The sequence below is a fragment of the Anastrepha obliqua genome, chromosome 3 (genome assembly GCF_027943255.1).
Source record: "Anastrepha obliqua isolate idAnaObli1 chromosome 3, idAnaObli1_1.0, whole genome shotgun sequence".
Classification (NCBI taxonomy): Eukaryota; Metazoa; Arthropoda; class Insecta; order Diptera; family Tephritidae; genus Anastrepha; species Anastrepha obliqua.
The window spans coordinates 120706326-120778414 of record NC_072894.1 but is presented as its reverse complement, the minus strand read 5'-3'; the positions used below and the strand labels follow the sequence as shown (position 1 = coordinate 120778414).

Sequence of the window (72089 nt, the reverse complement as noted above, 5' to 3'; positions counted from 1 at the left end):
CGACACTGAGACCTCCCCACCTTCATCATCATCGTCCTCCTCGTTTTTCGCAGATGGACCAGGTCGCGAAATGAAACTGACTAACGAAAATAAAAAATAAAACGAGAACATATAGAATTGTTTGTAGAAACGTGACTTGACAAAAGATTCCCATTTGGTCTTCAACAAATCAATCACCACACCGTCCAGCAGCTCCAAGTGCTCCAGTTTGTCCTACAAGTGTTAGAGAACTGATTAACTGAATTTTTCTCAACTATGTAATCCACTCACACCAAACACCACAAAATTCAAAACCGAGTCTTTGTTGATATTTCCGGTCTCCACATCGATCGTATCGATCATCGATAGAGGATACGCTGCACAAGTAATGCTGCCCAATTGCCAGTAAATCTCGCGTTCGATGCTCATTATATGGAAAAACATTTCGACGCGTCCCAATTTCGCCGCCAACGTCATTGCGGTTAGATTTTGCATATTTCGTAAATGTATATTGGTGCCCACCTCGTAAGCGACATCGAACATTTCGATCTTCTCATAGATCACCAGCATATGCAGCGAAGTGTTGCCATTTGTGTCCTGCAGATTGGGATCAGCGCCACGTGCCAACACCAAGCGAAAACAGTCTTCCTGCGAAAGACAAGCAGCAAAACTCATCGGATATTCGCCCCAATAGACATAGCCATCGTAGTTGGTAATCGGTTGTACGCCGACATATTCGTGTTCAGGTGAGTCGTAGCGTGAAGCTTTCTGATCCTCAGCGGACATGAAGGCGCCGCAGCAGCTGCGAAATAATTAGAAACAACATTTTTAAGATGTACTCAACTTTGTATTCGAAACTGTACCGTTCCTGCACATCTGCGCCCGCGTCTAGCAGATATTTTACCATAGCCGGATCCTCGTTAACGATCGCAATGTGCAGCACACTTTCGCCATAATATTCATCACACATATACACATCGAGTATGAGTTTCGGATAGAACTTAAGCAAGCGTTTGGCGAGGTCAGCATGCAGCGATGAGGCGTTCAGCAGACAGAGATGCAGTATGGTTTCACCAACAGCGCCACGTTCCTACAAAGTCAACCAGTTTAGAGAGAGGGAAAGTCAAAAGAATTAACAGAAGCATTTAAGCTACATTTAAATTCCAGCAGACAAAACGATACGCGCTCGGATTCGAAATGTATTCAGCCTCCGATACCTCAGTGCAGTAGTCGTGTATGTTAAAATCATCATCCGGATTCTCGAGCGCTCTAATCTCGGGCAATTGTTTGGTGCGTGCCCGTTCCTTATTACGCAAGAGCACCAATTTCGAAATGGGAAAATAACGACCGGCGCCTTTATTGTAGAGAAATGGTTCGACTTTCGTTTTTATTGCATGATCGATTTCCGCAAATTGTTTCGTTTGGCAGGCACGTTTCATCATATCCACCAGTAGACCGCCGCCTTTGAGATTCACAAATTTGTAAAGCGCCTGTGTGGAAACACCAGCTTGCTTCTTCACGCCACTCGTAACATTGCTCTCCGTATTCCCCATGGCGGCGCTGGGGCGTTCTCAGACCAAACATCAAATTGAAAAATAAACGAAAACGAACGGTTGCGTTGCTTCTTAGACCATCAGCGGTGCAGAAGACATAAAACGAATTGGTGATCTAACATTTAGAGTGAACTGAGAAAATCAGGAGTCGTCGAGTTCGTAGAACAGAGCTCTTCTTGAGCAATGGATATCTTAGATTACCGAGTTATGTTATTTTTTATTTATTTTCATTTTTATAATTATAATCTATTTTTGTATACTAATTTTATGCTTTTAAAACTATAAAAAGAAATGATTTATTCCAACGAAAACTTTGCGCGAAATCACTGAAAAATCCCATTGATTTAACAGCGAGTCGACCAACGGCTGGTTGCTAGGCAAATTATTATAGTTTTTCAAGGAACCAATGAAGTGGACTATTTTCACTTTCAGTCCTTCACTTTTCTACTGCAGCAGAAATGGCGCGCAAAAATAATTGTAAATATTAGCAAGCGAATGTCTTAAAAAAATTATAATTGTACGGCGAGTAGAAGAGAACGCCGTAAAGAACAACATTTCGCTGCTTCAGCAAGCCCGCTAAACTAAGCACTACAGGCTGTAAATAACACCAAAAGGGTTGCAAATGAATGCACTCATGTACGGGTATGTATGTATGTGTACTATCTTATATTTGCGCTTTTGTTAATCTCATTCAAAAATATTGTTTGTAAACAAATCGCAAGGTTCTTTAGTGTTTGTAAGAGGACACGAATAGCCGGCAAATAACTATCAATGAATGAGTAATACACACAGATGTCCTTGACATTTCCTACTTTAATTTTATAAAAAAACAAAAACAAAACAAATATGTACAATTTGCACGCAAGGTCTCCAAAGTGCTTTGGTCTACTTAAAGGTGATTGACCCTTCAATCCATGCAACTGAATGACATCAAAAAGTCGTTCTTTCTTTGATTTTGAAGATTTTTATGGTTGTTCGGAAGGCAAATGAGTAGGCTAAATAAAACTAAGCGGAATATTCTATGAAGAAATCATCACTCGTAGGACAGAGAAAGCTAACCAACTTTGCTATCGTGGCAGTTCCAGTCTATCTAATAGAAGCGTGACTGACAAATTTTCGGCAATCAGAAAAAATTTAAATGCTGTTTAATAGGTGTATCCTTTTCACAATACGCGTTGTGCAATTTTTTAGTTTTGTGAGAAAATTAGAAAGCTTAGGCTTATTTTACAAAATGAGTTCTGCGTATGAAAACCGATTTGAAACAGTGTTCCTACGTACACAACTTAAGGGGTTACATACGTCCAGCAGCGCACAGTGGTTCCGCCATAGGACATTGGATGAAAATAGTCATGTTAAAATTGTGCAGCAATATTTAGCTAAATGTTAGTTCATAAGTCATAGTAACTTAAGTTACAAAAGAAATTTCAACTGCACAAACAATTCACTTATAATTGTGCCTCCAAAGTAAGAGAATTTGAAAAGTGATAGTTAGCGTGGTCTCCGCTACGTACTTACGTAGTTCCGGGAAGTGTTATTTTTCTAAGCATTACTGTGTTTATGTCCTGTTGTAACGGGTGATCAATTAAGAGGAGTTTTTTTCATTTGCGTTTTTTTTACAGATCGCGCGCGAGTTGTGGCAAACTGTCATCGTGGATTTGTTGAACAGCGTTTGGCATTTCATCATGGAAAGACTCACACCGAAACAACGTCTACAAATTGTTCAACTGTATTATGAAAATCAGCGTTCTGTGACAAATGTTTTTCGTGCGCTTAGACCGCATTATGGTCAACATAATCGGCCTGCCTTAAACACTATTCGACATACCATCAACAAATTTGAATCCGAATATTCATTGGTGGATAATTCTCGACCGAATAGACCACGTCCAGCAAGAAGCATTGAGAATATAGCGGCAGTAGCAGAGAGTGTACGTGAAAACCGCCATGAATCGATTCGGCACCGTTCTCAGCAACTTGGACTGTCGTATGGAACAACTTGGTGAATTTTACGGAAGGATCTTCATTTAAAAGCATACAAAATACAGCTCGTACAAGAACTAAAGCCAAATAACCTTCCTGCACGTCACCGTTTTGCTGATTGGGCTCTTGAAAAGATTGAAGAAGATCCGCTCTTTTCGAGCAAAATTTTGTTCAGCGATGAGGCGCATTTCTGGCTCAATGGTTACATCAATAAGCAAAATTGCCGTATTTGGGATGAAGAGCAACCAGAACAGGTTCAAGAGCTACCTTTACACCCAGAGAAAACAACGGTCTGGTGTGGTTTATGGGCTGGTGGAATCATCGGTCCATATTTTTTCAAAAATGATGATGGCCGCAACGTAACTGTGAATGGTGCTCGCTACCGTACCATGATATCGGACTTTTTGCTACCTGAAATTGAATCTAATGATCTCTACGACATTTGGTTTCAACAAGACGGAGCCACTTGCCATACAGCTCGTGAAACAATGACTTTATTGAGAAGTCATTTCGGAGAGCAGCTGATTTCACGTTTAGGACCTGTGAGTTGGTCACCAAGATCTTGTGATATCACACCTTTGGACTTTTTTCTTTGGGGATTCGTGAAGTCCAAGGTCTATGCTGATAAACCAGCTACGATTGAAGCTCTGGAAGCCAACATTACGCGTGTTATTCACGACATACCAGTCGAAATGCTCGAACGAGTGATTGAAAATTGGACCTTCAGAATGGACAACATTTGAATGAAGTCATATTCAAAAAGTAAATGTCAAAGAATGTCCTTTCAAATAATAAATAAAGGTTTTGAACATAATTTACATTTTTGTTTTTTTTTTTAACTATTGAAAAAAGCACCTCATGATTGATCACCCGTTACAATGGAAATTCAAGTTGCAGGTATGTACGATATGTTAAACGTTTTGTTATCTTTTTTAATTATTATTTAATAGGTTTTCAGACCGTACGAAATAGGTATTTAAAATTTGCTGTTTATTTTTTTTATAAGAAGTTTTTAAAGTTTTAACTAAGTTCGCACGAATCTGCACAAATAAAAAATACATTAAAATATTCTTACGTATGTCCTCTTTAAGGAAAAATAATTTCCAGCTGCGATGACCTGCGATTGCGCTTGATATAGGGTCTAATCTGTACCTATGTTACCCAACAGGAATTGGCGTTACAGAATCATCTGCCGAAATTAATTTACAATATTTGTTGGACCACACTTGCTCTCGAATTTCAAAAACCAGTATTGGTAAATATATCTGAGGCAAGTTGCACTGAGTATGAATTAGTAGGTAAATGGGGTTTCGATGGCAGCACTGGACAGAGCGAATACAAGCAAAGTTTTTCTGATCCGAGAACGGAAGATGGAAGTTTAATAGTTACATCTTATGTACCCTTGAAATTAATTTGTAAATCGATTACCTCTGACCCAGATAAGATAATTTGGAAAAACCCTCGCCCATCCTCCACAAGGTTTTGCGGGCCTATACGTTTTCAATTTGCTAAAGAAAGTAAAGCGCTTTGTGTTCAAGAAGAAGAACATTTTAAAAAAGCTATTAGTGACTTGAATCCGACTGTTGTTAAAATCGATAACCATAGTTATAAAGTAAGTCATTCTTTACAATTAACTATGGTTGATGGTAAAGTGTGCTGTGCTCTTAGTGACTCATCTACGAGTAAATGATATATTTGTGGTGCGACACGTAAAGAAATGAATGACTTAGAAAAGTGTAGAAACAAACAAGTAAACTCCAGTAGATTTGAATTTGGTTTATCACCCCTGCATTCTTGGATTAGATTTTTTGAATACTTTCTTCATGTTTCTTATAGAATCGAATTTAAAAGGTGGCAAGCATGTTCATCTGAGGAAAAATCACTTTAAGCTAAGAAAAAAGAATTTGTTCAGAGCGAGTTTAGAGAACAATTAGGCTTGATAGTTGACAAACCGCGATGTGGAGGAAGTGGCACCTCTAATGATGGAAATACAGCACGAACATTTTTTCTTCATTCAACCATATCATCCGAAATCACAGGAATAGACAAACACGTTATAGACAGATGTAGTTATCTCCTACAATGTCTTTCATCTGGTTTTAAAATTAATTCGAATAAATTCAAAATATACGCACTAGACACTGCTAAAATTCTAGTTAGTAAATATTCATGGTATAATTTACCTGCATCAGTTCATAAAGTGCTCATTCATGGGTCGGAGGTGATCGATCATTGTTTATTATTGGGATTATTAAAGGGATTAATGCATCGATCTCTTCTCGATTTTCCCGACATTTTTTAGGCGATAATAGTTCTGAAAAGAACTGTTTGACAGGTATTAGATATTAATTTATTCTTTCAGAATTTTTTATAATAATCTCCAGACAGTTTAACGATTAAGACATATACAGAACTTGTGTTGTCAATAAAACTGTTAAACAATGTTTTACGAAGTTTAGCGATATCGACAACAGATGCGATAATAGTCCTAAAAAGAACTGTTTGACAGATTTATTTTTAATAATTCGTTTAGACTTTTCTATAATTTGTTCAAATTATTTCTGTACCGTTTGACATGTGAAATACATCAAGAACTAGTGCTGTTAATGAAACAGTCGAACGTTGCACCAGAATCTCTCTCTCTACTTTTCTTAACAAACTACTTCATTTTTTTTTGGTGTTTTCCAACATATTTGTCAATATTCGTCGTCCATCTTGAATATTTAAAAAGTGCCACATGACAAATTAAAGTACATGACATAAGCTTTTATTTCGGCATAGGGAAAAATTTTTTTTATAAAAACTGTTCTGGGCAGATGGGGGTGTCCGGTTGGCGAAGAATGCCCCATATACATTACTTTTTATATGTCTTAATGTTTTTTTAACAAATAAAAACATTTCTCAACTTAAAAACGTACTAAAAAGTCATTTATCACGCCAAAAGTTCTTATGACCGCTCTTCCTACGCGGCGGGACCACTGTGCAGCGCCAAAATTGCGCTAAAAGAAAAACTGTTTTTAAGAGGGACAACAATACAAATATATATACAAAAAATGTATACATTGTTTATTAGTACTTAAACTTTATAAAAAAATGTATTTTAATTTTTCTTTACAAAAATTAGTATATAAAAAATCACGTGACCCAAAGTACAATTAAAAAAAAGTTGCTTCACGGTCTGTACCATTTCTCTCTTGTAAAATAAAGTTGTAGTTACAGTCCGTCGCGCCGGATTTTTGAATTTCGCAAAATTTTGCAATTTACACCATTTAAAAAAAAAGTATGTGTTTTACTTCGTAAATGTCACACTTTAATTATGTTTATAAAATTTTAATATTTTTTAATATAGAGAAAACACTTTTGAATATTAAAAAAAAAGCGCATCAAAAAATATTAAAAACTGTACGAGTTATCATGCAGACCGTGCCGGAAAAAGTTATTTCGAGAAAAACGAGTTTAAGCTTTCAAGTCATCAAACGAAGGACAGCTACCTGTGCGCATCAAACTCTCGTCGGGCAGTTACAATTTTCTATCATAACTTTGTATCTATGGAATATTTTTACAATCGGCTTCCACAGAAAGAAAATTCTGGACGTATGTAACCCCTTAAAGGTCCAAAAATACAATATTATATGCAAATACAGAAAAATATTTGAAGGAGTCGAAGACATAAATGAAATAACGAATGAGTCGTCCTTTTGGGCGAATAGTTGCACACGTCGGTCCTGGTGTACTGCTGATAATCGACAACTTCAGCGAACTGTAAAGCATCCAGTTCATGTTTGGAATTGCTTCTTCGAAAAACGATTTGGCCAATGTTTATCAGGGTGAACTACAAGATATTTAATAGAATCGCTATAGGTGATTTCGGAACCATTAAGTGAAACTTTTGGGCAGTCTCCCTTTCCCAATGCAAAAGCAGCTTTAACTAATTTTTTGCGAATTGACTCGAATTTTCCATTGAAATAGCCACGTACCGATAAAGTCAAGCTCTGATTGTAGATGTTGCGATGCTTCCGCCGGAAAACTGTTGGTTGCAATAATAGCCTTGTCATCAGCATATATTGCCATGTTAATGTCGTTTGATACAGGGATGTCGGATGTAAATATAGTATAGAGCACAGGATCCAAAACACTTCCTTGTGGAGCTCCAGCTTTGAGGATGCTTAGTTTTGTTGTTGAAAATTTATTTAATTAATAGAAACTGTGGAGCCGAATGTCATTAATTTATTTTGTATTAAATACCAGCGTACCAAACTCTATCAAACGCTTGTTGTATATTAAAAATACTGCTTTTTACTTACTTATATACAGTACTTTTTATTTTCTATTGCATCTGTGATGACATTCACAACTCGATGGGACTGCTTAGGTATTCCATGTCCCTTTTTGAACCCAAACTGATGATACCAAGTTCATCCAACACTAACAACAATCTTCTCAAGAATATTTTTTCAAATACCGTGGAAAATATAACCAGCGGATTCATCGGATAGTCATGAAATATTATTGTAGTTTCAGGGTTTTTCGACTTCGGTATCTTAATTACTTCGGCACATTTTCATTGACTGGAGAGTAGTCTAAACGCAATATTGCGTTATAAATTAATGTCAATAAACGAATGCATATTGGAGTCAAATTTTTAATGGTGTCCTCGCCAATTTTTGTCAAATCAAGGACATTTTATATTTCTTAATTTTTGTATTTCATCTTCAACCTCTCCAATGGTGATTTTTCAATTTGGTAAACTTATTTCAAAAGGCGAATTAAGAAAGTTGTCTACTTTGTTTTTTAATCTACTATCGCTGACATCACTTGGTTGAAAAACTGTGTATGAATGTTGAGAAAACGCTTCTGCTTTCTCTTCATCAGCTCTACACAATTCTCTATTGCTGTCTTTAACTGCAACATTTCTTTTGTTGACCGTTTCAGATATTTCCATAGATTGTGCTCATACCTCACAGCGTGTGGGTCCAAACATTTCTACCGTCAGCTAGGAAGATGTTTCGAGAAACTAGCTAGACTTCAACTCTACAAGAAGGTAACGATCCCGAGCTTCGAAACTGAAACTGGTTCGTGAAAACAGCAAAATGGGATTGAAATGTTGAATTGAACTTCAGAATCGCCTGATGCCAACTGCATTGAAAAAGTTTGGGCAATAGTTAAGCAAAAACTCAAAGGAAAACAAATATGGGCAGTCAAATAGTTAACAAAGCAAATTCGGCTGATTTGGAGCCGATTACCTCCACAACTTGCGCACAAATTAACACAAAGTATGGCTCGACGATGGGGGGTGCCTTTTATATGTCGGGATTAGAGAACAAAAACCAATTTTAATCATCGAAAATCACTTTATTGTTTTTCAAAATATTCTCCATGAAGATCTATACACTTTTGCATGCGTTTGAACCAATTGTCGAAGCACTTTTGCCACTCTGAATGAGGTACCTCCAAAACATGTATTCTGAATGCCGCAACCGCTTCTTCAGGTGTCGAAAAACGTTGACCTCTCAGTTTGTTTTTTACGTACGGGAATAAAAAGAAGTCATTCGGGGCCAAGTCAGGACTATACGGCGGATGACCCATTAATTCGTTGTTTTGGGTGCTCAAAAATGCAGTTGTTTGAGCCGATGTGTGAGAGCTCGCATTGTCCTGGTGAAGAGTGATCCGTCTTTGGCGATTGGTTTTCCTAATTTCTTTGAAGACAACTGGCAAACAAATGGTTGTGTACCACTTAGAATTTACTGTTCTGCGTTGTTCTAGTGGTACGGTTGCGACATGTCCAGTTTTTCCGCAAAAACAGGCGATCATTTGCTTGGAAGTGCTTCGGGCGCGAACAACTTTTATTGGATTTGGCTCATCTTGAAACACCCATACAGTCGACTGCTGTTTACTTTCGGGCTCATACGCGTAAATCCATGATTCATCACCTGTCACGATGCCATAGACGTGTTTCGAAGCCCCGCGATAGTATTTTTTGAGCATTTCCTTCGACCAATCGACACGAGCCTTTTTTTGAGCGATTGACAAATTGTGTGGGATCCAACGCGAACAAATTTTTTTCACAGTCAAATGTTTATGCAATACTGAATGTATGCTGGTCCCACTAATGCCTAAGATTGTCTCAATCTCACGATAGGTCACATGACGATCTTGCAATATCAGTTCGCGCACAGCATCAATGGTTTTCGGAACAACAACTGATTTTGGACGACCTTCACGAAATTCGTCTTGGAGTGAACTACGACCACGATTGAATTCACCATACTATCGATAAACACTGGTCCTTGATGGAGCTTCATCGCCAAAAAATGAATTAAGTTCATCCATGCAATGTTGCTGAGTTAATCCACATCGAAAGTTGTAAAAAATAATCGCACGAAAATGTTAACGATTTAATTTTTGGACCGAGATGAATCTTTTAAGTTACTGTAAACAACACAAATAGCGCTGGTATTTCAAAACGTTCTGAGTACGTAAAAGCCAAAAAATGTCAAACTTTGCGATACAGCTGTCAGTTGCCAGATTGCAACACCAGGGTTGCCAAATCCCGAAATATAAAAGGCACCCCTCGTATTCATCTCGGCCTGGAAAACATTGCAACAACCAGGCAGTCTGTGTGCTCAACTCTTAGAGACTTGCCGAGAGAAGATAGCAGATTCCACTACTAATATCTTGACCCATTCGCATTGTCGTCATATGAAACTTCATCTGCAGATACGAGTATTTTCAGCGTTGCCCTCGTAAGCCTGTTATCAGTAAAACGAATCGGTGATATTGTGGCGGAGGGTATTCCGAAAAGTTGAAGTTATGGCAGCACCCTTCCCTCCAGCCCTTCTTGCTGTAAACGCGCGGATATCGTTTGTGCTTTGTTTGCTGCTAGTAACGATTGCCTGTAAACTGATTAACCATATTTTTAATTAGTTAACAGTGATTATGATATCCGAATTACATACTCAGGCCCGAAAATAGATGGTTTCCAATTTCCACGGAACTCGTCCACATTAAGTTTCTTACACTCCCCATTGTGAACTAGGATATAATGCACTGCAAGCAACTACTGTTCGGTTATTATCATGGATACAACCCCAGCAGACACCAACCGGTATAAGCAAAAGTCCAGACTTAAGCTAAAAGTCCAGGTTCTGCTAAATGTTTGTTAGCCGCTTAACTTGTTGGGCCAACAGCAGGCAACCAACGACATCGAGACACCTAACACCTTCACCAACTCTCTCCCCAAGAACACCGCAATTGGAAATCATATATGCCAATAATGCAGACGAAGCTCACGAGTGGTCTTATTTTATTTATCATTACAGTTACTCATTGCAAGTTAAACTCCTACTTCTCCAGGTTGTGTGTTCAATATGGAAGGAAGACGCACCTTTCCAAACACCGTTTTAAACTAACTTACTTACTTAGCTAACAACTACAACCGATGGTCGGTCTTGGTCGCTACCAAACTGTTGCGCCAATCGGGCGGTCAGTTCGTCGGCAACTTGGTCCTTTAATTTTAGGCTAATAAGATCAAAACCAAGGCAGACACACGACAATAAAAATGGAAACAAATTTTCGATTATAAAAATTGCTACCACTGGTAGGTAGGTACTTCCTGGTACATAGGTAGAAGTGGCAGACGTTCTTTATAGCAACTCACCTAGACAGTTGCCGAAAGGTAGGTACTTCCTGGTACATTGGTAGAAGTGGCAGTCGTTCTTTATACCAACTCACTTAGACAGTTACCGATCTATTGTAGTAGCAAGTTACCTGCTACTCCTCGTTGAACCATTGATCTGACTGCACTTATATCCCTAAGGTCATCAGCATCATTCAAGAACTATGAGACGAGTATCTACTTATAAACCTAGGGGTATGACACGCGGGAAAGTAACAAAGAAATTGTCTAACGAACTCCTTCTCCTACTCATTCTTGCCGCTTCTGCAGTAGTCGAAACGTTCAATTTATGAGAATCTCGACCTAGAAGGCAGTGGCCTTTCATCAAAGCAACTAACATAGAGAGAGACGTTTTTTTCTTAACCGATTAAGTAAAGCCTTTGAGTGCCTGACGCCCCATTTTGACCAAATTCTTTTTGTAGCATTACATGTGAGACTATCAACCCATCTCGTGTTGGCTGAAGTGAAAATGCTAATCGTACTTTGCAGTTTGTATGTTGAGCTGGGTGGATCTACAATTTCCATACCAAGAGGGAGGCGTGTGGTAGTACCCTCTCTTGCTAGTCGCTACCACTGAGCACTAGATAATTGTACAGAAATGTGATTTTGAAAATGTAAGCTTTAAGTCCCAAGTACGAAATTTGATCAGTTTTTGTTTAATTTCGGTAGGTTCTCAAACTTCGCTCAAATTAGGTTTTGCTGTTCAATAAATAAATTACAAGTAAATTCGGTCTTTAATTTTAGCCTGAGTGGAAGGTTCTATTATCATCATCATTGGAGGCTCACCAACTCGGTCCGGGTCTTGGCTTGCTGTAACATTTGTCTCCAATTCGAGGCATGAGTTTTACAACAACGTATACCAAATAGCTCAAAGCCCCCATCTACGCCATCCAACCATCTGTGTTTTAGTCTTGCTTTGCCTCTATTTCTTCTGCGCGTACCCAGTAGTATTTTCTTTTGTGGATGTGCTTCGTTTGCCCTTATAATATGGCCGGCTGGTTAAATTAGACGGTTAAATTTTATTGTCAAGACAATGTACGAGTGTTTTTACAGTCTTTAAAGCTCGTGATTGAATTGTATGTACTCTCCAAATGCAATTTTCGGAAACAGCACCAAAACTTTTTCGTGGTTTTTACACTCAAAAACCTTGAGTTTTTGTTAATTGATCCTGTTGAGTATAAGTACCGGTACGATAAAAGTACGATAAAGTAATTTTCGCTGGTATTCCAAGAATGCGAAATTTTATGGTAGGTGTCTTTTTAACGCAACGTAGCATCGGGTCGCGGGAAGTACTCTCGATCAATTTCAGTCGTTATGTTGTTTTTATTGTCGATTTTGACACCGATTTTGTTTGATTTTGATTTGAATTCCTGAACAAAAAAAAATCGAAAATATAGGAACCTGTTTTAAGGCGTTGGCCGATATGCTGCACTGCTCCTATAAACTTTTGTTTTTTTTGCTAGATCTTCTCAAGCATTACCAAAAGCGTGATTTGTTTTTACACTTTAACCACTTTTCTCAAAGTCTAGAGTTGATGGAAACTGCATTCCTAGTGAAATGGGGTCTTTGCCGCACCGTGGGTATACTGGGTGATCAGCAAAAGTAGTTTTGAAAGTTTTTAAATCCTCTTACGTCGTCATATATGTATCTTGTGTAATATTCTTATATAACAGTTGTTGTTGTTGGTGTAGCAGCATAAACATGCTGGACATATATTGGGTTTGGCAGGGTCGATTCTGATTGAGTTCAACCTGTCACAATATCCAGAATGCAAATGGATCAAAGTTGCGCAGGTCTCGCGAGGCAGTGAAGCTCTTCGGCTGCAATAGGTGATGGTTGGACTCCGACGACGTCATTTAGATGTTGGGAGTTTAGGAATGTGGTAAGGGTCTCCCGATGAATGCCATTTAGTGTTTCTCTGCATACTGCCCTGTAGGTTCGATTTGTTCTGGATCTCGTTAGAATAGTTGAAGAAATGTTTTCTGACGTGCCTGGGAGGTGGTTCAGGCTCAAGCAAATGTTTACAGGGATGATAAGCATTTTTATGATGTTGAGCATTTTTATTGTGCTACTTGACAGGGAGCACTGATGCCTCATTGTGTAATTGTTGCAAGGGGATGTCCTGCTATCAGTATTTTGACAACTTTGTAGCTTTATCCACTGCGAATCACTGGTACCAGGTGACAAGACAAGATCAAGAGCTGTTGGTTTGCCCCGCACCAGGGTTGGAGCAAAAGGGTTGGGGTAGGTGTATGTGGGGGAGTTCTTTTGCTGTAGTGAGTTCCTAGATAGTTTGGTTTGTGGTGGCGGATGGTAGCGTCAGCTCATTTGATGATGTGGTAGCCGTATGGGCTGGGGGACCCAGATGGCGGGAGCAATACCGTGTGGACCACTCGCAGTATGTGTTAAGGCCTGAGCACCATCCGTCGCACTTATTACATCTAACCGATGTTGAGTTCGGCTAGAGTCGTTTTTGGCATATGCAACAGTATTAAACTTCGCCTCCAGGGTTGGGTTCGATGCCAGCCCTGAAGAGAAGTATTTGAAGCAAACTTGTGCATAGATCTGCTCCTGTGACGGCAGATGAGAGGTAAGGTACGGTGCACTAGACAGAGTTAGTTTTTTGGGGTGGCAGTCCTTGGTCGGGGAAAAACCAGAGTCACTCCGGTAACGTCGAACCGGCTGCCATGGGAATGGTGGTTTGACCTCCTTCGTCCAAGTGGTAAAGAGTGTCGCCGTGGATTTAGTGGGAGGCATTTGGAAATTCCTTGCAGTGAAAAGCGTTGCAGTTCTTCAGGATGGCCATCAGCAATTCGGCATTTCTCAAATGAAACACTGCACTTCATATTTTCGAAACATGCATGTATACTGTTTTTAATTTTATTGAATTCTTATTATTGTTTCACAATAAATATTGTTAGTAATCGTAGTACATAATGATTTTTGTTTTTTATATTCTGTTAAATGCTTAAAATAATGGAAAACAGTTTTTGAATACAAAAAGATTCCTGAATAAAAGTACAAATACAATGCATTCAACACTTAATTTTTTTCTTACTTTCTTTCTTTTTTTTGCGGGCTACAATCGGTTTTCGCCATTCATTTTCATAATTATAAAAAATCTACAAAATCTTTAATCGAGTGAAAAATTAAGTATTGGAATAAGTTTTACAGTAATAGATACTAACAAAGGTATATGTATGTATGTGTATATATGTATATATATTTGTTTGTTTGTTTGTATAATATATAAAATGGACAAATTATGAAAATCGCAACTTTTTTTCAAGTCTTTTGAAGGCTAAAAAAGTGAATGTTAGTGATGCGCAGTAGTTGTATTGCTAATAAAAAATCTCAGTAATTCATAAATATGCTAAATATGACTCCACTGCACTAAATTGTAAATACATATAAATTTTTGTTTAATTAAATTTTTTTTTGGATTTTATGACAATTGGCTTATTTGGACGTAATAAGGACGCATTGTTGTTTTAAGTAAAAAATAAATATTTTCTAAAGTAAGATATGTTCGTGTGTGCTTTTAACTGGCATATGGTTTTAAATTAAAAAAAAGTACAGCATAAAAGAGAAAGTATTTTGTAAACATTTGAAATATTAGACAAATTTATACTTGCTTGAGGATCAAAGATGAGTATTTAGCAAAAAAATAAGTTATAATGAATAGAAACATAGTTTAATTTTTTTTTGGAAAATAGCCGCACACCCTAATGCATAACAATTGTCGTTCGCACGGCAGTCGGATTTACGTAGTCCTGCCAGTTCTGTTACAAATTAAGTCCGTTATAGATATGAAATTATAATCATTTTTATGCAGTTAGTTTTATTTAATCATGTAAATATTAAAAAAAATTTCAATTTTCATTCGAAATGGTCATCATTCGCTTTTACACACGCCTTTAAACGATTGGGCCATTCAGTTATTGCCGCACGCACGGTTTCCATGATCGCTGGTGCTCGAACCAAAGATTGTTTGAGAGTCCCCAAATTTCTGTGAATTCTTCGACAGGCCATGTTCTCCAATTCTGGCACAAACTGTAGTGCAATGGATTCAGATTTGGACTTCCAGACGGCCAAACTTCTGCGGCTATGAACTCAGGAATATTGTGTTTTAGCCACTGCTGAGTGGGTTTTGCTGTTGTTGTTATTGTTGTAGCAGTATCTTCGCCCTGTCAGTGTAGTGTAATTACCGGTCGTCTTCGTCTAGCTCATCTAACGGTAGGCCCAGGAAACTGGCTGTTTCGACGGGTTGGGTCCAGAGGGAGAGGGGTGTTAGATGAGTCGGTTTTAGGGGGCATGTGAAGAGGTGGTTAGTCTCGTGCGGGGTACCTTCACATGTCGGACATGTGTTTGGTATGTCGGGGTCGATTCTGGATAGGTAGGAGTTTAACCTGCAACAGTATCCAGAACGTAATTGTGCCAAGATTACGCGGGACTCTCGGGGAAGCTGGAGCTCTTCGTCTGCGATAGGTGGTGGTTGGACTCCGATAACGGCATTTGGGGGTCGGGAGCTTAAGAAGGTGGTAAGGGTCTCCCGATGAATGTCGTTAATGGCCTGTCTGTACACTGTCTGACCCTGGAGTGGTCTGTCCGTTTTGTCCTGGATCTCGTCCACGTAGTTGAGGAAGTGTCTCCTGATATGCCTGGGAGGTGGCTCAGGCTCGAGCAGGTGTCTGCATAGGTGAGGCCTACGGTGACACCCAAGCAGAAACTGCTTGCCGAGCATTTTGTTGTGCTCCTTAACCGGGAGCATGTGCGCCTCGTCATGCAAATGTTGGATAGGGGACATCAGGAGACATCCTGTCGCGGTCCTGATGGCAGTATTCTGGCAGGTCTGGAGCTTCGTCCACTGCGTATCACTGGTTCCAGGCGACCAGACAGGCGCGGCATAGTTAAGAACCGGTCGGCCTATTGCTTTGAAAGTCGACAGCAACATTTCTTTGTCTTTGCCCCAAGTGCTGCCGGCGAGCGACTTGAGGACCTTGTTGCGATTCTGTACTCTCGTCGCAATAGCGGTTGTGTGCGCTGAGAAGGAGAGCAAGCTGTCAAAGGTGACTCCCAAAATTCTGGGGTTGTTAACCGTCGGTATTGGGGTATCATCGACGTGCATCTGAAGTGGCAGCTTGACCTCCTTTGTCCAGGTGGTAAAAAGGGTCGCCGTGGATTTAGTGGCAGAAAGTTTTAAGTTTCTCGCAGTGAAGAAGCGAGAAAGGCGGGCGAGGTAGTCGTTTACTTTAGAGCATAGGCCATCAATGTCATTGCCCGACGCCATTATCGTGCAGTCGTCGGCATATGAGACCAGTGAGACTCCCTCTGGTGGCTGGGGGAGTTTCGAAATATAGAAATTAAAAAGCAAGGGGTGAAAGGACACCACCCTGCGGTACTCCTTGCTTTATTTTTCTCTGTTTTGAGGTTTGGTCTCGAAATATTACCGACGAGTGACGACCGCTCAGGTAGTTCGCGGACCACCTCTTCAGCCCTGGCGGGAGTGTCGACTGTAAAATGTCATCTAGTAGCGTGGCGTGGCTGACTGTATCGAAAGCCTTTTGTAGGTCCAACGCTACTAGGACAGTCCTCTCGCAGGGGCGGTTTTGGTTTAGTCCGCGGTTTACCTGAGTGTTTATGACGGTGAGTGCCGTGGTGGTACTGTGCACTCTACGGAAGCCATGCTGGTGTGGGGCTGGAGTCAGGTGTTCAGTGAGGAGTGGGAGTAGAAGGGCTTCAAGCGTCTTCACTACTGGGGAAAGGAAGTGGGTTTTGCCTTATGGGCTGGTGCGGAATCTTGTTGGAAGATCCAACACTCTCCATTGAAGAGAATACAGCTCAACTGCTGCACCACGCTTTCTGAGAGATACGTCTGGTACACTTTTGCCCCGTTCCTAACCCCTTCTTCGCAGAAATGAAGAGATGTAATGCCTTTACCATATAAGGCACTCCCCAACAAGCCATTACGGAGGCTGGAGGTGGCCACGCTGAACCCTTCGAATAACATGTTTTGCGTTTTTAGAAGTTTTAGCATAGATTTCTTCGTTTTGCTCATTAAAAACTTCTTCAACAGTGAAAATTTGTTCGTCTGTGAAAATAATATTTTCATGGCCGTGAACCGCGTGTCACCGAAGAAGCTGCTTGGATCTGTCGAGTCTAATTTTCTTCAAGTGTGTTGCCAAAAAAATGACCAGTTGAGCGACGGAAGGCTTTCATGTAGAAATCATCTCTAATTAGTCTTGACCTGGATCTGGTCGATACATTAATTTCCCTGGACATGATGTTCTGCTTTCTAAGGGGATTTCTGCGAGCTCTTTCTCGAACGACCACTCCTTTTTCTGTCTGTCACTTCAGACGTTTGGGAAAAACGATTGATCGTGCAGTAAACAAACATTCTCGAAATATTAAATTTTTTCAGCAATTCGTAAATCTCACTGGCACTTTTACCACATTTCTGTAATGCAATCACTGCAAAGCGATTTTCCTTAGCTCCCCACTCCATCGTTAACAAGCGAAATTCGTCACGTAACTGAGTATAGTTTATGAGTAGAAAATGCATAGGAACAAAAGCAAAAATAACGGAACTGTTTTCCGCAATTTCGTTCTCGCCGTATGCATTGAAAAATTTGTCACAGAATTTATGGCAAGACTAAGTATATTCGGCCAAGAACTGCCACTCCAGCAGCATACCCAGTGCATGTATGGGAAATGTTTGTGCTGCTTCAACAACAAAAACAACACAACAGTTGTGTCTACCATGCGCCTATATCCAGCAGCATTTTCCAGTAATTTTTCGAAAATAATTTATGCGTTTACAACAAAAACAACCAGCAGCAATTCATTAGGTTGTTATTAAATAAATACAAAAAATGTTGAAACAAATGCGGTTGGTTACAAAAGAAGGTGGCAACAACGACAAAATTGAACTGCCTTTCATATTCCCCAATAAAAAAACTGCAAATACTCATACAATTTCAATAATTTTCGCCTATCGATTTCGCACTGACTTTAACATATAGGCAACAAATTTACAAAATTTTTTAATATATATATAACGTAGTATTTTTTACATAAGATTTTACTGTTATAATCTCGTTTACTGAACGCAATCATTTACGTTGAATGTATGTATGTATTTATGTGAGTATGTGGTTTCTTTACAGCTTGGCACTAATAGTATTGATTTTCTTCTTTGTTTTGGTTTTTTTTGTTTTTTTGCTTCTTAAATTTTTCAGTTCGAAAAAATTATAAATTTACGCAAATACTTGGTTGTAATTGATTCTTGGATTGTTTTTCTTTGCTAGGCTAACAATTGGTTTTATTTAAATTTTTAATATATTTTTAGTTTTAGTATAGAATTTTTTTTTTAAAAATGCATCAAAAATTGTGTGTGTGAGTGCGTAAAAGTTTATACGTTTTGAAAAATGTCGATTTAATCTCATCATTTACTTTTAATTTGCATAAATCGCGTGTTTGCAGTGTAGCGCAGCCAATGATTCTTGTTTTTATTTTTGTTTTCAATTTTTATTTTTCACTTTTGGTTGCAGTCAATAGTCGCCGCTCATCATGTGTACATATATGTATGTACGTTGCTATAAAAATGCATAAGAATTCAATTGCTTCAGTAGTATTAGGAGTTTCTAATCCCTCTCGGATTTCGCTTCATCAGTTGTGCTGTGCTTCGGATTTCTTTTAATATGGTATGGGTGTGATTGCTCTAAGGGTCGGCAATTGTGATTATAGATGCTAAATTTCAATTATTTTGTTTTTAAATTTGCTGTGTGTGTTTGTGTTTGTTTTTTTTTCTTGCATTAATTTGCATTTGTAAAAGTTTAAGAAATTTATTTAAAATGTTCATCAATCAATTTTGTCTTTTTTTTTTGTTTCTTGCGCAATTGTTTGTATATAATTAATTCCCTCGTTTGTTTAGTTAAGAATTTCGACATAATTTGCCGGAAACAGTCCATAAGTTCCATCGGGTCCGAGCCCTTGCCACCAGCCTTCATCGATTTGATCGATATGCGTAATGATGTCGCCCGGATCGAAAGTAATCTCTGATTCGTCGGCTAGGAAGAAAAATGAGTATTAATTGTCTAAGTTTTACTAAAAGAATTTTAAAGAAAACTAATTTTGATTCTCAAATTCAATTATAAAAATAAAATTAAACTAAGTTCCTCTTGGACGCCGTAGACGAATGGATTTTTGCGTGACTACCATTCGGAGGTGTACGAGCTCAAATCTCCAAGCATGAAACATCAAATAATAGAAATAGTTTTTTCCAACAGAGATCAGCCCTCGGCAAACAATGGCAAATCTCCGAGTGTATTTCTGCCATGAAAAAACAACCATCTGCCCTTCGGCGGCGACATAAAACTAAAGGTCACAACATTTGTGGAACAATATCATATAACAGGTTACTAAAAAAGGTCTACTAAAAACAAACAACATGCGAGGGGTACCTTTTATATGTCGGGATTAGAGAACAAAAACAAATTTTAACCATCGAAAATCACTTTATTGTTTTTCAAAATATTCTCCATGAAGATCTATACACTTTTGCATGCGTTTGAACCAATTGTCGAAGCACTTTTGCCACTCTGAATGAGGTACCTCCAAAACATGCATTCTGAATGCCGCAACCGCTTCTTCAGGTGTCGAAAAACGTTGACCTCTCAGTTTGTTTTTTACGTACGGGAATAAAAAGAAGTCATTCGGTGCCAAGTCAGGATTATACGGCGGATGACCCATTAATTCGATGTTTTGGGTGCTCAAAAATGCAGTTGTTTGAGCCGATGTGTGAGAGCTCGCATTGTCCTGGTGAAGAGTGATCCGTCTTTGGCGGTTAGTTTTCCTAATTTCTTGGAAGACAACTGGCAAACAAATGGTTGTGTACCACTCAGAATTTACTGTTCTGCGTTGTTCTAGTGGTACGGTTGCGACATGTCCAGTTTTTCCGAAAAAAACAGGCGACCATTTGCTCGGAAGTGCTTCGTGCGCGAACAACTTTTGTTGGATTTGGCTCATCTTGAAACACCCATACAGTCGACTGCTGTTTACTTTCGGGCTCATACGAGTAAATCCATGATTCATCACCTGTCACGATGTCATAGACGTGTTTCGAAACCCCGCGATCGTAGTTTTTGAGCATTTCCTTCGACCAATCGACACAAGCCTTTTTTTGAGCGATTGAGAAATTGTGTGGGATCCAACGCGAACAAATTTTTTTGACAGTCAAATGTTTATGCAATATTGAATGTATGCTGGCCCCACTAATGCCTAAGATTGTCTCAATCTCACGATAGGTCACATGACGATCTTGCAATATCAGTTCGCGCACAGCATCAATGGTTTTCGGAGCAACAACTGATTTTGGACGACCTTCACGAAATTCGTCTTGGAGTGAACTACGACCACGATTGAGTTCACCATACCATCAATAAACACTGGTCCTTGATGGAGCTTCATCGCCAAAAAAATGAATTAAGTTCATCCATGCAATGTTGCTGAGTTAATCCATGTCGAAAGTTGTAAAAAATAATCGCACAAAAATGTTCACGATTTAATTCCATTTTTGGACCGAGATGAATCTTTTAAGTTACTGTAAACAACACAAATAGCGATGGTATTTCAAAACGTTCTGAGTACCTAAAAGCCAAAAAATGTCAAACTTTGTGATACAGCTGTCAGTTGCCAGATTGCAACACCAGGGTTGCCAAATCCCGAAATATAAAAGGCGCCCCTCATATTAGCGACTCTCTTTCCACGTGCTCTTCTTGCGACCAGTAGAAAATCGTTCCCACGGCAGTTGGTTCTACAAAACCGGAACGACCCGGATTTATATCCAGCCAAGGGCTGTCACTTCAGCAACTTTCCCCGTATATGTATGGGGAATGTTTATGCTGCTAGAACAAAAACAACATCCAGTAGAGAGTCTCAGCAAAATAAAGAAAGAAATCATACTAGCGGGACCACTTTTTATACGCTCAGTAAAACTAACTCATTTAACACCATCCCGCTTTTTTTCCTTTCGAACTCAGTCAAAAGAGTGGGTCAACTTAGGTAGGGATTAATAAGATTGCTATAACAACAGCAAGATCAGACCTTTTGCACCATACACAACAACCATAATCCGCTTGACAGACATGAAGGGTATGCATAGTCACGCAGTGATTTCATCCGTCATCAACAATTAATCCCTACAAGCATAATTACTACAGAACTCGACTCGATCCTGTTTCGACAGACAACTGCCCAGCAAGAAGCGAAAATATCACCACAACACCGCTCAACCTTCCGTCTGCCCTACATATCTTTTACATCTAACACCAAAGGCGCTACGAACCCAATCAGGGGTGAACATGAGCTTCTGGCAAAAAGGCTACTACTAAAGTCCAAAGCCGCAACAAGGCAAAGATATGTTGCTAGCGACATTTAAAGCAATTGGCTGGCCGGTTCTGAACTATGTTGCATTCGTCGGCTCGCCTGGAACTGTGATTTGCAGCGGACTAAGCTTTAGAGATGCCAAAATACTGCAATGAGCACAGCCACGGGATGCCTCCTGATGTTGCCCCTACAACACCTACGAAATGAGAAACTAATGCTTCCCGTCAAGGAGCACAATCAAATTCTCAGCAAACAGTTTCTGCTTGGATGCTACCGTAGGTTTTACCCCTGTAGACACCTGCTAGAACCTGAGCCGCCTCCCAGGCACGTCAGAAGGCATCTCTTCAACTATTCCGACGAGTTCCAAGACAAAAAGAGCCGACAACTTCTTGACCGGACAGTGTTTAGACATACGCTCAATGACATTCATCGGGAAACTCTACCACTAAGGACTGCCACTCCAGCAGCATTCCCTAAATATTTATGGGGATTGTTTATGCTGTTACAACAACAACAACGCAAAACGAAATGTGCTTTCTGGAGTTTAAACGTAAGGAGTAAGATCTAAAAAGTAAAAACCAGTCAAATAGGGGAACATATTTTTTGGAATGTCGGTTTCTATCTTGAATAAGTAACATAATTTGAAAGTGCAGAACATAATTTTGAAAGTGTTAAGCGGAGCTTCAGGTGTATTGTAGGCGCACTAGGTAGGATTTCCTCCTGCTATAGTACAAAAAAGACCTCCATAACAATTTATTAGCTTAGACAAGCCTCAGAGTTGATTGGGTACGGGTACCCATAATTTCATCCAACTTTCTTAAATAGACGAAATCATATTTATTTATTTTCAACCACAAGTGAAGAATTTTGAGGTCTGCTGTCACTACCCCATAGTTTAATCCTCCAAGAAATCTTAGCTGCTGATTAACGAGGCTTTTCTAATTTCTTATAGTCTGGGAGCCAGGGGTCGATTTTGGACTGCGTTTTTATACCGTTAAATTCTTGACTATACTTGTGATTTAGCTTTCATGAGTAACGAAAGTGAACGTTAGCTGGTGCACCCGCGGTGAGTGTGATTGTGGGAGGCTGCGAAACGTGTCGAAAAAAAATTTCTACCAACTCATTTTATACCGGCTGAAATTTTTTTTATGTATTGTTGACATTTAGTAGAATAAAACAAAAAGTCAGCTGCGCCGTAGAGGGGGGAAAATACGTCAGCTGAACAGGCGAACTTGTAAAATAAATTAAAAAGTAAATGATTGAAATTTTTTTACATAATTTTGGACACATGAAAATATGATAATCATGGTCAGCTGCGTTTATAGCGGTGGGAAGACCGTCAGCCGAAGCTAGAATGTATCATTGTGTTTATACATCTCGGCGGCGCGCGGAATTTTCAATGCTCGGCATGAAATGATGAGGTCAAAATGGCCCCTGGCTCCCGGACTATTACTTCTCGTAGTCGAGAAAAGATCGCAGCTTTCAACTAAATTTCTAAGTTAGGCATTGAAGAACTCAAACCCTACTTGAATAGGTTATGATGATTTTTGTTGTTATCGGAAATTATTTTGGAGTGGTATTTTGTGATAGCAAAGTTAAGGGGTTATACGCAGTTATGACTTTCAAAATCGATTTTTTTATTGCATTTTTGTAATGTACATATATTCAAAAGTATACGCACGAAATTTGAAGTAGATCTAAGCAATACTTTCGGAGTTATACCTAAATATGTAGAGATGCCTCGGCACGTTTTAAGGTAGGTATTGAAACTTTAAACGTGTTTTTTCAAAACGGCATTTTTCAAGTCGGTGTACACGATATCTCGAAAACGGCTTGTTTGATCGGTCAACCGTTTTAACTCAATCTTTAAAGATACATTTTCTAGTAATTAATCTTTCCTTTTGTTAATCTGATACTTATTTTCCATTTTATAATCAATTTACGGCCAAATTTTAACGTAAAAATCGAAATCATTTCTTTTAAAAGCCGAACGATTAATTACTAGATAATCTAATATATTAACAAAATTTGTTTAGTTTTTTGATTTCAGATAATCCAATCCTGAGTTACGATGTACACCGTAAATCGTATTTTTTTAAAGGAGGTTCCAGAAATCGCCTGCAGCGCGCTCTATAATCAACATTTTCATAAATAAAAAATTTTGTTAGGCTCTTGAAGGATGCTTTTATAACCGCCAAAAATTTTCAAATTAAAATATTCTGAAGTTTCTTCAGGATAAATTCTTGACAACCCGTCTTTTATTTGCTTCATAACTGCGTATAACCCCTTAAGATGTGATGTGTTGTTGTTTTAGCAGCTTTACTAAACTCTGTACAGATGGGTGTTCACCATAAATAGAAGGAGGAGCTCGGCCAAACCCCCAATAAAGAGTTTAAGTGCCAAATTTATATATATTTATCCACACAAATCTCATCACTAATGCAAGCAAGTGGCTCATTGTTGTTTGAAAGTCGGAGCAGTCTTCTGGGAACACTTCGCTCGGCCTAATACACCGAAGGAGGTGCTATAAATTAGATTTTATATTGATTTACTAGTTGCCAAATCTCCAAATTGAAATCTCTAATGCATCCCCATGATACTCGGTTTTCGTATCAAAATTACTCGAATTTTACCAGACCAAGTAGTAATTATTATTTCAGCGAACTAACCACTAAAATATACATATACGCACCTGCTTGATAGTCATATAAAGCTCTTGCTTTCAGTCCTACATCACCCAGTGACTCCTGACAAATGAAGTCATCTTCATTGACCAAATCAGTCACTGTAATAGAAAGAATTAATCAAAATTTTCCCCCAAGAACAATCAATTAAGGCCACATTCTTACAATCATTTCTATCCAACGCGCTGCTAATACCATTCTTGACCGACTGCGGTTGTTGCACCGTTACCGACACCTTTGTGCGTACCACCTCCTCCTCTTCCAACTCCTCGCCTTCATCATCTTGATCCTGATACACGGCCGTATCGGTCGCATTCGAAGATGAAGTCTCTGGCGATTGTAGTGAATTCGATTTGCTATGTGGCGAGCGTTTTATGGTGGAATATTGTTCTTCATTTTCGGCAGCGTAATCATCGGCGGCCGAGGGCACATCATCATTATTGGCAATGGCGGTGATTTCCGGCTTGACCGGTTGCTCCACCTCCTCCTCCAGTGCATTTGTCGCCAACGCAGGTGCCACCGCGGCTGCTGCAAAAGGTTCAATAATTTGCGTTGGAGTCAGTGTGTGTGTGGGCACAGTGACTGTGGCCGGCGAAGGCGCACGTTGTGTAATGGTATGCACAACTGGTGACTGCTGTTGCTGTTGATTGCCATTATTGGTGAAGGAAATATCCTCGAATTTCGAAAGCGCGACTCGACCGGGTGTAGGTGAGGGTTTGCGTGGTTCCGGTTCGCTTGGCTGTGGCTGATTAAAGGCATTAATACGTTGCGCTATGGATGTGCGCGCAGGTTTGGCAGGTGGTGCGGTGTTTAATCTTGAAATGCAGAAAAAAACTATTAATAATTGGAAAACAAAAATAAATAATGAAGAAAACTTACTTTGTTTGCAACTGGCCTTGACTGGTATTTTGGGTAAAAATTGCTTTGGCTGCAATGACACGCGAACCAATCAGCTCACGCGCTTCTTGATTGCGCTGCTGGCGCATACGTTCTGCTTCAGTCAGGCCGGCGGAGAAATTGCTGGCGACAGTTTTCTCAGGACTAAGTGGCTGTGGAGAGCTGGAATGACAAAATGTGGTGCAAATTTAAGTTAACTTTTGTTATATAAAAATGTTTTTAATTTATTTTTGTATTACGTCTTAATCGGTACGTGCGCGGGCTGCAGTTTGGACACGCTAATCACTTTCTTTTCGCGTTCCAAATGCTCCTTCTCCTCGCGTGCGCGCTGCTCCTGTTCGAGTTTAAGCAGCTGTTGTCGCTTCGTTTCCTTCTCGGCGGCAATACGTCGTTTCTCCTCTTCCTCTTCCTTCTTCCAAAAGTCCTGCATCACGCTCGGATTCAGCTCCTTCGTGGGTATGACTCGCGTGTAATTTGTGCCTACCGGTGTCTTCTGCTCATCTTGCACGCCGCGTGGCTCCTTAAAGCTATACGTAGAGCTGACGGCGCTTAGTTTCTTCACCAAGCGCTCCAAATCGATATCGTCCTCATTGCGGGCATTTATTGTCAAATGAGCGCCGGATATTAACTTCGCGACGTCGTGTATGTGATTGGCACAAGTGCCTTTGCGTAACACTGGAGCACCTTCCCCCTGCGCATCGCAATATACACACAACAACAGTTAAATATTATTGAAGTAAGAACGGACAAAATTATTGGAGAAAGAAGATTAAAATGTTTATTTATGAATTGTTTGTGCGCGTATATTACAACGCCAAGTGTCGTCAATAAGATATGAGAATAGGCGTAAATAAAGTATTGGAAAAGATAAGCCTTATCTTGGACGGCGTCTTTGGTGCTTGCAAAGTAAATTTATGGCGTGCCGTGACACAGCGTAGGCACCGGACTGGGCATATTTTTTTAACTTTAAATGAGCAATATCAGCAATACTATGGGGGAATTCTGTTGTTTGCGTAGCGACTGATGGCGCGATGATGGATTTTTATAGAGCTCAATGGAACGGAACAGAAATTAATAACCAATTATCCCAAATCCCTAGAACTCTACAAGGTAGTTGGTGCAAGAGTAGCTATCTTCTCAGACAGTCAAGCAGCTATTAAGGCCTTAGACTCCAACTGCATTTCATCCAGACTGGTCGTACAGTGTAGAGAGGAGCTGAAACTGCTCAGCCATTGGCTTGAAATTACCCTGATATGGGTTCCCGGTCATAGGAACATACGAGGCAATGAGATAGCGGATGAGCTAGCAAGAAAGGGCTCAACACTAGACATAGCAGAGGCGGTGGCAGTTTCCACCCCACTGAACACACTAAAAGCATCTATTGCTTCACACTATCATGCTTTAGCCGAAAGAAGATGGAAGCAAATACCTACATGTATTACAACAAAAACACATGGCCGTCATACAAAATCCAAAGGACGAATGACCTGCTAGGATGTTCTCGGCCAAACATTTCACGGATTACTGCAACCCTTACAGGACATTGGAAAGTAGGGGATCATGCAGCTAGACTCAATCTACCCTTCAATCCTATCTGTAGAAGCTGTCAAGCGGAAGGGGCGAAGGAAAGTCTGTTCCACTATTTATGTGAATGTCCGGGACTAGCCAGGGCACGACTCCGATCCTTCGGTAAGCCTTTCCTACAGCAAATTAAGGAGATCTCAGTCATCGAGATAAAGGTTTTGCTCCTATACTTGGACCTCACTAAATGGATCTGACTGAAACAACAAAAAACAAAAAAACAAAAAAAAAAAAAAAAAAAAAAAAAAACAACAACAACAACTCATCATTTCACGAGATAGTGGTATTAAAACGGTGCTGGTCACTAATTAGGAGCATTTCAGCTAAGAAATGTTCAACCACCTCAACAACAACAACAACAACAACATCCCAATAACTGGCTCAGTGTTCGAGATATCGAAATTCAAAAAGTAATTTAAAAAATTTAGGGAAAATATTACATTTTTTTATTTCGAATTTTATGTAGCTAAATATTATAACGCTGAACTTAGAAACAATGCAATGCATATCTACATCGGAAATCTGTAGGTAGCAGCACTTTTTTGTACTCATCTTCAGATGGCGTCGCAGTGGATTTTCAAATAGATAAGTGTGAATTGCTTAAAATGCTTCAAAAAAGAAATAATAACCCCTGCCGGCTAGGGGTTACAATATACCCGAAGTAAGACGTTCTTGTCGTAAAAGGCGACTAAAATCCAAGCATCCACTCGCGCTACTCAAAAAGGCCAAAGCCCTGCCATTCTCTTGCGTGGAAGTCAGTAGAGGTTATACTTATCATATCAATAACCGACGTTGCCTACCCTGGCGTTTTGTGGATTTAAAATCCTAACTAAATCCCTTTCTAAGTTAAAAAAAAATAGAAGTAAAATGAGGGTCTTTCAAAAGTGGCGCCTAGCTGTCAGTAGTGAATAATTCCTAGACAGCACCTTTTTTCTTATGTCATCTTTGACATCTGTCAAGTGGAAAGATGTACAGCCGTTCGGACAGCAGTCAGTTCTACGTTACCGGAAAAGACCCAGATTTTATATTCGGCCAAGCACCGTCTCCAGCAGCATTCCCCGTATATGTATGAGGTATGCTTTTGCTGCTACAGATTAGATTTAGATTTAGATTTATTTCGACCTCATGGTCTTTTGTGCCCTCTACTCATCATAGAACCTCATCCAGACCCAGTTCCCTTATTGAACTTAAGATAAAACTGGGTTGGACTGAACTTATGTGCCTTTCTTCCAGCTGGAAATGGCCGCGATGTCTCAATCTTCCAGGCGATATTGCGCTGCATTGAAGTATCCTCAGATTGGGAGCGTTTATCGCGTTACGTTTATCTCTGCAGCCAGACAACCCGCTTTGTAGATGCTTGGAAAACTACCCATCCGCACAGAGTACTTAGTTCTGGGGCCATATACTCCAGCGCCTATAGCTTCTGGTGTCTTCGAGCCATCTGTGTACGAGTGCAGGGTACACTTTTGGAGTTTACTTTCAAATGCAGGTGTAATCCAGTTTACCTTGTCGTCCACTTCAATTCTGAACCTCTTTTCGAATTGGATGACTTTAATGGTATCATCTCTGGGTAGCTGGGTAAGTGGGAGCTGCAGAGTCAGCAATTTCGTATGCTGCTACAACAAAAGATTTACAGTTTTACATACTAGAAAAACGCGTTAAAATTATTGAAACGTATTATCAAAATGGTCGAGCTTTAAGACCAACATAGCAGCGTTCCCACGACAATATGTTATTCGTAACCGAAACGACCCGGATTTATATACGGCCAAGCACTGTCACTTCAGCAGCATTCACCGTATATGTAGGGGGAATTTTTATGCTGCTATAACAAGCAACATAGCAACAAAATTCGTGACTTTTTGGCTGGAAGTAATCGTCCGTATAAGTCGACAATTCAAAGGTTGGTGATAAAATTAAATTTAAAATTAATTCTGTCGAAGATAGAAAAAGGACTGGCAGACCAAAAACTGGATGTTCTATTGAGAATATTGCAGCTGTAACCCAAAGTGCTGCTAAACAACCTTCAACATCGATAGCTCGACGTTCTCAACAATTAGGCATTCATGAATCGACTGTTTGGCGGATTTCACCAGTAGACGAGCGCATGGTGAACATTAAAGTTGACATTTCTCACATATTATTGTTAACCCTTTGCGCTCGAGTGGCGACTCTCACTCGCCACGATGTTTCATGGAGCAACTCGAACGGCGCGTGAGAGGAGACAGAGTTTGTTTAGACTAGATTTCTTTATATCCAGTTCATAGAAGCTCACTATTGGTTTATGAATAAGTCCCACAGTTGTTTATGTCTTTTCATAGGAAGTTTAAAGTATACTGTATATACTGTTTTTCCCCTATTTTCTAAAAATGCTTTGTAGGGTGGTCACAAAATCGAAATTTTTTTTCTTCACTCATCTTATAGTAAATCATTTCAAGAATGTTGTGTCAAAATTTTAAGTGGATCGGAGCAGAACTCTCAAAGTTATAGCCTTTGTAGGCACTCTACCTCGAATGCGGAGCATCGATAATTTTTCAGAGTCATTTTTTCAAACGCATTACGTCATACTTTAACTGAAAAATTCGACTTTTTTAGTTTCAGATGATTCTACGACGAATGCCGATTGGCACCGCAGAGCACCTCTCGAAAAACATATCTCCAAAAAAACTCTGTCATGGGCTTATTTGTCAATATTTTATTATTAATATTTTTTAAAAACTTATTGAAAAGATGTACAATAACATGCAACTGATTTTATTAAAGTATCTTAAGCCATATTTCTGTAAAAAATTAAAAAAAAAAAAGTGTTTTTTTTTAGCGCTAAACCCTACCACCCCCTTAAAATATAACGTTTTCGTATGATAATCTGTATATAAATTCATTGCATGCTACCTATAAGGCACTCGTAATGTATGCGCAAAATCGTCTCGAGTTGCTGCTCCACCCGAACGAAAAAGTCGTCGAGTGCAAAGGGTTAAGTGCCGTGTTTTCAATAAAAAATAGTGAAACCTGATAGCATCCAAATTTTTAAGTTTTTTTTTTATTTTAGAACAACATCTAGGCGCGTCTTTTCAAAGGTCCTTAATTATATCAGTTGTTTTTTTTTATTTACTTTTATACCTCAAAAGTGTAATTTTCGACCGCCATAAAATATCTTCCATCCTTACTAACCTGCCAATTGATGAGTAGAAACTTTTTCAATCCCGTCTTCGGATCTTCGATTCGCACAAAGGCGTACATAATTTTACCGCTATTCAGATCCTCGCATAGCTCTTCCAGCCCACCCTCTCCACTGCCCACGACCTTCAGTTCATTCGTTTGACCTTCGTAGCCATAAAGTGACCTGGGTAGTAATAAAAAAAGTATATGTATTATTATGATTGCAGTGAAAAAAATACATGTATGTATGTATGTATGTGTTTGTAAGTGCATATGTATGTATGTATATACAAATTAAGTATGTGAGCGTATAAAATCAGTAAAAAAGGCAATTTTATTTTAAACGAGAAAGCAAAATGCTCAATGACAGGCACCATTCAAAGGGCATAAGGCATTGGGTACCAAGATGGCTTAATTGTGGCATAATTAAATTTTGTGCAGTTACTTTGTTGCAGTTAACTTGCTTATGAACATACATATATATATGTATGTATATGTATGTATATGTATGTATATGTATGTATGTATGTAGCATTGGAAAATACGAAATAGTGCTTGTTGGAGCTAATGAAAAAAGGAGGACGTAGAAACATTAAAGCGGTTGAGAAAAAGTGCACAGACAATTTCAAATTCACAACTGAACAGTTAGGAGAGTTAATTAAAACTCGCCTGACTTTCACATGACATACATACACACATGCATACATACCATACATGCCCACATATGAAAAAGTGTATTGCATATGCATGTTATATATGCCCGTGTGTTTGTATGTATCTAAAAAAGCATACAAACACTTAAAGCGCTACACTTCCATGCAGAAAATAAAGAGGAGCTTGCACTTGTGCGCAACTCCAGTCGTTAGCAAGTTTACCGCTGTTGCAACTTGGGGGTCATTTAGTAGACATTGTCACAAGTTATACTTTTATTTCATTGTGCCAGATAGTTAGTTCCAGTGAGAGATTTTTTTCACACATTTCAAATGAGATTCGCACTGCGGTTAGTCATTCAGAAAACTAGAAACTCTAATTAGAATAAAGTATAATAAACCAGATACCTATAAATTTCAACTAAAATAGAAAATAAAATAAAATATAAAATAAATCAAAATGTGAGCTCTTTAAATTAGTGCAACTACACGGAAAACTCAAGCCACAGATCGTGCTTTGGTTGCACAATGTGGTGGTGGTTCTGCAAATTGGCTGCATATTTTGACATCACTGCAGACACCTGCTTGAGCCTGAGCCGCCTCCCAGGCACGTCAGGAGACACCTCTTAGACTACGCTGACGAAATCCAGGACAAAACTGACCGCAACCTACTGGACCGGACAGTATTTAGACAGTCAATAAACGACATCCACCGGGAGACCGTCACCATCTTCATGAACTCCCGTCCTGTGAATGCCGTAATCGGAGTCCAACAACCACCTATTGCAGACGAAGAGCTCCAGCTTCCCCGTGAGACTCGTGTAACACTGGCACAACTACGTTCTGGATACTGTAGCAGGTTAAACTCCTACATACCCAGAATCGACCCCGACATACCAAACACATGTCCGGCATGTGAAGGTACCCCGCACGACACTAACCACCTCTTCACATGCCCCTTAAAACCGACTCATCTAACACCCCTCTCCCTCTGGACCCAACCCGTCGAAACAGCATGTTTCCTGGCCCTACCCCTAGATGAGCTAGACGAAGATGACCGGTGATATACCTACACTGACAGGGCTACCAATGCTGTTAAAACAACAACAAGATTGGCCGCTGCAGGCAATCTCTCAAGGGACATGAGAGCATTTTTAGGCAATTAACAACGTATTTCTCTGAACTTCGGAAACTCTGAGTTTCGGAATTTCTCTGAACTCTCTATCCGCGAACTGGAGTTTGAGGGTGGTGCCATGCCAATCTTTCCAAATAGGCAATATTGGAACGAGGGGCAAATCTGCACCGAAGCTAGTACCTCTGTTTTCACTGACTGCTTCAAAATGGAATCGGGAGTCGAAGCAGGAATTTTCTCTAAATCAGCCAATTTATCTATTTCCTTACAATTGCGGAATACTCCTAGTGTTTTTCAGGCAGAAGTCTTTGCGATCCTGCAGGCATGAAAAATGCTTACGGAAAGTGGGTACGAGGGAAGTATTAACATTTTTCCGATAGTCAAGCTGCGATCAAGGCTCTGACGACGCCATGGTGCAGATCCAAATTGGTCAACTCCTGTAAGGAGGGTATCAAATCTCTTGGGTGTGCAGGTAACATTTCTCTGATCTGGACATAGAAATATAGAGGAAAATGAAATTGCTGATCCTCCTACCCGGTCATCGGCATCCCTTTAACTATAGGGAAATTGCGCAACTTATTTCTCAGGAAAGCGTAGAAAAGATGGAGCCCCATTTCTTCATGTGCTATTTCGAAAACCCTTTGTCCCCAGTACAATAAACGCAGGACTCAGAAAGTCCATTCAATTTCCAAACTCATAGCTGTGATTACCAATCATTAGATGATCGGAACACACGCGGAAAAGCTAGGTTTACCATTTAACCCTCATTGCAGAAGCTGTGGGGACCCTTCAGAGAAGGAGACTGTTGAGAACTTTCTCTGTAAATGTCCAGTTTTAGAAGCTAGACAAGTCAGGTCACTGGGTGCACCTTTTTTCGACAACCTGGGGCATTGCGCCAATTTAAATTCCATCGATCTTCTCCGTTACATCAACAGCTCTAGTTGGCTGCAGATATCTGCCTATTCGATGTCTCGTATTGGTATGAAAACGGGGCTTAAGTGCTACTTGGGTAGGGCCAGAGTGGTACTTCAACCATTTCACCTACGTACCGGAAGATTAACTGGCATTTAAAGTTCGCCTACCGGATACTGAGTGCGAAGGCTTTTTGTAAAGGCATTTTCTTAGTTTTTGGAGTTCGGAAAAATGTACAACACAACTCAAGTTAAGTCGAATTCGTCGTATTATCATAATTGAAATTTCCATGTCCCTCATAGATATTCTAGCACAAGAGCGCAAACGGAGATGAGAGGCAAAAAACACAGGAATCCCAGTACCACGTTTCTCCGATATTAGAGTTCAAACGCTCACACTTTGGCAGGCAAGATGGAACTCTGAACGATATGGTATATGGGCAGCGAGACTAATACCCGACCTAAAAAAGTGGGTAGAGAGAAAGCACGGTGAGGTTAACTATTACCTCACACAGTTTTTGTCCGGACATGGGTCCTTTCGCAAGTATTTGTGGCGAATGGGAAAAGTGAGCCAACCAAACTGCATATATGGAGATACTGAATATGATAATGAGGAGCACACCTTCTTTAAATGCGAGAGGTGAAACGTAGAGATAACAGGTCTGCAACGAGCTATTGGTGTATTTACACCTTAAGAAATTATCGAGAAAATGATGACAGACGAAGAAAAATGGAATGCCGTCAAAAATTTTGTGGAGGATATTATCCGAAAAAAGAAGCGCGAAATGGAAAGTTATACTAAAGAGCATTGAGCATAGGTTTCTCAGAACAGGCGACCCTGGACGCAGGGTGAGTAAGTAAGTGTCCTTCTTAGGACGCCGTCTTGGCCCTCTACCTCGAAGCAATGCGGAAGCAGTCCCGGGGTGGAGGGAAAAATCCAAGAGAAGAGGAGGGATATTTTTAGTGGAATCACCACACACGTAGTAGCGACGGTTACTACAGGGTTGGCCATATTAAACTGACCCATTGAGTAACCCTATAACTTTTTACTGTAATTTCAGATCAGCTAATGACATACCGCGTTGGAAGCGTCAGTCGAAGGAGATTTATACCATGAAACAGTACACCCCAATAGAACGCGCTGAAATTGTTCAGCTGTACATTCAAAATTCCTTCTCGATTGTAAAAACGCAACGTGCGTGGAGAAAAAAAAATAAAGTGAAAAGTGCGCCGTCAAAGAACGCAATCAAGCAAATGCACAAAAGATTTTTGTCTTCCGGCACTGTGGCTAATACTCGACGTCCAAATAAAAAGCGGCCAAGACGATCTAACTAAAATATCGCGGCCGTACGAGCCAGTATCGAGTCATCGCCGCGAACGTCAGGTAATCGTCGTTCTGCTCAGTTGGACATCCCTCGGACCACTCTACGACGTATCATTCGTTTAGATTTGGGGATATTCCCGTACAAAATACAACTAAATCAACAACTGTTGCCGGCCGACAAGCCTCGTCGCTTGGAGTATGCCAATTTTGTCGTCCGAATGGTCCAAACTGATGAGGATTTTTGGCATCAAATCATTATGAGTGATGAGGCCCATTTCTCCTTGAACGGAACCGTAAATAAGCAAAATTGCCGTTTCTACGCCACTGAAAACCCTCAAATTATTGAAGAGGTACCTCTCCACGACCAAAAAGTTACAGTCTGGTGTGGCATTTGCGCTGATATGGTCATTGGGCCGTTCTTCTTTGAAAATGGTCAACACCAACCATTGACCGTCAATCAAGAGCGTTATCGGGCCATGATAACCGATTTTGTGATGCCGATTGTTCGTGAAAATGGTATGGAGCACTTCTGGTTTCAGCAAGATGGCGCACCACCACACACAGCACGAGCCACCGTCAACTTATTGAAGACTTTGTTCCCTGGCCGTTTGATATCAAAAAGCGGCGATTTTGACTGGCCGCCACGATCACCGGATTTGACGCCACCGGACTTTTTTTCTTTGGGGCTATTTGAAATCTAAGGTTTACGTCAACAAGCCAAAGACACTAGGCGCACTTAAGGCCAATATCCGACGGGAAATAGCCGCCATATCGGCCGAGACGCTGGCCAAAACTATGGAAAACGCCGAACAACAGGCACATTACGCTATACGAGCTAAGGGCGACCACTTGCGCGATATCATATTCAAAAAGTGATGTAAACGAATCTCCTTGAACTAAATTAAATGTTTTTCACAATGAAACACAAAAAAATGTTTCTTTTTCCATATTTTTTTAATAATCACATGGGTCAGTTTAATATGGCCAACCCTGTATATGGTGCGAAGGCATTTTTAACCCAATCTCACCGCCAAAAAAAAAAAAAAAGAAAAATGTCCCGTTCCATCTGGTAAAAAATATTCAAGATTAAGATAAGAGTCTATCATGTAAAAAAAGTGAAAATGTTATGTTATCGCATAATGTTTAAGAATATAATATTACATTTTATCACAGGTTTCAGTTTTTTAAAAGAAAAATTTATTTATTTCGGGTTTAGTGGTTAACGAGAAATTAAACAAAAAAATAACATAACTCACCTTGGTTGCAATAATAACAAATTTTTAAAGTTCTGTACAAAATGTAATATAGTTATGCTGGTATGGCTTGTGACCACAGATATGAATGAAAGTCGAGTGTTCTCAATGGTAGGTGGCTGGAAAAACACTGTTTCTACTACTTTATGTTGACTTTGTTGTTGTAGCAGCATAAAAACATTCTCCGCAATTAGAGGATGCTACAGGCCGTTTTAACAAGGTCGGCACGACTGTTTTGCGAACGTCATTATGTTGATCTCTCTTACTAGCTGCATATACATATTTCACAGCAGGAGTAATGTTATCCTCACAAAAGTGCATAGAAAGTGACTTTGGAAATAATTGGATGAACATTTTGAAAATCCTACAACTGTTGTCCTTGAAGTAATCTAGCGGTGAAACCAAGACACAGGCAACAGGAGAGAGACATTGATTATGGGGGAAAATGCTAAAAAGTAGAGGTTTTGTAAATGTAAGTACGTCTTCTTCGAGAAAAGTATATGTGCGAACAATAGTCGGTCCCAGAAATTTTGTGTTTAGAATTCTGCATGTATTTTTACTCCATGATAAATTAATAATAAAATATTTTTAAGACTGAACTTCCTTCACTGCAGATATGTGCGTCCACCTCTGTTTAACCGCCTTGATCATGTGACATTCAGACGTAAAATCCAAAATCTAGATGGATAAGCCGGCTCAATTCAGAGTCGATTCATTGGTTCATCATCGGAAATTCGAGCTTCCGAATGAAACATCCTCTCCGCTGCAGTTACGACCAACATTTCAATGAAATGGTCTTTAAAAAACAAAAGTAAAGGATGATAATAAAGATTGATATGATAATAAAGGTTACTAAACCGCAGCAATTTTATCTTTTTTTTTTTACTTTTGAAAAATGGATTTAATATCAAAAAGAAAAATAAGTCCTATCAAGGCGAATTCATTAAAGGTGGTAGCACTAGACCAACAACATTTTATACATTAGAATTAGAATGCCACGTCAAAGAAAAAAAGGAAGTGATTTATTTATTTAAAACAAATTGCCCACTTTCTCATTATTTTATTTATTTATAAAAAGCCTTTTGAATTTAAATTCATTCGAATTTTTTAATTTTGACATCTAAATGTATACAGCGAGAGAAAAAAACATAAATCAGCTGGTCTACTGCTACTGCGTTTCCACGGCAGTCGGTTCTACGTTACCGAAACGACCCGGATTTATATCCGGCCAAGGACTGTCACTTCAGCAGCATTCACCGTATGTAAGTATGGGGAATGTTTATGTTGCTGCATTTGTTGATTGTCAAAGCAAACTATTGGGAAAGTAGAAAACAAAGAATGAATTCGCCTTGTTTCATTCTGGGCTGACAGCCACATGGACACGGCGAAAGAAAAAAACAAATCAGCTAATTTACCGATACCACCTTTAATAGATTAGCCTTGACTGCTACCATCTTGAGTCATGCAAAGTCTATATTGACACTGGAATCTTAGCTTGAAAATAAGTAAATATTGTATATTCTGACCAATATATGAAAGTAGACTATTTCATCTAGGGCAAAGTGTATTACACAAAGTGGGGGGAGGCCAATAGTTAGATAAGCTAGACGAAGACGACTGGTAACTACATTGCACTGACAGGGTTTAGTAAGCTGCTACAACAACAACACAAAGTGGAGTAAGTATGTATTTGACGTATGCTTATTTGACAACATGAAAATAAACACTTTGTTTATTTGTGCACATTAACCGTTTGTGTTTCTTTTTTTTGTAACTGAGGTATCAAAAGCCACTTGCTTTTTAAGTAGATAAGTATGTATGTAGATACTTACATAGTATATATATATATATTATATATAATTGGCGCGTACACCCTTTTTGGGAGTTTGGCCGAGCTCCTCCACCCATTTGTGGTGTGCGTCTTGATGTTGTTTCACAAATGGAGGGACCTACAGTTTTAAGCCGACTCCGAACGGCAGATATTTTTATGAGGAGCTTTTTCATGGCAGAAATACACTTGGAGGTTTGCCATTGCCTGTCGAGGGGCGACCGCTATTAGAAAAATGTTTTTCTTAATTCTGGTGTTTCACCGAGATTCGAACCTACATTCTCTCTGCGGCCGCCGTGTACTTGTATATTAGTACTCTAAAATAGAGATAAACTATCCATTCACTTCCAACGGCATTATTTTTATTCTTCGTTTTAAATTTTACTATTTTCCAGTTGCAACATAAAATTGTTTGCTTAAAGAAAAGTAAAAAAAGGTTAAATTATTGACAAATATGCCAAGTGAGAGTACAGAAAAATTAAGAACGTTTCCACGACAGTCGGTTCTACGTTACCGAAACGACCCGGATTTATATCCGGCCAAGGACTGTCACTCCAGCAGCATTCACCGTATGTAAGTAAGGGGAATGTTTATGCTGCTACAACAACAACAACAACAGAAAAATTAAATGTCACATATTTGCTTCACTTTGTTTAATACACTTTGATCCAGAGGGCGTTCAGCTCAAAATTATCTACTACGAGGGGACAAAAATGAATTGCTTTGCAATTTTTAAAAATAACAAAATGTCAAAGTCACATAAGGGGCCTGGAGCATATCGAAACAGCGGCGTTTTTGAACGAAAAAAAAAAAAAAATCGAAGACAAGGTGAATCACCCAGGAGGTCCCTGACGAATTTGAGCGTTACTTAGGGCTTACATATATTGAGCTTTCCATTGCAAGTGCGGCATACGATGTAGCGTTAGATATAGCCAAAACTGTTACACAGCCAATAGACGGACACACACACACATGAACTTAAGACAATTCGTGTCTTCCCGTGGCGTCATCCATTCCCACAGAGCCAATGCAAATTTCTTAATAAATGCAGAAACACCGGCATATCTATACAAATACATGCAAATGTTGGACGTATACAAGTACATATGTACATATGCATTTACAGCATGTACACAAATGCCCCCACATACGTGTGTATGTATGCACATCATTATTTTTATAAGATTAGAAAGAGTTTAAGTCTTAACAATACAAATTAAAGCCGAGATATAAATGGTTGTTTATTACTTTTTACACCTTTCCGGTTTTTCTGGCATCTTTTAATATGTTTATGTGCAAATGTATGTACATGCTTATTATATATTTATCTTTGTTGACTCATGGAAATGCAAATATGTGGTTTAAATGCTTAGAAAAGCCTGACCGCAAAGTATGTTAATACAGGGTGGCTGATGAAAGCCGCTACCAAAAAAAAATTGAATAACTTTTTTTTCTTTTTAAGTTATCTGTTCCATTTTTGTTTTAATTTGCAGATTGATCTTTAAAATGTATTAAAATGGATAACTGGGACACGCAAACAAGAATTTGGATAGTCCGCCGCTATCACGCACTGGAGTCCGTAGTTTTGGTACAGAGAGAGTACAGGCGGATGTTTGGCGGCGATCCCCCGAGCAGATGGACCATAATGAGACTGGTGAATAATTTTGGTGAGCAAGGAACAGTCGCAAGAAGGCCTTATCATCGAAACCCACCAGTTCGGACGGAGGAAACGATCGCTGCTGTAGCTGCAGCTATACAAAGCAATCCAAGGGTTTCAACAAGAAGCTTATCTGCTCAACTTGGTGTCAGCCGCCAGTCTTTGCAAACAATAATGCACAAAGATTTAGACTTATTTCCCTACAAAATTCAAATGGTTAACAAACGGAATGCAGCAGACTTGCCGATTCGCTTGGAATTTTGCCAGAAGATCCTGCAAATGGTGGAAGAAGACCAAAACATGTTAAACTGCCTTTTCATGTCTGATGAGGCCCATTTCGATTTAAACGGCAATGTGAACAAACAAAATTGTCGAATATGGAGTACTTCTAACCCACAGATACTCCACGAGACGGAATTGCATCCTCTTCGCGTGACAGTGTGGTGTGCGGTTTCTTCACGCTGTATTGTCGGGCCTTATTTTTTTGAAGAAAATGGTCACACCGTTACGGTTACTGGAGACCGTTATTTGAAAATGCTGAAAGAATTTTTCTATCCAGAACTACGCCGAAAGAGAATTCCTTTCAACTCTGTGTGGTTTCAACAAGATGGGGCAACGTCTCACATAGCCCAGACTGTTATGACAGAGTTGCGACGAAAATTTCCCAATAAACTGATTTCAAGAAACTCCGAATTTCGTTGGCCCCCCAGGTCGCCTGATCTTACTGCACCTGACTTTTTCTTGTGGGGTTTATGTAAACAAGAAGTTTATAAAACAAAGCCAACAAATTTGGATGAACTAAAACAATCCATTCGGGCAACAATTGCGGCTATTCCTGTCGCAACTCTCAAAGCAGCAATGAACAACTTTTTACTAAGATGCCGCACTTGTGTCAACGAGCATGGAGGCCATTTAAATTCAATTATTTTTAAAACTAGTTAAGCTACATTTAATAAAATTTAATGACCTTCAACTTAAAAAAAAAATAAATGAATTCCATACATTAAAAAAATAGTTATTTGAGTTTCTTAATTTAGCAAAATTCATCAGCCACCCTGTATTTATATAACATTTAACAAGACATACATATGAATGATGTTGGCACTCTACCAAATGCATTGTAGCAATTTCAAAAGTGAATGGTTAACAGAAATATTTACAGTTAGTGAATTTATTACTAATATAGGTATTTGTATGTCAATAGCCTTGTTTGCACAAATTCCAAAGAAAAAATGTAAAAACTTAGAGAAATAAAAATATTTAACGGTTAACTTTACCAATTTGTGCTGCTCTTATCATCCAAAACATCTTTCCAGGCTGCTACGATTTGTGCGCGATGTTTCTCGAAGCTAATGGCCATATTACGGATTATAATTTAACCGTCACCGCAAACTGCAGCACTTCCGGCGTTGACTTCCCGTTCAAATAACTTTGCCTCTTGACTACGAGTCGACGTCGCCTCTTGCTTGCGTCTGATGTGGTTATTGTCCACTTTAATGCCGACGACCTTGAAAGACGGTTTTGGCACAGCGCCACGTACAGACCGGACTGGATTTGCGTCTCGCTTTGACTACGTTGGTACGTTGCTTACACTACAGCTCGTGCCTGCATATGTGACTAGACAACAACCTGCCTGATTTTTCCGAATTTCACACACTTTCCCTCAACACCTTTCCGTATAACATCTGCAACACAAACATCGACACCAGTCTTGCAACTAGTGAACAACTGCACAAATTTATAAGTGTGCGCTCTTGACGCACCTACAACCCCTACTCGTTTAGCTTTTACAACTGATTTAACTGAACAACTGATTTACGCACTCTGCACACCGACGAACCAACGCACCCACACGCTACTCTTGCTTGGTTATTTTTACACAAGTTAACGTGTTTATACGCCTGCCGCCGCCACACTAGACACTTATTAATTCCATGCAAGTGATTTTCTGATACTGCGTGCTGCCTGCTCCCTGCTGCCTGCTGCCTTCTACGTGGGTGCCAATGTTTCGATGTCTTCTTTAGCTTTGCTGCTGTTGCTGCTACTGCCTCTGCCACCACCCCTCTGGTTTACATATAAACACAGCAAGTTGCTTTTACTTTGCAGTCACAGTCGCCGTCACCGCTACTGCTTCTAGCTAGCGCTGCGCCTTTTTAGTGCTTTCAGAATTGATTTTTCGGCACGATGCACTGGAATTCTTCATTTGTATAATGCAGCACGTACAACACTTTCACACACTCTTATTGAAATTCTTTTGCATGAATTTATAAAGTACAATTTGTTATGTATATTTCATTACAAAAAAAAAACACTTTTTGCGAATTTCTATATGTATATAGTAAACTTTGCCTTTTGTTATTTACTGTAATTAAGTTTGCTCTCACTGCCTCTAACAGCGCTGCTGCTGGTTTTAAAATTCCGATTGGGTGAATTGGCAGAGCGACTCGGTCCAAAAGAATTTCTTATTAGCCGACAGGGTTGCATGCACATGTAACAGTGTTGACAAACGAAGCTATTTACAAATGTCATTTTTCAATAACTAATCCCACATCCACACCTTCTTTGGATTAATATAAGAAAAAACTGCGTTTTAACAGTTATATATATGCATATACTTATGGGCATTAAAAAAATATATGTATCTGCTTAAGGGGGTAGTATGGTTAATTCGGTGTAAAACAAGCATATTTTTCGAAATTTTTTTTGTCGACACAGTTGATTTATTCAAAATTTTAAAATTACTTCATTATAAAGTCATATTTAAAGAATATTGTGTGAAATTTTCATTGATTTTTATGAAGAAATGAGTTGGTGGCAGCGAATCTTCGCGGACGTCTCATAAAAAAGTTTTATTGCGGTGTCCCTCAGAACTCATTACTGGATCAACTAAAATCAAAAAACCAAATTGATTTCATCAGCTAATAAAGTTTCGCAGGTAACAACGTCGATTTTTTTTTTTTTTTTTTAATTTTGTAAAGCGCTTTGAAGTCAAAACACCGATTTTTCATAAAAAAAACTTGAAAACTTTGTTGTTTTAAAATATGACAAAATTTAAAAAAAAAAAAACTCGACGTCATAACCTCGTGAATAAAGTAAAGAAACCAAATTTGAAAAGAATCGGTGCAGTAGATATGAATCTACAGTGGACAGCGACCGTAAAAAAGGCAAGTGTGAGAAAAACGCGTTTAAAGATTTGTGAAGCGTGAAATCCGGTTGGAGAGGTAGATACTTAATCCTTTGTGTCTTTGTCAATTTTACTCTAATGCACTTCAAACTTTCACATAATAATCTTAAGATGTTATAGAATAATTAAAAAAAAAAAAAAAAATTAAAAAAAAAAAAATACCATACTACCCCCTTAACGAAAATATTAACATAGCTCCCTTAACATGAAAATGTATTTATTAATTTAACAACTCATTTGTCGGCTTTTGTATATTGACACAAGAAATTGATTTGTTAGAGGCATTTTGAAAAAGATATGCTAAGGCAGTAAGTACCTACATGGGAACCAGAAAAAAGATAAATTTTACTTTGTTGTTATCTAGAGAATTCAAGTAATAACATAACACACACCATTATTGTTCTTGCTTTGCTACTGTTACCCATGAGCCAATCAAAGAAGATCACGCATTCAAAGGAGGTATAAAGTAAATTTCTGGCCATGGCTCCTCGCTTTCGTTACCAAATTTGTTTGCTATCAATATATGTTTACAATTTATTATAGAATAAATAAAATTGGTTTCAAATTAATAAAAGGTGTTTATAAAATATTTTTGTAATTGAGGATCAACAACAGCACGACACGATTTGTCAATGCCAGAAAATTGAAAAATATGAATAAAATGTAAACAACACGAAAAACTTCACAAACGCAACGCACGAACCTTTTTTCAAAATCGATTACAAATACACGGTTGGCTGATTACGTGATCTGTAGTAATAAGTTCATAACTGCTACTTTATTAATAAGCCTTGGCGACCTTTAAAAGTATTAAAACACATCAAATACATTGTGATTCCTACGATAGAACGGCGCTGATGTATGAGAGACCGACAATATTTTCTCTTAGACTGATATTATTAAAGTTAGGAGGAGAATTTTCCAACAAACTTAGGAATGTGAAGGAAAACTTGACACTATCGTGATTATTATCCTCTACTTCTATTTATATAATAGCTCGCTCATTTTTAAACATGAAGCGGTTGTTCTGAAAAATAATACGAAGAAAATATGTCGAGAAATTTTTATTATTATTATTATTTATTAGAATAATATACAATATTACACTAACTTAATAACAAAAAAAAGAGGTTGTCTGTAAAGTCGGTTTACTGACGATAGTTTAACGTGATAACGTCATAAGAAAATACTGATTGAATGGTTGCATTTTTCAAAAGAAAATTTTAATTTTATTTGTTTGATAGATATTTTGTATGGATATAGAGAATGAGTTAACTTTAACATAACATAACATAACATAACATAACATAACATAACATAACATAACATAACATAACATAACATAACATAACATAACATAACATAACATAACATAACATAACATAACATAGCATAACATAACATAACATAACATAACATAACATAACATAACATAACATAACATAACATAACATAACATAACATAACATAACATAACATAACATAACATAACATAACATAACATAACATAACATAACATAACATAACATAACATAACATAACATAACATAACATAACATAACATGACATAACATAACATAACATAACATAACATAATATAACATAACATAACATAACATAATATAACATAATATAACATAACATAACATAACATAACATAACATAACATAACATAACATATCATAACATAACATAACATGCTGCTCAAGCAAGGTAACGAGGCATGAGCACGATAACGACGCATTTTTTGGTGCGTTCAGCCGGCTACATAGAATTATAAGACGTTATCACGTCAAAAAATAATAATAATATTAAAACAACAGGTATTATTAACAAACTTGGTTTTATTTTAAATTCTTCAAGTAAATCAAATTAATAATAATCAATAAGAAGGCATATGCAAATACAAATAAGTCAATTTATATATGTACATATGCGCATATACATACACATATACGCTCACTTAAGTAGGAGAGAGCAAGATGTCGAACGTTGCCGTTCGTTTGCTTTGTTTGCTTTGTCGTTCGCTCCGCGCTTTCGCTTGCAGTTCATTCAAGGTAACGGCAATGAGCAAGGTAACGACAAATGAGCAAGGTAACGGCAATGAGTAAGGTAACACTAATGAGCAAGGTAACGGCAATGAGCAAGGTAACACTAATGAGCAAGGTAACGACACATTTTTTCGTGCGTGCAGCCTGTTAAATCGAATTATAAGACGTTATCACGTCAAAAAAAGAGCACACTAGCTGCTTGGGCCTTCGGTGCTGTTTTTTTTGCTGTATGACTATTTCCCCCAATAAAACTTTAAACAAAATAAGAGTAGTCTAAAACAGAGAAGTGGCAACTCATTTTTAAAACTCATGACAGTAATTCACCAAGACAACATCTAATTGAATTAAACAGGATTAGAATTGGGTCTAATTAGAGTTGCGCCATTTCAGTTTTAAACATTTTCTGATAAAATTCCATATTTTCTGAAGTCCAGCAATAAGCGGCATCTAGCGGTACTCTTTCAAATCTTTGCTATTTTTCCAAAGACACAATCCAAACCATAATTATTTCACCCAACGGAAAAGAGCCAAAAACTTCATTGACAAGTGTCAAACTCAGATCGCGTAAAGCAGAATGGCCGCTGACAGCTGCTCTGTTGCATCCTATGGCCGCCCATAGTTGATGGCGCTGTTGCCTACATTCCATTCAAATTCCGCACATACCAGAGACATACATTAACGTTCTCTGCTCTGTCTGTACCATGGACAAACAAATCAAAAGGAAAACACACTTTTATAAAATCTATAGAAAAAACGCCAGCAACGAAACGTAACGCAAAGAAAGATTCATAGCCAAAGAGACGTTGTCGGTGACGGTGTCGCAGTGGTAATACATACTCGGTTACTTGTTAATTTGCTCGTTCGAACGTTTCAGACGATTTTCTCCACTCGTGCTGTTGACAAATTGTGAAATTTGCGCTACAAAATCTAACAAAGTAAATTTTGTGGAAAATCGCGTACGAAGTGAAATTGTTTAGTATTTAGCAGTCATTGTTTTATTTATTCAATACATTCAACGTCGGTACGGACGTACAGCAGCGCAGCAGAGCGTCGACTTTGCAATCCAAATTCTTGATATGTATGTTTGTGCTGCTGCGCTACAGTCAGATACATACATATATATCTGTCGGCAATTATTGGTTGCGGTGGGGAGTAATAGTGAAATTGAAAAAAGAAAAATCACAAATTGGCATTCGCCTCCATATGTGTGTGTTTGTATCTTAGTGTTTGCGCATTTGTGTGTTTGTGTGCGGAGACAATAGCGTCAAACAATAACAAAATTGCAGGCGGCTGCACTAAATTCGCCCATGCTTTGCTCTTGCACTCTCCTCCACCGGCAAAAATCCATGCCATTCGTAGTTCAGCTGCTCTGAGATACATCTGTTTTACTGTCAGTGAATTTGCAGCGGAATCGTTTGAAAGCAGCAAATTTTAGAGGTAAGTAATTAATGAAATTTCATTTTAATGTTTTCGCTTTTTCTTATCCAAATATTTTCTTTTTCTTTACAGGTATGTAACAATAAACATATTTACAACTACAACTTTGGTACTTCAAAGCTCATTCTGCACAGAAAACCCACAAAGAACAGACAAATGTGATGCAAAGAAAATGTAATTTTGTCCTTGAGGATGAGTATTGCAATTCCAGTAAAGCTTTACCTTTCATCGAGTCGCTAAATTATAATGAATTTGAAAGTTAGGATTATAAGCAAGTTTACTGAAACAAGGCCAGTGTTTATAGCAATCGGTAGACGACGCTAAGCTTTGCAGATCCGACATATAAAAGGAAAATTACTTCTAGCATTACTCTTCCTGCAGGCAGATAATGATAAATATTCGAAGTGCTTATAACGAGTGATCAATCATGAGGTGCTTTTTTCAATAGTTAAAAAAAACAAAAATGTAAATTATGTTCAAAACCTTTATTTATCATTTGAAAGGACATTCTTTGACATTTACTTTTTGAATATGACTTCATTCAAATGTTGGCCGCAACTACGCTTAAGGTCGTCCATTCTGAAGGTCCAATTTTCAATCACTCGTTCGAGCATTTCGACTGGTATGTCGTGAATAACACGCGTAATGTTGGCTTCCAGAGCTTCAATCGTAGCTGGTTTATCAGCATAGACCTTGGACTTCACGAATCCCCAAAGAAAAAAGTCCAAAGGTGTGATATCACAAGATCTTGGTGACCAACTCACAGGTCCTAAACGTGAAATCAGCTGCTCTCCGAAATGACTTCTCAATAAAGTCATTGTTTCACGAGCTGTATGGCAAGTGGATCCGTCTTGTTGAAACCAAATGTCGTAGAGATCATTAGATTCAATTTCAGGTAGCAAAAAGTCCGATATCATGGTACGGTAGCGAGCACCATTCACAGTTACGTTGCGGCCATCATCATTTTTGAAAAAATATGGACCGATGATTCCACCAGCCCATAAACCACACCAGACCGTTGTTTTCTCTGGGTGTAAAGGTAGCTCTTGAACCTGTTCTGGTTGCTCTTCATCCCAAATACGGCAATTTTGCTTATTGACGTAACCATTGAGCCAGAAATGCGTCTCATCGCTGAACAAAATTTTGCTCGAAAACAGCGGATCTTCTTCAATCTTTTCAAGAGCCCAATCAGCAAAACGGTGACGTGCAGGAAGGTCATTTGGCTTTAGTTCTTGTACGAGCTGTATTTTGTATGCTTTTAAATGAAGATCCTTCCGTAAAATTGACCAAGTTGTTCCATACGACAGTCCAAGTTGCTGAGAACGGTGCCGAATCGATTCATCGCGGTTTTCACGTACACTCTCTGCTACTGCCGCTATATTCTCAATGCTTCTTGCTGGACGTGGTCTATTCGGTCGAGAATTATCCACGAATGAATATTCGGATTCAAATTTGTTGATGGTATGTCGAATAGTGTTTAAGGCAGGCCGATTATGTTGACCATAATGCGGTCTAAGCGCACGAAAAACATTTGTCACAGAACGCTGATTTTCATAATACAGTTGAACAATTTGTAGACGTTGTTGCGGTGTGAGTCTTTCCATGATGAAATGCCAAACGCTGTTCAACAAATCCACGATGACAGTTTGCCACAACTCGCGCGCGATCTGTAAAAAAAACGCAAATGAAAAAAACTCCTCTTAATTGATCACCCGTTATATGTATGTACAAAAGTATGTATAAATTAATCAGAAGAGCCACTTGTTCTAATGGCATCGACTTGTCTGTAAAAATAGCATTACTGTGACTGACTACCGAAATAATGAAAGCAACGCTAGATGTAATGATCCCTTCTATTATCACCTCTACTACGGACAGGAGGCTTCAGAAACGAAAATTTCTCTAAAAAGTTTGTCTCCTGACAAGTAATTGCAAACCATCGAACGTATTTTTTGTCATAAGAATTATTCTCATAAAAATAAACTGGGGGTATTCTACTTGTAGGAAAAATCAAGCCAAATATAAAGAAATTATGAGCAAAACTTAGCATATGGTGCATGGAAATTATGGTTTGCTGTAATTGAGTGATAGTGTACGAGCAGATTTTGAATATTTGTATGCTAAATGGTTCCGTTGCTCCATACATTTTCACTTAAGATGTGTAATTTCGTAACCTTTAAAAAAATCTTGCTTGAAAAATACTATTCAAATAGTTCGCAAAATCAAAATGTTTCAAATTCAATTAAATTTATTCGGTATATCGTCCCCTTAGTATAACAATAGCCTATGTGCTCATAGGCTATTATTTTTTTATTGAATTTTTGGATTCTCCATCGTCGATTTTATATGTGGTCAAAATTTTGTCAAATTCTAGTTCCACAAAGTGGGTCAAAACGTCAGTCAAAAAATAATAAATATTTACAGACATAACGAGATTTGAGTGAGAGCTACTTTCGACAAAAAGTTTGAAATTCATTTTCTCAAAACATAAAAAAATTTATAGGCTATTTTAATACTAAGGGGACGATATGATATTACAATCTTACAGACAAGAGTGCACTAATTTGCGGAAATACTTAATAACAAAATGTTGACAATGGCAAATAGATAACAAAGAACTATGAGAGATAACGTTTGAGAGACATTTTGAAAACATGTCTTGCGGAAGAAAAATCAATATTTAATGCCTTTGAAATAGTATTAAGATCAACTAACGCTCGGGGAACTCAAGCAAAGGAAATGTACTGGGCTCTAATGTTAAATTTGAATGCAAGAATCTTGGCAGCCTTTTGAGACATACAGGGTTTGATTGAAAAGTAATGAGCCTTCCCGCGCGGAGTGTCTGCCAAGCGATCAACCGAATCGGCTGGTGGGGGAAAATAATCGTTGGACCTTCCTCTTCCACTAAAAACCGGTCCCAGTTCGCTGGCAACAGCGGTGCAGTCAACATCGCTCCGCGCGTGAAAGCTGTTTTAAAAGTGTGTTAGGATTTTGCAGTGGCGAAAATGCAGCTGATCATCTTTTTCGACTCACGAGGCATCGCCCAAAAGGAGTTTGTACCTCCAGGAAGCACTGTAAACGCGGCATTTTACAAAGAAGTGCTCCTTCGGCTGAAGGGGAGGCGATCCATCGAGGCTATCCAAAAAACTGTGCAAGCCGAATTGAACGCGATTCCGGCGGATGAGTTTAAAAAATGTTTCCTCCAGTGGAAGGACCGCTACCAGCGGTGTATTGACGCTCAAGGGTCCTATTTTGAAGAATATTAGTTGTATAAGCCAAACGGTTTAAGGGGGGAAGCTGGTCTAGAGCGTAAAAAATGGGCATATTTTATGAATTTATTTTGACTCAACAAAGGAATCAATCGAAAATCTGTGAAATAGGTTTAATAATATAGCTTTCATGGTACAAATACAAAATTTTTCGTCTGAATTAATTTCAAAATGGCCGCTGTCCAGCAGTTCTCCTAAGGCGCCTTTTTTTCTAGTGGGTCCATTGCCGAAGACGTAAACTCCTTAATTTTTGTCCTGGATCAAAAAATAAAATTTTTTTAGTTTCTACATAACAACAGAAAGAGACGTACGTAGGATTTTTTCGATATTTTGTTTTTTCGCGAAATGGTGCACATTTGAACAAAAAGTTACAATTTTCACTATAAAGAACGACATAAAATTGTTGATTAAAAAAAAACTATGTAATATAAATAAAAAATCCTACGTACGTCTCCGGAGAAAGGTATTTCGAACGTATTGTCAAAATTTCGTAAGAATCGGTAAAGATTTGTTCGAGTTATGTCTTCGGCCAGTTTAAAAAAAGTGATTTCGAGAAAAACGCGTTTAAAGTTGTAAATAGCGTTCGGGGCATACCTGCGAGGCACTGCCGTCGAATGAAAAATTTGGGCATTTAGACATTTTTGCTGGCATCCCTCATTTGGTATATTATTTCTAAGACCCTAAAGCACCTTTTAAGACAAAAAAAAATGTTTCGATTTTTTCAAAATTCAAGACCAGCTTTCCCCCTTAATAAAACTGCTTAAAAAAAATAAGGCTCATTACTTTTCAATCAAACCCTGTATTTGCTCAAGAAGGTCTAGAAAATTACTCGATACACAGGTAAAGTCAAGGGCAAGCATTCGCAAATGGACTGATCTTCTATTTCTAAGAGATTATAGGCTTATAAGTTTACAACGGCAATACATAGTAGGAAGGCAGTGGGTCAGAAAAATGTAAAGTCTTAAGGTCGAAATTGAGAACCTTCTTTGTACTCGTTCAATTCTAATTCAGTAGATTAGATTCCAAATAACAAAAGCATTTGCCAATTTTGTTTAGATCAAAGAATTAAATAAGGCTTCTTGAGTGTAGAGGTCTTAGAAATCTTTCGGAAATCTACGTAAGAAGACAAATCTATGCCCATTTGGGAGCACATAGTAGATATGGTATACAAACGAGAAGCTTGAGTCGAAAACCACACCCATATCGACAAAAGTCTTAACGGAAGTTTGCTGATTATTTAAAATATTATAAAACTATAAAAAAGACTCAATACACTTGGTGAATGAAAGCATTTTAAAATGTTGAACGTCAATTTATTACTATCCCACAAACTAACAAGATTCTTAAATCATTCATTAAATATAGAACATCAGAGGCACAGCTTATTCTAGGCTGCCAGAATTCTCCTCTGCTACGACAAAAGAATGAGACTTACAATTTTCGATATATTCAAAAGATATGATTTTAACTGAAAGCCAATGCACTCCTGTTTATGTAGTAATATTGTTCCTGAAATCGTGTTAAAGGTTTTCGAGAAATCGGTGTTTGTGTTATCAACCTGAAAACCACCTTTAAACAATGATATACGAAACTCGGCAAAAGATGCCAAATTAGTCACTATACCTTCTACGAGACGGTATCAATAAAACGGTCCGCGGATATGGCAAAAATAATTTTTTTATTTTTTGGTAGAACTGTTATAAGCTTGCATGGCAAATTTCAGCGTGATATGTCACATAGTTTGTTTTCTGTGTTACTGTAAACAAGTCAAGCTCGAGTGTGAAAAAAATTTATTTTTGCCATATGTCATCCGCGGACCGTTTTATTGATAGCGTCTCGTTCATATTTGAGTAGAAGTAGAACGATCCACGTTGGCGCGGTTCAACTATACTTTTAACTAAAAAATATAATTTTACTTTTAATACTTTTTCGAAAAGCTTGAAAAAAGACAGACACTTTAGGAATTGGCCTGTAATTTGAAATTTTATCTGTATTTTATGAAATGTATCGGCATAAGCATCGGGAAGCTCTACAAAAAGTGTAGTTCAGTATTAGTTTTCAATTTATTGAGCTCTAAGAGTGCAATGATATGTTTCTCAATCGCATTTACGCGACTCTTTCATATTAATTCAGTAGCAAATTTCTACAATTCTTTCATTGATAATATACCATAGAATTGGCGCTTATGCGCTTTAGTACAAGGCGAATTAAAGGTGATATCAGTAGGCCAGTGAATTTGTTTTTTGTCTTTCTTTACCAGGACCATTAGGATGCCAGCACAAAATGAAGTGACGCAAAGCCGTTCAATTCGCACCAACGTCGTGTGCTTCTATCTGCAACTGCATTTCGGCTATTCAACGCAGTTCGTCCTTTTCTTCTTCTTTTCTATTTTCTTTGGTCGCGACTCCTTCTCCTAATTGTGGTGTGCGTCGTGATGTTGTTCCACAAATGGAGTGACCTACAGTTTTAAGTCGACACCAAACGGCAAATGGTTTTTTATGAAAAGCTTTTTCATTGCAGAGTTACACCCAGAGGTTTGCTATTCTCTGCTGAGGAGCGACCTCGAAAAACTGAAAAAAAAAATTTCTTTCATTTGGTTTTTCATGCAGGGAGACTCGCACCTGTGCACTTCCGAATGGTAGTCACGCACCAACGCATTTGGCTACGACGAGTTATACCGCTTGCGGTTAATTTTTACCGTCTGGATCTTCGCTTGTCGATTTCAATTTATCTCCACTCGCTCACTTTTTTTACTTCATTTTTGAAACTTCATTCTTCAGATTACTTCAACTCTTTGCCCAGGGAAATATTATATAATCAGATAGAATTTTGTGCTGAATTAAATACGAACAGTACTTTTTCGATCACTTACTACAATTTTTCAATTGCTAATGTTTAAGCGAACCGCGCCATTCATTCCAACGTTTCGTCCGCCTAGCACTGCTACAATTCTCAGCGGAGTTTTGAATTAATATTTTGACATTTGTGAATGTACTTAAAAAAAGGAAAATTTAAATTAAAGCAATTTAAAAAATCAAGGTGAAGTATAAATGCACTTGTATCGGGTGTTTTTTTAGCTGCATGACAACTATCGATATCGATAACTATGGTATGAAGGCTGAGAAAGGCAAACTGTATTGACATTTCTATTCAGGTTTGTAAGGTTTGACAAGTCATCATGAATCGTTTAACGCCAGAACAACGCCTCCAAATTGTGGAAATTTACTTTGAAAAAAAAAAAAAAAAAAAATTGTTTTGCGAAGTTTATAAAGCACTCGCGGCATCTGTCGAAATGAGGAAGGAGCAGCCGTTACGGTGAAGGACGAGCGCTATGGTGCCATGCTGACTGAATTTTTGATTCCAAAAGCTAATCAGCTAAATATCGACGACAATTGGTTCCAACAAGAGGGTGAAACTTGCTATACCGCACGCTGAACAATCGATTTATTGAATTGATCGAATGGACCATGCAACTCGTAGTCGCAGTAGAATATGTCATATTCAAAAATAAATGAGTCAATAAGTAGCCGAATGGGTTGGTGCGTGATTACCATTCGGAATTCACAGAGAGGTCGTTGGTTCGAATCTCGGTGAAAGCAAAAATTAATAAAAACATTTTTCTATAATAATAGCGGTCGCCCCTCGGCAGGCAATGGCAAACCTCCGAGTGTATTTCTGCCATGAAAAAGCTCCTCATAAAAATATTTGCCGTTCGGAGTCGGCTTGAAACTGTAGGTCCCTCCATTTGTGGAACAACATCAAGACGCACACCACAAATAGGAGGAGGAGTTCGGCCAAACACCTAACAGAAGTGTACGCGCCAATTATTTATTTATTAAATAAGAATAAATAAATAAATAAGAATAAGAAATAATAAAAATAAATAATAATTATAATAAAAAAAAACATTCCAACAATATTTCTGTTTTGTATTATCTTTTTAAGTTGTCAAGCTCTTAAAAAACACCCGATACTATATATTAATTTAATATTTTGACTTTTTTAATTCACGCAATCATTCAAATAAGATAGCCAAAATATGTATTTAAACTCCCTTTGTTTTTGAAAGAAACAAATTTCCATGAATTATACTAAATATTCGATCGATTGAATTGAGTGACTTTCTGCAGTATTGATGATAACGCCGCGATTCGGAATTTTAGATAATTGGCATATTATCACAATGCATACCGTCGCTTAAGTTGCCGACAAAGCAAATAAAGCAAATAACTGAATGGCGAGAACAACCACTTTTAAAAGCGTTAGCAAACTTACATACAAATATTTACTGTTATGTAATTCCTCAGTTGATAACCATTTAATAAATTTCTGGTATATAAGTCTACAAAAACCACTTTGCTAAACAATATTGGTAGCAAAAAAAAACAATAACAACAATATTGCTTACTCAGCAAACAATTCTAATGCACATTTCCTTAGTTTGTAGTAATGAGAAACAAAAATAAATGGAATAATAAATTTACTAAATTTATAACTTCTTAACAAGTAATTTATGAAGTGAAAAACTATTTTTTGACGAATTTATTATTTTCATTGAATTGTAATCACATTTCACATTGCAATCCTTGCCGTTCATGATTTATAAGTAATCCCAATCTATGGCTTAAACCTGTCGCGTCAATCCTGGTAGCCCAAAGTGCATGCATATGTATGCATGTATGTGTACATCTCTTAGCCTTTAGTGTTTGGACGCCACGTATACTGAAACGAAATGTCCGAAAATTGTCCAAAATGCCTGTCTTCTCGCTGCTTCGTCCAACACCACCAGCAACGTAAAGCAACCTTCCAAAATAAGTATTTATGTGGCCGTCTGCTGTTGTCAAGTTGTTGTCCAAGACAAAGAGTTGAGCTGGCAGCAGTTAAGGCGTTTTCATACATACAAATACAATATAGATAGATATATGTGTGTATGTGTGTTTAAGTAATGAAGTGTTCACAAACTTGGCGTATATAATAAACACACCATTTACATACGTACATACATAGAGGGTGATTAATTTAGAGGTATCGGATTTTAAACTGATATAAAACAACGAAAATTCAAATTTATTTGGCAATTTTTATTATTTTTGTGTAGAACCATTATTGACATTTATTTTTTTTTTTAAGATAATCCCTTTAAAATGTTGGTTGCAACTGCCCCGTAATTCGGCCATCGGTAAACACCAATTTCGAATGACTCATTGGAGGACTTCGGTCGGTATCTCGTGAATAACTTCTATATTCTATATTGGCTTACAATTTCTCAATGGCAGCTGGTTTATCCACGAAGTATTTAGACTTTACATATCCCCACAAATAAAAGTCCAAAGGTGTGATATCACACGATCTTGGTGGCCAATCCATTGGTACGAGTCAAGAAATAAATTGCTCACCGAAACGACGACGCAATAAATCCATTGTTTCACGGGTTGTATGACAAGCAGCACTGTTTTGTTGCCACCAAATGTTGTGGAGATCACTTGCTTTAATCTCCGGTATCAAAAAGTCGTTTATTATGGCGCGATGGCGTACGCCATTCACTGTTACATTGGTACCAACCTCGTCTTTGAAGAAATATGGGCCAATGATTCCTCCAGCCCATAGGCCGCACCAAACGGTTGTTTTCAATGGATGTAATAGCTGTTCTTGAATGGCTTCTGGTTGCTCTTCAGCCCAACTACGGCAATTTTTCTCATATACGTAGCCATTAAGCCAAACATGGGCCTCATCGCTGTACACAATTGTTGTCGTGAGTGCGCGATGAACTCTTTTCACAGAGCGTCGATTTTCGTAATTCAATTGTACGATTTGTAAACGTTGTTGAGACGTAAGTCTTTCCATGATGAAATGTAAATGAATACTATGTAAACAAAAATTATTTATTTAGTTTGACAGTAGTCACGCGTAATCTGCCAAAAAAAAACCCTATTGGAAAAAGTACCTCCAATCTGATCACCCTTTACAAACATCGATATAAAAGTGCCATATGGCGTTGCTACACCAACGCTTTTGTTGCTTATGCTTTTTTATTGTATCTTACTTTGGAAACTGATCTTCAGTCTCTGCTTTAAGCTGGATTCTCAGTTTCCCTGCTCTTGCTTTCGCCAACTCATCCTGCTGATGGTTCGTCATTTTTGGCGTTCGTACAAAAGCTGTAGCGTTTTTTTGGCTTGAATTCTTCGACTCAGTTCTTGCAGCTCGATTTAGTGATTATACAAATGCAAATATATATACATATGTATATTAGGGTGGTCCAAAAATGCATGGGAAGAAATTTATATTAAAATTTTTATGCTGCCGCCCCCCATAATGGTAAAGAATGAAAAATAAAAAGACCTGTATTTTTTTTTTTTTTAATCAGACCATATTTAATGGTGCCGCCGGGGCTTTGCAATATCCCATGTATTTTGCATGGGAAAAAAATACTTTTTCGTAGATTTCATGTAAAAACCTGGAAAATGAATATATTTTAACCGGATACCTCAGTTTCTCTTCATAATTGGTCAGGGAATAACAACCAATTATGAAATAATTAATTTTTTTGTATTACCTATTTTTTATAGAACCACAAAAAACCCCCATAAAACGAAAATCTAAGAAAACATCGAAAAACAATATTTTATATTACTTTTATGAAAATAGTTAATACAAAAAAAATTAATTATTTCATAATTGGTTGTTATTCCCTGACCAATTATGAAGAGAAACTGAGTTATCCGGTTAAAATATATTCATTTTCCAGGTTTTCACATGAAATCTACGAAAAAGTATTTTTTTCCCATGCAAAATACATGGGATATTTCAAAGCCCCGGCGGCACCATTAAATATGGTCTGATTAAAAAAAAAAAAATACGGGTCTTTTTATTTTTCATTCTTTACTATTTTGGGGGGCTGCAGCATACAAATTTTTTTTTGGACCACCCTAATGTATATACATATATACATACATATGTATATGCACAGCTGCGGTGAAAAGAATAACAACTCAGATGTGATTAAATTTTAGAGGCAAAATTGAACTAACTTTGATTATTTGATTATGCGTTACTCTTAAGGCGAAATGTGAGATATGCCGAAAGACGGCATAAAAAAGGAATCTTTTTAGAGGTTTCAGAAATAAAGACTAAAAAACAATTATTAGTGGAATTAATATTAATTTGAATATATAGTTAGTTTCATAGCATAAAGAATGGAAAATAAATTCACTCATATTTATAACGGAGCAGTGTTTGAGGTACGTCAGTCCGGAGTGCTAATCCTATGTACAGTTGCATGCACTTCATTAGAAATGCGTTATTTTGACTCCTCATCATCATTGCTGGCGTGATGGTGCGGGTTGCATCTTGGTCTTCCTCAATAACTTCGACCAAGAACATCGATTCTTTGCAGATATCTTCCAGTTTTTCAGCCCACAGATCTTAACGTCGTCATTGATTGTGTCAATGCTTTGGCGAGCCCTTTTATAACTCACAACGTGGCTAGGTCACTTAAGACGCTGAAGATGTATGCAGTCGGCGATTTGGAAGTCGTTTAGCTCAGCTATACACGCATCGTTGTAACGTAGGCGATAGTTGGCGTGATCTATCCACATCCGTTCAAGGATATCGCGTAGGATTTTTCGCTGAAATATGTTACGCTTATCTGCATCTGCCTTACTTATCTCCCAGGTTTCAAAAGCATATGCAAAGCAAGGCCTAATTATTGTTTTATACAAGTTTCAGCAAGTTAGCGGCCAAGGAAGATCGCCAAGCAGGCTTATAACCCAATTTTGTGTGAAAAAGAACGATCGTTGATTGAACTATGTAGCATGCCGTTTAAATCTAAGCTTCTTCCAAGCAAGACCATTTTGGAACACTGAACATGGCGTTTTCAACAGCATTTTCGAAAGAAAGGGGCCATGAAGCCACCTCTACAAAATGCGCATTAAATTGTAACTGCCTTGAAATGTTTTTCGAAGCTCGTAAGTGTTCTTCATTCAATAAATGCGAAAATTTTATTTCTGAATATTTGTATATTACTTCAACTGTTGTTTCCAGTTTGAGCCACGGTGCGGTTTAAGCCGAAAAACGATAGCAAAGTCGATAATTGTTTGCCTTGAAACCAGAGTCAATTGCGTCTTTTTATTGGATAATCTGAGAATTTATTGCAAAATTGTTGCCCATACTTGAGTTCAGCGGACATGAAAAAAGTTTCTCTTAACCAAACCTTTTTCGGATTTCCAATATTGTGTAAGCTCAAAGCAATTCATTTCATTTTAATGAAATAAGACATTGAGTAATTCAAAATGTGGGGCCGTCTGCGCCCAAACAACCTCTAGCTATAGAAATACTTAACGATTTTTTTTAAATATAAATCGGTTCTCACACATATCTCCGTTACCTAAAGCGGCAATCAACATATTGCGCTCAAATTTATATGCTAGAACATGACTAGTTTTTGCCCGGGCTAGAACTACTGCGATATTTTCAAAAGAAGAAAATTAAAAAAAGAAAATATAGTACTCGTAGTCAACGTTTTTTTTATAAGTCAACTAAATTATTGAAATGTAAAAATCCCACTTGTAACATACTCAGTGTGCGAAACTTATTATTTTTAATTTTGCGAGATTAAACATTGAATTAAAAAAATATTAACTTTCACAGTTTCGCAGACAGAAAGAGCTATCTCAAAAAAAATATTTTGAAATTTTTAATACATCCAAAAATACTCTGCAAAATTTGTTCATTGCAAAGAAAGACAAAAAAAATAAAAACTTTCAATAAGCAAAAAGAAAACAAATAAATTCCAATTACTTATCTCCATGTTTTTTTCTTTTTTTCAGCTGCTGCTACCATCACCAACACCGCCCACAACCTTTTCACATATTTTTCGCATGACCGCTGCAAGCTCAAACTCGTCTGTCGGGCCATAACCATAATCGCTACTTTGCTAAATTATCATCAACAGTTATTTCTGCCGTGTTTTTTTTTTTTTCTCTTTTCTTTTCATTTACTAAGCTTGCATTATTTATCGATTTTAATTTGGTTGACAAGAGCGGGCGGAGCAGAAATTCCAATATGAACCCCGCGCGCATTGCAAGCAAAAGACAGCTAGCCTTGCGAAATTGCTAAAAATCCACATTACAGCTGTTACTGCCATTATTGTTGTTGTCAATGTCTTTATTTTTTTTCGTACTCGTACACTCATACAAATTTGTTTTTGCTTCGTGCCTCGCTCGACTGCGCAGACAATATGTCGTCGCTGTTGGCGTAGCAGTTGTCGTAGCAAACAGCAGCATCGCTGCCATCGGCTTTCCAACACACAACAGCAACACATTAACAGTAATAATAAAAATAATTTTAACAACAATCGTGGCAGTGCAGCTAAGCGAAATTGTCAATGCGCTGGGCTATCGCCCGGCCGGCGCCTCACCGCCACTCGCAAGCACACATATTCATACATACATGCATACGTACAGATATGTATGGGTGCGTATGTTAGTTTGTCGACAACGCCAACTCGCTGGCAACCCATCAAACCAACAACCCACCTGCGCCACCATCGTGTTCTCCTCCACCACCAGCAGCCATTGTCGTCGCCAGCGCTGACGCAGCGCATTTCACATTTCGTTGCCGCTATTCGACGACGCGCCCCGATTGCGTTTGCCGGTTTTTCATTTTGCCGCATTTTTACATTTTTGCAAATGTTTACCTTTGCATTTAATTATTCGTATGAGTGGGTGTGTGTGTGCGCGCGTATTGTTATTGCTTTCGGTTACGCATTCGCGCGTCTCCTTCGTTAGTCAGTTGCAATTGGCACGCGTGTTGGATTTGTTGCAATTTTATTTTTCTCTCCACCTCTGTGGGTGTATGTGTGTGTTCGCGCGCGTTTTTGTGCAAACGCATTAAAAGTGAAACTTTAAAATTGCGCGAATTACAACAAAAAATATTTATTAAATCCACATATTTTTTTTATTATTTTATTGCAAATCTTACAGTGTCTCCTAAGTGTGTTAGTGTGTGATATGAAGTTGTAGCCCATTTGTTAAATAACAAAAATAATTAAATTTAAAAAAAGTGTGGCATGTTATCACAGTGAGAAATTTTATAGTAAATTCTTAAAGTAATAAAATTCGCTGAGCGAACAGTGGATACAAATAATTGCTAAAGCTAACGCTCTGATCTGATCATCATTTGTTGCATTCATCAAAAGGAGGAGAAGATAAAAGAAAAGGCGTAATTTAACAATGGAAACTGCTTTGGATGTACTGTCACGCGCCGCCACTATGGTGCAGGATAATGCAAACGGTGAGTCGATAGTAAAAAATATTCAAAAATATTATAGTTTTAAAAATTGTTGAGGCAAATCTAGTCAATATATGTATTTTGACAACCAGGCGGCACTGTTAGCAATGACATTTGCTTTAACTAAATTTAAGCTACTTAGCACGGGAATGAGAAATGTTAGTTGGAGTGACAGGCAAAAGCCCGCATTTAAGAATGCAAGGCAAGTCTTCTCTAACAATCCCAAAAGTAATTCTATGTCGCTTTCTTGAACTGGTGAGCAGGATATAGTCAGGTGCTCGTACGTGTGACATAGCTAGACGTAGCGTCGGCCTAAAAAGACCATGGGCGGACGTATTTGGAATTGTAGCAATTATTATGAGGCACTGGCTACTGAAGGGGCATGCAGCAAGAATACGGCTTCCTTATAACTAAGGCTACAGCAACTATTACCTGAACGATTGCAAGAAAACTCCTCATCGATTTCTGTGCGAATGTTCGGCCGCAGTAATCTTAAGGCATTAATTGAGCTAAGTCCTACTCAGTCATAGTTGGAATTTTGGAAGGAGCATTGGCTGTACTCAGTCGATGGGCTACCAGTTGTGATCTTAGAGTCAACTCTGACAAAACGGAGTTGATGCTATTCACCAGAAAATACAAACCTCCACCTTTTAGGCTTCCTAGATTAAACAACCAGTTTCTTATGCAACTTTCTACTCCTGTAAAACTATGTTTGACAAAAAATGGGGTGTCAAGCCACAATTTTACCAATTTTGACATATGGCTGCCTGGTTTGCTGGGCAGCTCTTCTAAGGGTCTATAACACGAATAAATTAGAAGGACTATATATACTTGTATTAGCATCACTGCCGCCCTTAACGTCATTCTGCACTTACTTCCCGTTGATCTTCAAGTTCGATCCATTGTCGCTCAGAGCGCTATTAGGTTGAAGGAGGTTGGCCTCTGGAGGCAACATTGGGACATTGTTGAATTTTAAGGCACATTTCTCCTGCCTTCTCTGTACTACGTACAGATCTCTCCATCCGTAATCTGGGTTTTGAGGGTTGTACTAGCGTTATCTTTCCAAGCAAGATGGATTGGAAGGAGGGTAGAGTCTGCACCAACATAGGTGCCTCTGTTTTTACAGACAGATCCAAGATAGAATCTGGAGTTGGAACGCGGGTTTTCTCTAGATCAGCCAATATTGCAGTCTCCTTTAAACTGCCGAAAAGTAGTAGTGTTTTTCAAGGAGAGGTCTTCGCGATCGTGCAGGCATGCAAAATGTTTAGGGTTCGATTTTCGGAGGGAGACATAAATATCTTTCGCGATACTCAAGTTGCGATCAAGGCTTCGTCGTCACTATGTTACAGCTCTCTTCTGGTTAACTAATATGAGGAGATCAAACGTCGCGAATGTGCAGGAATCATTTATATTATCTCGGTTCCAGGGCTTAGAAACATAGAGGGGAAAAAATTGCCGATGAGCTTGCCAGGAAAGGGTCGGCAGAACAGATGGAGCTCTATCTTATCGTGTGCTATCTCAGAAATACTTTGGCCTCAGGTATGACAGAAACAGGAAGCTTAACGAGGAAGCTGGTTATACGACGCCACTCAGTTTGCAAATTCATAACGGTGATCATGGGTGATCGAAACTTATACGGAGCAACTTGAACTTCCGTATAACCCTCATTGCATCCGGCAGAGAAGCAGACTGTTGAACACTTTCTTTGCAAATGTTCGGGTTTGTTGGCTAGACGCTTGAAGTTCCTCAACTTCCTCGATTGAAACGAATGCCAAACACAAAAAAATAAGTGTGTTATTCACGAGATGCTACTAACTAAACATAACTTCGCTGCCAGTAGCGTCATCTCTTTGATCTTATGTACACGTACTTTTCAAACGACCCTCGTAATACTCAAAAAATAATGAAAATTACATTTTAAAATTATTAGTGTACTAATTGGACTTTACTCTACGCTAATTTGGTCTCAGCGAATTTAATATAATCGCTGCGTGTTTTTTTACGAAGAGGAAGTGTCAAAAGCCTAACCCCGACAGTGTGAGAATTTAACCCCCAACTAAACCTCCTACCGTCAAAGTACCGATCCCCACGATGCTACCGTTAAGTATTTCGTCGGGAGGCGCTTTGAGCACTAGACTCGACGGCCGTTACTGTCGTGATGCAATACGTCAAAAGTATGTCTTTTGATGAGAGAGCTACCCCTATCGAATCAGTACTCACTAGGCCGGGTCGATTTGTGGGGAGGCAAAAAAATCGCCCATTTCTCTGTGAAAATCATATTCTAGGGATCCAAATAAGAAACTTTGCCGAAGGAACCATACCTCTAAAACGAATTCTGATGTCCCTCAATTTGGGTCGAACTTTTAGTGTCTTTTGTGGGGAAGCAAAAAAATCGCCCATTGCTCTGTGAAAATCATATTCTAAGGATCAAAATAAGAAACTTTGCCGAAGGAACCATACCTCTAAAACGAATTCTGATGTCCCCCAATTTGGATATGAGTATGCCTCTGTCCATACCATAGAAAAGTAAGTTTCTAAGTCTGGTGCCGTCTGTTCACCTGCACTATCGTGTTTGATGGCTTACACGTCTTCTTACAGTTCACGTCTTCACCTTGCTTGTATCGAAGTTGCTGCATTATTTCGGCAGCCATATGCTGACGTCGTTCTATTCGTCGTTGCACTTCAGCATCAGCGGCATTGAATTCTCGGGCGTGACGCAACAACCAGGTTTGTCTTCTAGCCCCTTGCCCGTAGCGATGAAGGCATGCTTTAAAACATCTATTACCGCTAAGGATTTGGGTAGGGTACTGATCGACCTCTCCGTGCTTTCTTTCAAGTCATTCTGCGTGTGTGACATCGCATTTGTGCAATTTATTCGTGTGTTTGTGTAATTTCTTCTTCTTCTTGCATTCTTGTTCGCATTTTCACATCTCGCTCATGCAACTACACCAATGTGACGTCACACACTCTCTGGCAGACGCAGTCTTGTTGCGGTCATTCTTGTGTATGCTCAGTCCACCTCAGCTTTTGATTGCTACAAATTTGAAATGTCTTACGACTTGTTTCAAACTCAAAACCTCAGGTATTTTCTACTTACCTCACTTCTAAGACCACACAAGAAGACACCAGAAATATTACGTTTTCCCCTTTTCAAAAATTATTTAATAACTCTTCTTGGAAAAATGTGAAAAATGTTCCACATTTTTCGTCACAACTCAACGAATCGCGGTGAATAGCCTAAAACGGAAATGACAAAGTGGATAACGACCAGAGGCCAATGCGCCTAATGTGAACCCTCTGCCACAAGCATTTAAACAAGCATAAAAAATCAGTAACATCAGACTTGCAGACAAAAAAAAAAAACAGGTCAAACGCTTTTCTAACCAAAAGAATTATATATCAGTAGCAAAGGCTTCTTCTATACCTGAATTCCACTTAAATCATTAAAAATGAAATGTGCCACAATTTGCGATTAAAATACAAGAAAAATGTGTATGAAAATAATGAGACAATGTGTACATTTTTATATACACTAAATCACTTCGAATTAGAAATAAATGTCTCGACGGCCAAATTATTTAAGTATTGTACATTTATAGTACCTTTACATGTTTCTTATTTAATGGGACTCTGACACTGCTAGGTACATGCGTCTGTATGTATTTATGTAAAGCACAAAAGAAGAAATGAATGGTGGTTCAACGGTATCACTAAAACCGTGCGCAGTTTTTTCAGGCGTCCACATTTGTAAACAAATTTTTAACATTTTTTATTAAGGCTTTATAAGGGGAAAAACTACAGACTGAACGGGTGTTAATTGGAGCTTTTAGATGAACTCAAGCGTGAGTTCTTTTCATGTATTTCTGTCATTGGCTTTGTCAGCCGGGGAGCAGTGAAACAAAAATACATACAGCAAGATCTGGAAAGCTAGCGAAGGCAGCGGCCAGCATTTTTAATTTTTGATGGTAGGAAAACATGCGTAGTTTTCATGGAAGCTTTAGAGTTAAAGATAAAAAGTTAGAGATCGAGTTATTTGTGCCTATTGATCTGATCTACAAATAATTTCGCTGAATTGCAGATTTACGGACGCACTAACAAAAGTTCGGTAAATTTAACTGAAAAAAAAACATATATATTTATTATATATTATATATATTTAATTTTTATCTTCTCCGCATAATCACCATTAATTTCAATACATTTTTTAATCTGTAAATCCACTGTTAAAAACAGTTCTCAAAATCGGGTTATTGAAACTTCTTAAGTTCGGCATTAACCACATTTATTATCTTTTTTTATTTTGTTTTTGAATTTTCGAAATCACACAGCGCCAGTTCCGAAAAATATGGAGATGGCCAAATTTCGTCAATGCCAGAGCAAAATTTACTCTAGCTTCTTTTTGACTCTTATTCAAAGTTAGTGAAACCCACGGAGCAGATTTCTTTGTGTACTGCAAATCATTATGCAATATTCGCTATAATGTCACAGCATTCAAGCCCAATTTCTATCTGGTGGATTTCTAGGCGTGGGACCTAATATTTTGTGTTTGATTTGCCATAGGATAGGCTCCTCACTCGAAACATGGATTCAATGCTGCGAAAACCTTAGAAACATTGGGAAGGATGTTTCGGGAATGATAGGTACTCTAAAGAAAACAGTTGTTTACCTAGCCGGGTGGCATGAGCGCTTCAGAAGAGACTATGAGTCGATCGACGGTGACGAACGTAATGGCAGGCCATCGACATCGAAAACTGATGAAAACATCAATAAAGTGAAAGAAAAGTTGATCAATAACTACACAGCAAAGCGTTCAGAATTTCAACTGAAAATGTTGATGAACTTCGCTAGAGCACGACGCGTATCCGTCCGTAACCCAGGTTATAGCATAAAAATATCCATGGTACTAATTGGCGGTATTGAAAATCGTTTCATCAACTCTCGTCTCCCCGAGTGCTTTCGGGAGCATTTTCTAAACAAAAGAGATGATTAAATATGCTATCTATCGCAAATGCTTAAAAATGTGATCTAAAACTATTATCAAGGAATAAAAATAAAATATAAAATAAAAATGTGCAAAGAACTTGAAAAAAAGGTTTCTTTGCTCTGCTGAATAAAATAAAAATTTATCATCCAAGGTTGTTTTTGAATAACTTTTTTACTAAATAAAAAAATTTATTTTGCAGAAAGGAAGTCTTTATTTTGATCTTTACGTGCTCAACTTGCGGGTGTCCTTTCAGCAAAAAAAAAAAACGCTTTACTTTGTTGATATAAATAGATTAATTAGTAGAAAATCCCTTGCGTGATGTAGTTTGAAATATTTGCTGCTTTCGATTCACCACGTCTCTGCTCGCGCTAGAGACTTCCGCAGCTCGCCAAGCGAAAAATTTGTACAATTTAGCGATAAGGCCAAGCGAGGTTGTTTTTAGCCACTTAGCTTTAAAGCGGCATGCTTAGACTAAAATTTCTAAGTGCAAGGTGGCGCAAAATTAATCATCTAAATGCGTTTTTGATTAATTTTTTTTAATAAATACAAAAAAAAAATGATTTCAAGTGATAGAAATCTTTATTTTGATCTTTAAGCCTTCCATTGCTTGTATCTTTGTATGCTGCAGCTCTCTACTTCACAGCTTTCAAATATAATTGGCGTACGACGCCATTTGCTACAATTATAAATCTTTCGATAGGGTGATTAATTTTGCACCGCCTTGTGTTAAAAACATGAAGAATTAAAAATTAGGTTAGGTTAATGTAAACAAAGAACTTATTAGTAAAACAGAGAATGAGATGAACAACGTTATTTGGAAATAAAAAATTGAAAACGTCAGCTCAACAGCTGATTCACTGACAGTTGAGTAGCGATACCGCGATATGCGCAACCTGCTGTAGTCTGTCACCCATTCACAGAGGAGAAAAGCTTCAAATTGGTTAACCCTTTGCATTCGAGGTCAATCACACTCACCACCTGATTTGGCGGCGTTAAATCGAGAGGTGACTCTCGCTCACCATTTTGTTTTGTACGGAAGTTGGATGGGTATGCATCGGCAGTTGTTACATCAAATATCATACCAAGAAAATTGCAAATATGAATGTTTAAGAAATTATCTTCGTAAAGATGTAAACACACATCAAATATTTACATATGTATAAAAGTTTTAAGTATTACTTTGCTAGAGGTAAGAAATTCACCAAAAGCGCTACGAAACATTTCGAGTTGCTGGTTAGTCCACGCCGAAACGGCTTCGAGTGCAAAAGGTTAATAATGTGATTTAAGAGTAAGGAAGCCATGAAAGCTGGCGAATTGGTCAACTCAGCTATTCAAAATCGGGGGAGAAGAGTCAGTTAACTTTATCATAATTTAAGTGTGCTCTGTCTGTTCTCATATCAACTGTCAGTGCCCTGTCACCCAAGCACTGAGTTCCATACATACTAGTATTAGGTGAGCCAGATAGTAATTATGGTTTTGTTTTTTGTATTATAAATTCTTATTATTCAGCAGACGTTGAAGATGGCCAGCTGTATCAGTTTTAGTTCTTATCTGGTCATCCAAAAATGTTTCCCCAGCTAAAGGTTATGGAATATGAAAACATCTCCTGCCTTCGTCATTTAGAAATAGTCTCATTAAAATATTAATTTTCTCACGCAAATTCGTCCTTCTTCACAATTAAAAGATATTATCTACATATCTATGTATATATATATATAATATATGTATGTATGTATGTGTGCACACATTTATGAAATTTTTCACATTCTTGCGCGTCAAGAATTTCACTTTTATTCCTCATGAACTCATCATATTTTAATTGCTAAGTCACATACATACGTAGCATTCACGCACTTTTTTTTAGCCAACAACATTTTTAATTTCGAAATTTTTTGATTTTCAATGACCAAAAATACACTTGTGTTCACATATTTAAGTCCTTAGTCTATTACAATATTTGCAATATTTGTAATGCTAAATTTTTTTCGCTATCTTTTAATGAAAATATATGTAGTTCGTTGTGTAAAAATAACCTTATAAATCAAATTTCAAAATATCGTATCCAATTTAAGGAACTTAAAAAAATTTTCTTCAAAAATGTCAAGTTTTTAATCAGAATGTTTAGAAAACTTCTCGCTATGCAGCTTTATAGTCCATTGAATTGTAATATAAAAAAGGGAAAGTCTCAAGTCACTCAAAGATCACGTTGATTTTTGACAGTTTTTGTTTTTCTTGCATCGATGTTGCGATGCGTATATTGTAGCTACATATTGGGTAGTCGAAAAAGTCTTTTCGTATTTCTAATCAAACTTCAACTCATTTTTTTATATTTATAATGAACCTTATTAAACCAAATATGTAGCATTTTGGGCGACCACCTTTTGCCATTTTTCTTCTAGAGACATTATTCCATCAGTGTAAAGCTTTTGTGGTTTCTCGGCGAAAAACTGCGACAAGTAATTTTCACAGGCTTCTCTTGAAGCCAACTTTACTCCATTAAGGCAGCTCTGCATTGACCGAAACAAATGGTAGTCCGATGGTGCAAGGTCAGGGCTAAATGGTAGATGCATCAAAACTTCCCAGCTAAGCTCTCCCAGTTTTTGCCGAGTCATCAAAGATGTGTGTGGCCTAGCGTTGTCCTGATGGAAGACGACGCCCTTTCTGCTGATCAGTTCTGGCCATTTTTTTCGATTGCTTGCTTCAATCTCATCAGTTTTTGACAGTAAAGTGTAGAATCAATCGTTCGAGCAGGCTGGAGCAGCTCATATAGCCCCTGGTGACGCTCAAGCATGCATGTCCAGCAGGCTTATATGTGTGCGTGTCGGGTGACACTCGTACTTGCGTCGTGTCACACATACTTGTTGTCGGCTTTTGCATGATGAAAATTAAAAATTTTAGATATTAGCGTCAAGCACCCGATACGCACACATACATATAATCTGCAGAACATGCATGCTTGAGCGTCACCAGGAGCTAATTGTGTATGATTCCTTTCCAATCCCACCAAACACACAGCATAACCTTTCGAGGCGTCAATCCTGGCTTTGTGACCATTTTTTGAGCTTCACCACCCTTGCACCATGATCTTTTTCGCACATTATTGTCGTATTTGATCCACTTTTCGTCTCCTGTTACCATTCGTTTCAGAAATGGTTCGATTTCATTTCGTTTCAGCTAAGAATCGCAGATGTTAATTCGGTCCATTAAATTTTTCACAGACAATTCATGTGGTACTCAAACATCGAGCTTATTTTTGTAACCAGCCTTTTTTTAATGGTTCAAATGGTGATGATGAATGTTTAGTGCCTTGGCAATGTCATGGCAGCTTATGTGACGGTCCTGGTCAATCTTTTCCAAAATTTCATCGACTTTTTCAACGATAGGTCGACCGGGGCGAGGTGCGTCTTTCACATCGAAATTTCCAGAACGGAAGCGAGCGAACCATTGTTGTGCTACACGAACTGATACAGCATCGTCTCCGTAAACTTCGCAAATTTCATTGGTGGCTTGCGTGGCATTCTTCCCTTTTTTATGCAAAAATTTCAAAATATAGCGAATTTCTTCATTATTTTCACTCATTTTTGAACAGCTATACCTTTTTTCAACTTCTCCGAATTTAATTTTTTTTTTTTGGTTAAATGAAGCTTAAAATGTCACCTTTCTAACACCATATGATATGACACAATTTGATTGGTAGCACTGGAGATAGATGACTCCAACGACATCTATTGACAAAATACGAAAAGACTTTTTCGACTACCCATTATATGAAGTGACTTAATTATATGAGGGCAAGTGTATACACATACATACACTCTATATATGTATGCATAATTTCGATCACCACAGAAAATTCGAATAGTTGTTTAGCGCCAAGTGGGACTCATGTACAAAAGCAAAAACAAAATCAAAATGCAGAAAATAACAAACAATCTTACATTCCAACACATGACACTCAAAAAATTTGAAAAATAAACAAAATTCTTTCAAAATTAACAAAATATGACGCGTGTATTTACATATGCACGTACTTATGTGCTCTACATACTTATCCGCATGAAAGACTGTCTACAAAAATACATTTCTACTCTCCCTTCTTGCTTTTTCTTTAATTAAAAAATTTGCAAAATTCCGCGAAAACAATGAGGGAATCTAAAGCCAAGAATGATAGATTACAAGATTCCCACATAAGTACGTGAGAATATTTCTGGCTGTGACGTAACAAGTGGCAAACAAGAAATAGAACGTTGTAGTGCAATAATTTCGGTCGTTAATAACAGTAAAAAATTAAAGGCAATACAACAATAAAATGAAAACAAGTGGCCCCTTATTACGTCAGCTCAATAGTGGATACTGTCAAATTCATTGAGGGCTGGATAGCTGTTTACTTTTGTAGCCACCGTCTGTATTCCTGAACCAAATAATTTTACCCAATACACATCGCCAACGATGGATTGCCACTGTAACGCGCATATTCACTCAATAGCAACAACTCACACAGATGAATTCTCTAGCGCGGACAAACAATTTACGGCAGTTCTGAAAGCATTTTTACAAAGATCTACACTAGGGCGGGTCGATTTAAAAATCGCTCATTGCTCTGTGAAAATCGTATTCTTGGGATCAAAATAAGAAACTTAGCCGAAGGAACCATACCTCTACAACGAATTCTGATGTCCCCCAATTTGGGTCGAACAAAAAATCCCACTTTGACCCATTTAGAGTGCTCCAATCGAGTCCAAATGTATGACCACCCCTAACTTTGGATGGCCGATCCACCCATGCCAGTGGCACACCGCCTGGAACTCCCCTGGGTGGATCCCCATACAATCATTTCAAAATATCACCATTTTTGGCCTTTACATGAAAAAATCAGCTAAATGGCTATGTTTTTTCTTTATTTTTATTTATTTATAATAATATTTATTATTTATTTATAATAATATCTATTTTTTCTCTTAAGAAATTTATTTAGTCAGAACATATGTAAATGAAAAAATTAATTTAAGTGAGTTTTAGAAAAGAAACTAAAAAGTTCGACCCAAATTGGGGAACATCTGAATTCGTTTTAGAGGTATGGTTCCTTCGGCAAAGTTTCTTATTTTGATCCCTAAAATATGATTTTCACAGAGCAATGGGCGATTTTTTTGCCTCCCCACAAAAGAAACTAAAAGATCGACCCAAATTGGGGGACATCAGAATTCGTTTTAGAGGTATGGTTCCTTCGGCAAAGTTTCTTATTTGGATCCCTAGAATATGATTTTCACAGAGCAATGGGCTCTTTTTTGCCTCCCCACAAATCGACCCGGCCTTATCTACACACACCTGCACAAATTTGTTTGCAAATAAAATATTCTTACATAAACACGACAGCACTGGATCACTTGAAAATAGCGCGAAACTATTTCATAGAATTTTTATTTTTATTATTAAAGGCAGGCAAGCAGACGAAAAACGTCAAATTATCAAAAAATGCGAATACCAGCAATCATAAAAAATTGAATATTAAAGAAATAAAAATTTAAAATTAAACAAATTAAATAAACTGACAATAAAATAAGGCAGACTGAGAGTGTCTGTCTGGTGGTAGTCATATTTATGGCATCAAGGGAGGCAGGTGAACAATAAATTTAAACGTCTTTTGCATGCAGAAATATTTGTGTCCACTATACTAATTATATACGTATGTATGTATGTATGGTTTTTTTGTAGCATTGAAAGCCGAAGTGTGGGACTTGCCTTACGGCTCACCGCACTAAAACTCCACCCCTGCTTCGTTTCCCTTTGTCCAAGGTAAGGGGAGCGGTCTTTCTTCTTTTTCTACGAAAACTTGCGGAGACGCAACGCATCTTTGTGATGATTTTATTTGCTATATTGGCCAGTGGGCCAGTTTCGTGACTCCAGCAGGTTGTTAATCTTAATTGGTTTCCTTACCTTATTTCTCAAATCAACCCTTTCGTTTTCAAACTGGGTGAAAAAACAATTTTCGGAGTCTTCAATAACGTCATATGCACAGAAGTTGCAGTATGTGTCATCTTCTTGTCCCAATTCATGTAATTAAACGTTAAGCATCCGTGCCCTCTCAATATTTCTGTTCGGTGAATTGCTTCACCGACTCTGCCATTTCCACCAAAAACTCTCCTCCACTGCTTGACGACTCTTATTTTTTGAATATTCATACATCACCATCGCCAAAATTTCTATTGTGCAAAGTCCAGATATTACAAGCGCTGCTTCTTCTGATGTAGTTCGGAATGCGCTACACACTCTTATGCCGCAAAGCCGGCACAAGGTTCTCATTTTGCCCGAGTATAAGGTTTCATCCAGCGCATCCACAGAACACCTCTTACCATACCTGCGTACAACAGCCTACATTGTTGTCTGGGCCCATCCGAGTGCTCCATGAGCCGAGATAGCGCCGCTGCCACTTTTTCAGCTTTCTCTCCTGCATAATCAATATGGAGCTTAAACGTTGGCCTGGCATCAAACATAATGCCCAGATATTTGAGTGCAGATTTTGAGGCGATTTTACGTCCCCCGATTGTGATATTAACAACCTGACTTACCCTTCTGCTGCTTATAAATATTGCCTCTGTTGCATTAACTCGAGGCCCGCCTTCGCCGCCATGTCTGGATTTACCAAATTGGCACTTTTGGCGCTTCTGTCACCTACTTTATATACACGCAAAGCCAATGGCCTTTGCACGTTTAGAGGTTTGCAATCGCAGAATGTCTTCGCACATTACATTCCATAGTAACGGGCATCCCTCCAGAGACTTTATATTCTTTGACGCCTTCCCTCGCATTATATACCAGCCCTCTTATCCTCCTATCCTAGCCGCTGATGATTTTTCTCAATTACGTTGAAATCTCAAAACCACGGAGAGCTTCAGCAATTTTTCCCCAATTTGCCATATTGAACGCGATTTTAATGTGTAAGGTAATTATCAAGCACTACCTTTTGGTGACCCCCTTCCATCTAACTTCGTCTATCGCCTTTTTTGCCATCTGCTTTATCAGCAAATTGTTTCTCTGAAATATTGCTTCCGGATACGAATTCTGTTGTTAGTATATTTGCTATTATACGTTCCAGCAGTTTTCCCGACGTGTCCAGCATACTTCTTGGACAAAATACAGCAGAGTCTCCTGGTCTTCTTAGGTCTTACTGATCTCGAGATTTACGGGATATTATTTTACAATCCCGGGATCCCAGAGCTGTCCCGAAAGTAAACGAACTATAAAGCTTTTTTTATTGGAGATTAGAATACAATTTGTTTTGATTAAATTAGGTGCCCTACGTTTATTACACACAATGCCAGCAGATGAGAAACATTATTCTGCTTCAATACTTGTTGGCTAGCTCGTTGATAGAATTTGAAACGTCTCTATCACAACCAGAATTCTAACTGCTCATTTCATACGTATGCATTCACCCACTTGTCCAATCAGTTGTTCAGACGCAACTAAGTAACAAAAGTTGTGGCTTGTAATTGAAACTTTGAAAAGGTCGAGCCAAGGAGCACCAAGAGATTTGATGGCTCCTAAAACACTGAGGCAAAAAGTCCATTGTATTTAGAGCTCTGGAAAGAGGTTAGATAGTCCAAGAGGAAAGGAGAAAAGTATCAGAGAAAGAGATACTAAAGAATAGAGTCAGAGAAAAAGGTAAATAGTCCTGTGAGAATTTTGAAGATTCTTTGGCAAATCTGTAAATATCCTCCAGTTTTAGAGAACGAATATTACTCATTCTCGCGACATCGGAACCCAAAACTCGTAACCTTGCTCTAGCAAAGGCAGGACACTCACAGAGAAAGTGCTCAGTGCTATCCGCCTCCTCCAAGTAAGACAGACACTTCGGGGCCTCAAAGATTCTAATAGTGGTTGTGTGCTGACCCCATGGGTTGTGTCGTGTAATAATACCGACCATCAACCGAACGCCTTTCCTTCCAAGTTTTAAAAGAAAGTTTGACAGTTTTCTGATCGCACTTGTCACAAAACACTTTGCTGTTCTGCAGTGTTCTAGACCAGACCATCGCACTTTATGTAAATTGCATACATCATCGCTAATCCAATTTATGATTCCTGCGAAACTGGTTCCGATTATTGGCTCTGGTCCCTGTGGGGAAACCGCTGATCCACGATTGGCCAATTCATCGGCAATTTCGTTTCCTTGAACACCGGAATGTCCTGGAACCCATATAAGTCCAAGCCTGTTCTGTCTTGCGACAGAA

General features: G+C 38.3%; 2 protein-coding genes across 2 annotated transcripts in view; both read right to left on the bottom strand.

Annotated features, from left to right (window-relative positions):
• The window catches only part of LOC129241163 (transient receptor potential cation channel subfamily V member 5), a 3255-nt gene extending 1499 nt beyond the window's left edge, over positions 1–1756 (bottom strand). Inside the window, exons 1-4 of the mRNA XM_054877352.1 lie at positions 1134–1756; positions 843–1069; positions 271–781; positions 1–213 (exon numbers count right to left, since the gene is read on the bottom strand). The exon at positions 1–213 is cut by the window's left edge and continues 88 nt beyond it. Of these exons, the coding sequence (XP_054733327.1) occupies positions 1–213; positions 271–781; positions 843–1069; positions 1134–1532 (1350 nt within the window). The 5' untranslated portion in view covers positions 1533–1756. The remainder of the gene's footprint in view (positions 214–270; positions 782–842; positions 1070–1133) is intronic.
• Positions 1757–18236: 16480 nt separating this feature from the next.
• Positions 18237–41121, bottom strand: LOC129240423 (drebrin-like protein). Its single transcript, XM_054876208.1, has 7 exons — positions 39927–41121; positions 29907–30078; positions 25394–25845; positions 25137–25316; positions 24423–25072; positions 24266–24358; positions 18237–19256 (listed from the first exon to the last, which is right to left on the bottom strand). Exons 1-7 carry the CDS (start codon positions 40007–40009, stop codon positions 19117–19119), a joined length of 1770 nt encoding a protein of 589 aa, XP_054732183.1. The 5' UTR covers positions 40010–41121; the 3' UTR covers positions 18237–19116.
• Positions 41122–72089: the final 30968 nt, after the last annotated feature.

Excerpts from the sequence above, each read along its gene's own strand:
- LOC129240423 (XM_054876208.1), bottom strand. The coding sequence starts at position 40,009 with ATGGCCATTAGCTTCGAGAAACATCGCGCACAAATCGTAGCAGCCTGG. Across the intron at positions 24,359-24,422 it reads CGCGTTGGATAGAAATGATT|TGACTGATTTGGTCAATGAA; the intron begins GTAAGAATGTGG and ends TTTCTATTACAG. Across the intron at positions 19,257-24,265 it reads TTTATATGACTATCAAGCAG|CCGACGAATCAGAGATTACT; the intron begins GTGCGTATATGT and ends TTTTCTTCCTAG.